General features: G+C 38.8%; 2 protein-coding genes across 7 annotated transcripts; one reads left to right on the top strand and one right to left on the bottom strand.

Moving 5' to 3' along the window:
* The first annotated feature begins 15,105 nt into the window (after positions 1–15,105).
* Positions 15,106–20,394, top strand: LOC130463345 (uncharacterized). Its single transcript, XM_056832442.1, has 2 exons — positions 15,106–15,985; positions 20,378–20,394. Exons 1-2 carry the CDS (start codon positions 15,106–15,108, stop codon positions 20,392–20,394), a joined length of 897 nt encoding a protein of 298 aa, XP_056688420.1.
* Positions 20,395–36,821: 16,427 nt separating this feature from the next.
* On the bottom strand, positions 36,822–51,553 carry LOC110796243 (cleavage stimulating factor 64). 6 transcript variants are annotated; one of them, XM_056830907.1, is made up of 11 exons: positions 51,318–51,552; positions 51,134–51,212; positions 50,119–50,184; positions 49,701–49,875; positions 46,821–46,854; positions 46,465–46,706; positions 46,314–46,391; positions 44,750–44,785; positions 44,194–44,649; positions 43,633–43,959; positions 36,822–37,367 (listed from the first exon to the last, which is right to left on the bottom strand). In XM_056830907.1, the coding sequence occupies exons 1-11, from the start codon at positions 51,349–51,351 to the stop codon at positions 37,245–37,247; spliced, it is 1,650 nt and encodes a 549-aa protein (XP_056686885.1). In that variant the 5' UTR covers positions 51,352–51,552; the 3' UTR covers positions 36,822–37,244. The 6 variants fall into 6 exon arrangements, with proteins under 6 accessions (XP_056686885.1, XP_056686884.1, XP_056686886.1 ...); XM_056830906.1 differs by having other exon boundaries at positions 44,194–44,655; positions 51,318–51,550; XM_056830908.1 differs by lacking the exon at positions 46,314–46,391 and having other exon boundaries at positions 44,194–44,655; positions 51,318–51,553.
* Between the last annotated feature and the right edge of the window lie 15,785 nt (positions 51,554–67,338).

Here is a 67,338-nt window from a genome sequence, read left to right as displayed (position 1 = left end):
ATCTTAACTAATTGAATAAAAAAAATAGTTATTGTATGAAACAAACAGTTAAATTTATGAATGGAATAGTTATAATCTATAAACAAACTTTTACTAACTAAAACAATTTGATCTTAACTAAAACAAGATAAGTCTTAAGTAAACCTAAGAAAATCTTAACTGGAATTCCGAAAATCATAACTAAACCTTAGGAAATTATAACTAAAACTTCTAAAATCTTAACTAAAACTCAAAAACACGTGCTTAAAACTCAAAAGTAATTAATTAAACTCATAATTCTTAACTAAAACTTGTAAAATCAAACTAAAACTAGAAAATCTTAACTAAAATTCAGAAACACATAACTAAAACTCTGTTAACTAAAATCTAGAAAATCTTATGACAAATATTGTGAAATAATCTCAATTCATATATTCTCATTAACTGACCCTAATATATATAATACAATACACTTTCCTAATTCGATACAAACACGTATTTAGGAAGTAGTATATTAATGAAACTATAATACTAGAATATGTCGCTCAATAGAATGCCTCCATAATTCTATCGTAACATCCACTCAAGGTGGAGCGTGAAGATCTCGAATGCCCATCGCCAAGAAAAAACTCAAAATGTGTCTTCCTCAACGCTTTAGTGAAAATATCTGCTAATTGCACCTTCGTTGACACATACGATGGGCTAATAATCCCCTCTTTGATCGAATCTCGGATAAAATGACAGTTTGCCTCAATATGTTTAGTCCTTTCATGAAATACCGGATTTTGTGCAATGTAAAGTGTTGACTGACTATCACAAAACACACTCATACCCTGTCTGTGCACTACACCCAAATCTCGCAGCAGTTGTTTTAATCATTTCAACTCGCACGTCAATGCCGCAATGGAACGATACTCTACTCTGGCTGAGATCGCGACACCGTATGTTGTTTCTTAGTCTTGCAGGACACAATAGAAAGACCAAGTAATACAAACCACCCAGTCAATGAACGACGAGTCAAAGGACAACTAGTTTCAACAAACTATCAGACTGTAAAATAATACCTTGTCCAGGGCACTTCTTCAAGCACCTCACAACTCTCAATGCTGCTTCCCAATGTTCCTCTTTCGGTGCCTGCATAAATTGTGCCAAAATGTGCACTGAATAAGCCAAGTCCGGCCTAGTCACCGCTAGATATATTAGACGCCTTACTAGGCGACGATATTTTCTTCATCGTCAAGATCCTTCCCATCTGCCAGTGTTAGCTTGTGGTTTTGATCGGAAAATCTGCAGGTTTTGCACCAAGTAGCCCAGTCTCTGCAATAATATCCAGAGCATACTTCATTTGACATACATAAAATCCCTCCTTATTGCGTGCCACTTCCAAACCAAGAAAATATTTAAGGGCTCCCACATCTTTCATCTTAAAATATTGACTTAAATAGGCCTTAAAACTATTCAATGCAAAAATATTATTTCCTGCAATTAAAACATCATCCACATATACTAACACATTCAACTGCAACTCACCCTTCGAAAGAGTAAATAAAGAATAGTCAGAGTACGACTGCTTAAAACCATACTTTTTCAAGGTTGTGAACAATTTCTCGAAAAAACACCGGGGAGCCTGTCTCAAACCGTATAAAGATTTCTTCATCCTGCAAACCTTGGTATTATTATCTGTATGAAAATCGGGAGGAATTTTCATATATATTTTTTCCACTAGGTCACCATGTAGAAACGCGTTATGCACATCCATCTGATGTACCTCCCGGTTTTTCACTGCAGCCACTACTAGGAATGTTCGTACTGTGGACATTTTTGCAACCGGAGCAAACGTTTCATTAAAATCCAACCCTTCTACCTGATGGTTTTCAAGACCTACCAATCTTGCTTTCAATCTATCAAATTCTCATCCTCATCTCGTTTCTCAGTATATACCCATTTGCTTCCTAGTGCTTTCTTCCCGGGTGGCAAATTCTCCAGTACCCACGCACCTTGTCCTTCAAGAGCGGCAATTTCAGATGCCATTTCATCTCTCCACCCCTCATGTTGCATTGCCTCTTTGAAACTTTTAGGTGGTTGTGCATTGGTTATGGATGCAACATAATTTATGTGTTTGGAGGAAAAACTTTCATGGTTAGCAAAGTATGTTATAGGATAAAGAGTACCTGACGAGGATGAATGCGGGGTTGACTCTGATGGACTATTTTTCCGTATTATCGTGTGGGTTATGTGATCACGAACCTTAGAAGACAAGTTCTTTTGTCGTTTTCCACGACCCAACTCTTCCTCATTTTGCCCAAGCTGATCGTTTCTCAAATCAGAAGTAATTGTTGCCTTGTTGCTGGATGTAAATGCATCAGCTGCTGCAGATGCAGGAGGCGTTGCATCTGCGCTCCGAGGCGCTGCATCTGATCTTTGAGGCGCTGCATCAAAGCCCCCAGGCGCTGCCCAAGTCCCTGCCTAAGGCGCTGGACAAGGCGCTATCTGAGGCATGTTGTGCCTATAATGTCGTTGTGCACCCACACCACTTGGTACACTAATCTGTTGTTGCTCACTCACAATATCATAATGTGTTTGATGCTTTCCTGATGCAGTCCCTTCTGCCACACTCTGCGTATTACCATGCTGATGTGCTGCAGTATTGTGGGGCTTCACTCGGCCTTGTCTTGCTACTAGGACTACCCCAAATGCCACTACTCAAACTGCTCATCTCCACAAAACTCGTTGCTCATCCTTCCACCTGCTGTTGTTGGTAATGCACCCCTCATGTTATCAGCAAACGGGAATATATGTTCATGAAAAGTAACATCACGGGATATAAAATATTCTCGGGTCTCCAAATTAAACACATGCCTACCTTTCTTCCCAAACAGATAACCAAGAAACAAACATTTTTACTACGGGATGCAAACTTATCCCCTTTACTACGGAGATTATACGCATAGAAAAGACACCCAAAAACAGGAATTGACTCATACGACGGAGACTTGCCAAACAAGATCTCATATGGAGTTCGATTCTCAAATATGGAACTTGGGGTGCGATTAATCAAATGGCAGGCTGCCATAACACATTCTCCCCAGAACTTTGTAGGTAAATTCCCTTGAAACCTTAATGCTCGGGCCACATTCAGAATATGTTGGTGTTTACGTTCGACGCGACCGTTTTGTTGCGGTATACCAACACATGAGGACTCAATAAGAATACCATGCTTAAAAACATAGCCTTGCAAACTATTAAACTCCGTACCATTATCACTTCGTATCACTTGCAAGTCATGATTAAATTGTCGCTTCACCAAAGCCATAAAATTGAGAAACATAATATCAACCTCAGTTTTATTACTAATGAAATAAATTCAAATGCGTCTTGAAAAATCATCCACAATAGAAAAATAATGTGTGCCACAAGACTAAGGTGTCTTGTGTTGCGATCAAACTGAATTAGAACAAACTTATATGTTTGATGAACTGATTGATGAACGATTGTTGCGTCGTGGACACCCACTGTCCTAAAAGACGATTCCGCGCTACCTCCTGGTGCAGTAGAACAGAATGCGGTCGCCCTCCAAGATTAGCGCAACACATACTTTGTGTGCACTCACAAAACCGGATGGAGCCAGAACATATGCCCAAAACCGAGAACAATTTTGTGTGAGAGAGAAATATGTGTTTTGATTTTTCTGGAAAAGTGTTTGAATAGTTTCTGTGTTTTGGAATGAATCCGAAATTCTAATTAAATAATCAGAATTAAGGGAAGCCAACAGCCAGAAACGGAAAGAAGCAATAAAGCTTGTAACAGCAAAAAACAGACATAATCATGAAGGTTGTAACGGACATAATTAATGGTGATTAATCCAACGGTTACATAATCAATACAGATTCCCGTAACAAAGACTTAACCAAAACAATCCGGTATAAAAAGAATAGGTTGACCCACAAAACCCACCCCACGCCCGCGAACTGCATTCCCAAGTACCAAGTACCAAGGCCCACGGCCCGGCGCGCGCGCGCGTGCGTGTTATATGTCCACCCTTACCACTCCCACACTTTCTCAAACAAAAATTACACCCACACCCCAATTAATAAACAAGGAGAATATGAAGAGTTTTTCCAATGTGGGACTCTCTTATTTTACACTCATTTCTTTGTTTTTTCCAATGAGAACTTCCAACATATTGTAGGGCACCCACAAATCTATATGCACTAATTCAAACGTACGACTAGCTCTACTACTACTCAAAGGAAAACTATCCCTAACTACATTGCTTTGCACGGGGCATACATCGCAAGGGTTATTATGCTTTCTACTAACACGACTCACAGGAGGTAACAACTTGACTATATTCTCCGGCGGATAACCCATATGTTGATGCCCTAACTCCAAGACACACCCACTGTCCACTACTAGCACTCTGACAACAGAACCCCACGGAAAATATGTAGTCCATCTCGACGATCACCCACTCCAATCACCATCCTCGTCGATCGGTACTGTATAACACAAATTTTGTTAGTCACTAGAGGAAAAAACATCATAAGTTGCCCTTAAAATAGGCTTATAAGTTGCCCTTTATAAGGGCAACATATGCCTGGGTCACTTTTGGCAAATTATCAAAAGTTGCCCTTAACAAGGGCAACTTATAAGCTTATAAGTTGCCCTTGTTGCAAACAAGAGCAACTTATGTGAAGCTTATAAGTTACCCTTGTTTGCCACATAAGTTGCTCTTGTTGCAAACAAGGGTAACTTTTGAGTTTTTTTTTTTTTTTTTAAAAAAAATCTGCAATATAATTCCTGATTCTGCAATATAATTTATGATTTTGCAATATAAAATTCTGCATTATAATTTATAGAATACTGTTTCACCAAACATCAGCTTGACATTCCTCAAAAATGATATAAATTTCAAATTTCCAATAATATTACCGAATTAATTCAAATGTAATTAATTAAATCAATAAATAACAACGTAATGTAAGAGTCACAGATAACTACAAGCCTGCTCTATTTACACTGAGGGTAGTTCACAATCGTTGAAGTAAGTAGCCCACTTGTCTCGAACTTCATCCAACTCCTCTTTGGTAAAGGGCCCCTCCCTTGGAGTTTTGAAAACCTTTAAAAGAACAACGTACATGCAAACCAATAAATTAAATTAAGTTCATATGAAAAAACATAAATTATATTGGTAGCGAAAACAACTTTCTGAGTTTTCTAAGATTCATTTCAAGTTCTTTATGCACATCTAAGGAACATTTGGCTCGATATAGATCATATTTAGCAAAAAAATGGCATTTTCGATGCCAAATATCAACAAATGGACCTAAGGACACTTTCTAAATCTTTTTCATGATTCATATAATTAGTTATATGTTTATAAGACTCATTTCACGTTCGTTATGCACGCCTATGGGTCATTTGGGTCGATATAGGTCATTTATGGCCAAATATGGCATTTTGGATCCCAACTACCAACAAACGAACCTACTTCCATATTCTAACCCTTTTTAATGATTCATATGATTAGATATATGATTATAAGACTCATTTAAAGTTCGTTATGCACGCCTATGGGTCATTTGGGTCGATATAGGTCATTTATGGCCAAAAATGGCATTTTCGACCCCAACTACCAACAAACGAACTTATATCCACATTCTAAACCTTTTTCATGATATATAATTAGTTATATGATTATAAGACTCATTTCAAGTTCGTTATGCACGCCTATGGTTCATTTGGGTCGATATATGTCATTTATGGCCAAAAATGGCATTTATGATCCCAACTACCAACAAACGAACCTATTTCCACATTCTAACCCTTTTTCATGATTCATATGATTAGTTATATGTTTATGAAACTCATGTCAAGTTCGTTATGCACGCCTATGGTTCATTTGGGTCGATATATGTCATTTATGGCCAAAAATGGCATTTTTCATCCCAACTACCAACAAACGAACCTATTTCCACATTCTAAATTTTTTTCATGATTCATATGATTAGTTATATGTTTATGAAACTCATTTCAAGTTCGTTATGCACGCCTATGGTTCATTTGGGTCGATATAGGTCATTTATGGCCAAAAATGGCATTTTCGATCCCAACTATCAACAAACGAACTTATATTCAAATTCTAAACCTTTTTCATGATTCATGTGATTAGTTATATGTTTATCAGACTCATTTCAAGTTCGTTATGCACACCTATGGGTCATTTGGGTCGATATAGGTCGTTTATGGCCAAAAATGGCATTTTCGATCCCAACTACTAACAAACGAACCTATTTCCATATTCTAAACGTTTTTCATGATTCATATGATTAGTTATATGTTTATGAAACTCATTTAGTTCTTTATGCACATCTAAGGCTTATTTGGCTCGATATAGGTCATATTTGCCCAAAAATGGCATTTTCGATCCCAAATATCAACAAATGAACCTAAGGACACTTTCTAAATCTTTTTTATGTTTGATATGCTTAGTTATAGGTTACTAATATTCATTTCAAGTTCTTTATGCACATCTAAAACTCATTTGGCTTGATGTAGGTCATATTTGGCTAGAAATGGCATTTTCGATCCCAAATATCAACAAATGAACCTAAGGACACTTTCTAAACCTTTTTTATGTTTGATATGCTTAGTTAGAGGTTACTAAGATTCATTTCAAGTTCTTTATGCACATCTAAGGCTCATTTGGCTCGATATAGGTACATATGACCTATAATGACCAAACGAGCCTTAGATGTGCATAAATTTACCAAAGTAGATGAGAATGAGGATTGGCAACCTAATACTATGTGAATTAAACATGAAAAGCGTTTAGAATTCCTAGTTTGGTTCATTAGTTGAGAGTTGGGAGCGAAAACGACTATTTTAATCAAAATATGACATATAACGATCAAACGAGCCTTAAATGTGCATAAATTGGCCAAAGTAGATGAGAATGAGGATTGGCAACCTAATACTAAGTATTTTAAACATGTAAAGGGTTAAAAATTCCTATTTTAGTTCATTAGTTGAGAGTTGGGAGCAAAAAAAACTTTTATAGTCAAAATATGACATGTAAGGATAGAAGGAGCCTTAAATGTGCATAAATTGACCAAAGTAGATGAGAATAAGGATTGGAAACCTAATACTAAGTATTTTAAACATGTAAAGGGTTACTGTAATACCTCGTATTTTTATAATATTTATAAGTATATTTTATTATATTTATAAAAGCATTTTACGATTTATTAACATTTGAATAATACTTAAATGTATTTCATTTAATGTATTCTAATTAATTGGAGTATTTATTATTTTAATTAATTACGAAACGAATTTAATTCTTGAGTCGGGAAATTAAATGAGTTGCAAATGATTTTTAAAGCTTCGGGTTTTAAATAAAAAGTCCAGTTCGTTTTATTAATCAAGCCCAATCCAAACAGTTTAATTTAAATCCTAAGCTAGCCCAATTCATTTAATTCCTAAGCCCAACTCAAGTATCCTAAGCCTAGCCCATCAAGGGATTAGGGAGCCTATAAATAGACTCCCCCATCATTAAATGAACCCCTAAAATTTCATAAAGCCCCTTTTTGATTTCTTGCACCTCACTCCTCTCCTCTCTTTGCTCGGCACCGCACGGCCTCGTGCCTCGAGCCTTCGTGCTCGCCCGCCTCTCGCCCACACACTCGCCCTCGCCTCTCCTCTCTTACCCGCAGCCGCAACGAGCACTCGTGCGCTGCTGCTGTCCCCTTGCTCGTGTGCTCGTGCACACCCCTGCTGCCCCTCTCTCTCGCTCGTGCCCTCGCGCACGGTGCTGCACCCCCGCTCGCCCTCTCGCTCTCCTTCGCGCCCAGCGCGCGCGCGCCCCTCTCCCCGCTCGCGCCCGTCGCTGCTCGTCGCCCTTGCTGCGCACACACACGGTCGTGTGTGTGTGTTGTTCGTTCGTTGTTCAATTCTTTTCTCCCAATCACATTATATTCGTGGTTGTTCCGTGCTATAGGCCGGATTGGTATAATTCTCTTCTTCCTTACCTATTCTATTTAAATTCCGTATTTTAAATTATTATATTAATATTGTTTTGAGTAATTAAAATGCTGGGAACCGGTTATGAATACCGTGGTTTGAGGATTTGTGTGTTGTGATTCATTAGGTTTGTTTTAATTATTAAAGGATGAATTTTCAGATTTTTTTATTTAATAAAGCATTGATTTTTATGATATTAAACTAGTTTTATTGGAATTTTCAAGTTAGGGTTTTAACCTAGACCTAATGAGCCAATTGATTAGAATAATTAGGTGATGATTTTAATTATGATAATCAATTATATTTTCAGATTTGAATAAAGGTTTAAAGTGTTGATTTTTATTGATTTTTAAGACGGAAGAAGTATATATGTTTTTGTACTAGGGATTGATTTCGCAAATTGAGACGAATTTATTATTGAAAAACGATTGAATTCTAAAGTCTAAAGGAGGTTTTAATTTTTATAAAGTTTCTGGAAATTTAATGAACATGGAAATAATTTAAGTTTCATTATTTTGATGATAGGAGGTGATTTCTAGTTGAGTGCTCGTTATTGCAAAGTGACCCCTACGCTTAGGTATTCAAGGTACGTACAAGTCTAGGGCGACCACACCTTTTGTCACTGACATTACATGATTGTTGATGATGTGGATTATATTATGTGCATTCATATATGTTTTGGTGAACGATCATGTGGATTAATATGATTGGAATTATTGAATTGTTGGTTGAACAAGCATGTTGAAATTATTATGAGTATGGATTCCATTGTCAATCATGTTGTTCAATATTTATGCATGTATGGTTTATTTCACATGCAAGGGATGGATTATTTATTTGTATGCTATTGTACGGGATGTCTAGCATACTTTGAGCCAATTATTCGTACTTCGTTGTACTATTTATTTTACCACATGTGAAGGGTTAGCTCACGTAAGCCACCGCACATGTAGGGTTCAGTTGGAAATATTTTGTATGAAATGAATTAGGATTTGTCGTGCAAGGGCACAACCCTCATGCTAATGTGCATGATGTGGAGTCTCACTTTGGTGAGGAGGAACATGGTAGTAATATCACAAGTGTCTGCTTGGTTGATCACAAGTCCTAAAGCAATTAAAATAAGATTGTTTTGGTTGTTGTTTATTAATTGTATGTATGCATGTTGTCGAGTCTTGAGTTCGCCTTTATTAAAATATTAATAAACGTAAAGTGCAACCGGAACAAGCTTCAAAACTCTTGGAACGTATATACCTTGAGTATGAACAATGGGGGGAGTCTTGCCGGAAAGCTCGTACTCCTACTAATGATACAAGAAGTTGTTTCATTTATATTATGCGCAGGAATTCCGTCGGTATGGCCCGACACTCGGTATGGCCCGATTTTATTATTTATTCTTTGGTGTATGGTTGGCTCCCATCACCTTTCCTTTATGGAATATTCTTTTGGCCCGTTCGAAGCTTATTCTAATTAAATTGTGAGTCAAGAGTCGAGTCAAGAGTCGAGTCTTGTATCTCATGATTGTCTGTTAATTATTATATGGCTTTTGCATGTGATTAGTACTTAGTGAGTGATGCATGTTTTAGTTTCATTTACTCTATGCTTGCAAGTACTCAGCTTTTGCTGACTATGTGCTTTGTGTGTTTCTGGTCATGGCCTTTGCCTTAATGACTCTATGATGATCCATCATTTGCATTTGCATTGTTGGGGAGTAGAATCATATAGCAGGTTGGTAGATCAAGTACGATCGAAATCATGTGGCTTGGGATGATTGAGAGAGTTGCATGCTTTCGTTCTTTAAAACTATTTTTTAACACTTTAATTACGTTTGAAATTGTTGAACTTTTTATACTTTGGTTTTTGGGCCATTATGGTTCCAAATTGTAGGAGGCCTCAATATTTCATTAATTATGGTTTTTAAAAGGTTAGTTGACATTTAATTCCGCTGCGTAATTCTGGTAATAGCCTTAACCGTTATCACGGTGGCGGTAATGCTTTAGTAATTCCTTTATTTTAAGTTGGAAAATGGTTTTATAAAAGCAAGGAATTATTAGGGTGTTACAGTTAATAATTCCTATTTTGGTTCATTAGTTGAGAGTTGGGAGCGAAAACAGCTTATATAGAAAGTTAGGCTCCAACAACCTAATCTAAGAAAAAGATACTAAGCAGGGAAGGAAAAACAAGAAGATTCATTTTCAGACATCCTGAATACAGTGCATTATCAGAGCCTTAAACGATGTGTTATTCCTCGTTTTTAGATTAGTGTAAAAAGCTTTAGTCCGTACCTGTTACTATGCGATGCGTTGATTGAGTGCACTTGTATTAAACAAGAGATTTGAAGTTTCAAACCTCGGCCCCTTGCATTTATATTGGGCAAGATCCACCACATTCATTACTATCATCATCTACATGATCTTAATCTGTGATCTTATTGAAATTAAGGATGCATATGAAGAGATGTACAATGAAAATCTTACAATCGGTTAATATGCAGGTTAAATTAGCGAATACATAGAACTTACAAATCTGTGAATCCAGTTTCCATAAAATTTGTCTAGTAGCCTTGCAATATATCTCATCACGGAGGAGACGCGAAATAGATTCACCAAATTCCTTCCATCCAAACTGTAATGACTGCAATTTAATCTACAAGCAAAATAAACCTCAGAGACCAAATAATTTCCTTAAAGATTTGATAAATGCATGTTGTAACTGAAACAGCTTCAGCATGCAACATTGCAACATTGCAACTTGATGAAAGAAATATTCACAAATAAACTATAAATGTTAACATTTTAAATATCCATTAACAAATAGTAGAAAAAGAGTGTGATATATGAAACAACAGAATTATATTCACATTATTGAAAATGACAAATCAGCCTTGATCATCTGTACTGATACAACACTAAAAGCCTGCAATAACGGCCAAACGACACAATAACCATTTGTTGAACACTATGAGTCATGACAAGTGAGAAATGCAGATTAGAATAGATACATAAGTACCAAAATGTAATGCAAAACAGAGACTAGGCGGAGTCCATTAGTGAATCATCAAAATTCTTGATACATGTGCTTGCAATTCTCTATGCTGTTACTACATGGGAAGGAAAACACAATGAAGTCATCCTCTAAACTCTAAAGTATAGATGGACTGTACAGCATATTATCCATAACAATACAAGGGATGCAAGACAACATTTCCCACATTCGGGATTTCTCTCCTAGAAATTGTTGTTTAAGGCTACAACATGTAAATATGTGGATCTGCAGAAGTGATTGCGGAAGACCGGTATCTGGAGATAATGTGAGCTTGGGGGAGTTCTGAATGGTAAGGGAAATTAGGTTTGGGATGCCTCCAATAAACAGGTATTTCAGGTTATATAGTTCACCAATCCGCAAGGAAGTTAATGACGAGGGAAGATCCATAGTTTCCTCGGGAAAAGACACCAGTGATTCTAAGCATCCAATAGAACAATGTTTTTCATCGCTTAACTGAGTAACAGACAATAAATGACAATCTAATTGGGGTACAAATAAGACATTTTCCAAGACTAGACCACCCTCCAATATTACTGAGCCAAGTTAACAAAGTTCCCATCCGATAAACCAACTGCCCGATTTTAAACTATGCAGATGTTACTCAAAATAGACAATTCACATGTAACATGATTAGTAGTTCATGTGTCGATTATCCAACGAAAATTATCGTTACCTTGCAGTTTGTGTTTGGAGGATAAAACATCAAGTATTTGTTGCACCTGTTCCTTGGATACTCCTGCCAATCCCTCAATATCTTTAGCCTTGATAGTTGCATTTGGGACTGCCCATTCACCTGATTAGCTCGATAAGTTCCAGCGAACTCTTTGACAGAGTTGTTGTTGTTCCGTCCCCCACCCCTTTTCACCTGTCGTCCACCATTTAGGAAAACCCACCAACTGATAGCATGTGGAATTATAGTGACCTATTACAATGAGTACAAAACAACTCTTTGTTGTCCACATATCTCTGCTTCCCTCTGGCCTCAACCTTAAATTCTATCACGCCATCTTGTGTGCCAGCATTATTTATGCGCAAACTCTCGGTATTAGTCACCGACTGGTATGCCTCCTCGATAGAAGGCAAAGGTTGTTGAGCCAACACTTGTGCTCTTATGGCCTCATATGGAGTGTCAAGATCAATAAGAGAATAATGTAAATGATCTTCTGGCCAACAATGTTGCACTTGCAACCACCACAAGAACACTTCGGCACACGCGCAAATTGCACGAACTCCTTCCACACCTTCGACAATCTTGCATAGTACTATGAAATTGTGTCTATCGCGATCTGTTTGAAATTACTCGGTGCATTCTTGATACGACAGACCCACTCACAACGCAAAACCGCGTTCGTAAGTGCACCCATAGTTCACTCGAAATGTCAAAATCTTCAAGTGTGGATCTCAAATTGTCTTCCACCGTATTAGTGATCCAAGACACCAACATGGAGTTAATAGTTATCCAATGCTTTAACTTGTTAGCATCTGTCGTAGGTTCACTAATAGAGCCATCAAGAAATTCGAATTTGAACTTGGATATCATCGAACGTCTCACGGCCTTAGCCCACTCATCATAGTTCAAAGCACCTCGTAATTTCACCGGCGTAATCACAACTCCCGGAACATCACTCGATCCTAGGTAGTAGTCAAGGTTGACCGGGGCTTCTGGCTTGGGTATCTCATCATCCTTGGCCATTGCTTATGAAATTAATGGCGCAAATCCAGAAATCCAATTGACTGCTCCTCACAAATTCACAATATTTTTCTCGTGCGATAAAAAATATTAGGGTTTTTAACCTAGGCTCATGATACCATGACAAATATTGTGAAATAATCTCAATTCATATATTCTCATTAACTGACCCCAATATATGTAATACAATATACTTTCCTAATTCTACACAAACACGTATTTAGGAAGTAGTATACTAATGAAACTCTAATACTAGAATATGTCTCTCAATAGAATTACTTCCGTAATTCTATCGTAACATCTTACTCTCTCCGTCTCACATTACTTGTTACACTCTCTTTTTTCATCCTTCCCACATTACGTGTTACACTTCCAAATTGGGAATGATCCCACAATTATTATATTGTGTCTCTCATCCCAGTGACAAAAGTTTGGTCCTCACACCCTCTGTCATTCAAATAAAAAAAAAAAAAATATCCCACTAACTTCTATCACATCTACTTTTTCAATAAAATAACAATTGATAACCAAACAACCATTTATCACCTAAAATTTTGTGTAAAGGTAAGTGTAAAAAGAATGTGAGAAATATGGAGTAACTAAATTCAGAAAATACTAGTACGCCTTAGAAATTTAATGTTAACTAAAACAAATTTAATCATAACTAAAACTCACACAATATTAACTAAAACTCGGAAACTGGAAGCTCATAAACACAAAACTAAAACTCATACATATTAATTTAAACTCGGATAATCTTTACTAAAACTCAAATCATAACTAAACCTGGTAATTTTAATCTTAACTAAAACAAATATAATAATTTTAACTAAAAATAAGTTATTCTTAACTAAAACGAAATAATTTTAAATAAAACAGATGTAATCTTAACTCAAACATAATTATTCTTAACTAAAACAAAATTAATTTAACAAAATAATTCTTAACTAATACAAATCTAATTTTAACAAAAAAAAATTATCGTAACTAAACCTAAATTATTCTTAACTAAAACGATACTATTCTTAACTAAATATAACAAAATATAACGAAAATGAAAAAATATAGCTTAAATGCAACAAAAATGAAGCTAAATCATGATACTCCCCCCGTCCCAAAATATAGTGCCTGTTTTCCTAAATAGTGTCCCTAAATGTTGTGCATATTTCTATTTTAAACCATTAATTTTTACCCATAATACCCTCATGCACTAATTGTATATTGTCCTAAAAAAGGGAGAATTTTTACTTTGAAAATTGTACTTTTTGACTTTTATTCAACTCATGTGCTTACTTTTTGTTTTTTTGAGGCCCATTTATTATGTACACACTTTTAATCTCTAATTTCTCTCTCCATAAAAGCCACCTAACATGTACTTTATCTTGAAAGTAAAAATAATTATTGTTTTATTATAATGCTATCCTTTACCTTAATAACCGTGATTGGTCAACGGGCACTATATTATGGGACGGAGGGAGTATTTCATAACTAAATATAACAAAAGTATAACTTAAAAACAATAATTCTTAACTAAAACGATGAATAACTTAAAAGATTATCATAACTACAAGAATTCTGAACTAAATCACGAAATTCTTAACCTCATAAAATCATAAAAAAAACTCATGAATTCTTAACTAAAACTTCTGAAATCATAACTAAAACTCAGAAATCTTAACTAAAACGCACATCTTAACTAAACTCATAAACACGTAACTAAAACTCATAAAATCTTAACTAAATTTCAAAGCACGTAATTAAAACTCATAAAATCTTAACTAAAACTTAGAAATCCCAACTTGAACTCATAAAATCATTGATAAAACTTCTGAAATCATAGCTAAAACTTAGAAATAATGTTAGCTAAAACTCGGAAACATGTAACTAAAACTCATAAAATCATTTTTATGTTCCCTTTACTGTACCTGGCCTATGTCTCTTCCTTCGTAAGTTAGAGTTTCTTCCAATCTTCCAAAGATTTTCATCAACACTAGTCATGCAACAGTAAAGGGAACATAAAAATGATCGAATTGCAACCACAGTCAAATTTGGTGAAGGAACCTGAACTTCGCAAGAAAAAAAAACTTAGTGTTGGTACTTCACTCTCAACTCTAGGCCCGTGACTAATAAAACGTAATATTTTCCATTTTGATATACGTTGTAATAGCCAAAACAAAAAGCGTAATTTTGGGGGGTTTTTATTCGACGTCCTATTTCGCTAAAAACGCCCCCATTTCAAAGGTAAAAGTACACTATTACCCCTAAAAAAATTTAATCCCCTCGTTCACTGTAATGTTGCTACAAAGAATGGCCTGTTTAGTGCTTTCTTTTCAGCTGTGTATGGTTTACACTCTGTTGATACTAGAAGACCTATGTGGAGAGAGATTACTACCTTCAGTAGTACTGTTACTTGTCCTTGGCTAGTCATGGGAGATTTCAATGCAGTTTTATTAGCTGCTGATAGGGTAAATGGAAATGCAGTTACTGAGGGAGAAACTAAAGACTTTGATAGCTGTATGGATGCTGCAGGGTTGGCTGAGCTTAAAAGTTGTGGGAGTTACTACTCTTGGAGCAATAAGGGACAAGGTAATTTGAGAATTTGTTCCAGAATAGATAGAGCTATTGCCAATGCATTGTGGCATGCTACATTTGTTGATGATGTGGTGGATTACTTGCCTCCAGGAATCTCTGATCACTCCCCTCTAGTTATGTCTTGTAATATTCACCTGGGAGGAGGGAGTAGACCCTTTAAATTTTTTAACTATATGGCAGACCATGCTCAATTTCTTGATGTGGTTAAAAAGGGATGGGATGTGTCCTGTCCAAGGAGTGGTTCCATGTTGAAGGTATGGACTAAGCTTAAAGCAGTAAAGCAAGGATTGAAGGAGCTTCATCACAAAGATTTTGCTAAGCTTGATGAGAGAATTGAGGGGTTAAGGGCTGATTTGGGTCAAATTCAGACTCAGTTAGCAGCTTGCCCTACTGATAGTAATGTGCAACAAAGTGAGAGGGAGTGTAGTGAGACTCTTAAGAAGTTATTGCATATTCAGGAAAGTGCATATAGACATAAAGCAAGAATTCAGTGGCTGCAAGTAGGAGATTCTAATTCTAAATTCTTTTTTAGTGCAATGAAGGAGAGGATAGCTAGGAATAGCATTGATATCTTGTATGATTATTCTGGAAAGAAGCTAAGCACTACTCAGGAAAATCAGGAGGAAGTTAGCTCCTTCTATAAGCAATTGATTGATACTTGTAGACACCTACTTTTGTCCCCATTCCCGAAAGGGAAAGGTTCGATGATGAAAACATAAATCTCCACTTGACAACGCATCCCCTATAAAAATAACGAATCTCAATTCCCCTTTTCATTTCACCCGAAACCTGCTATTTATAGAAACCTGCTATTTATGGAAACCTGCTAAAAATAGTAACTGTCGTAAAGGGTAGCTTCTAAAAGTGGCAAGTCATAAAAGATAGAAACCTGTCAGAATTAGGTGTTGCACTCCAACATAAGTCCTAAATGAGATAGAAAACTGCGAGAATCCTATTCCTAATATGATTCGGAAATGTGAATTACGTATTAATTAAAATCCTAACGAGCCTAGAGTTCGTAACGGGCCCAGACGCATTCCGTCATGAAATTGATACGCACTAAAAGACTCGATTAAGTCTCAAACACTACGGATTTCAGGAATCCGAATCTGACTAAGAAAACAGCCCAGACCCTATTTTCAACGCCTGGCTCTGGGCGCCGAAATCTTCGGCGCCCAGGCCTTGGTGCTGAAAATACCAGGGTACGTGTTTTTTCCTAATTCTTTGTGGATTAGAACTCTGCAATTCTATTTTTCCACGAACTCTTCCCTATAAATACAGCCCCAAATTCGACGTGAAAACACACACAATTCATATTCTGAGTATTGACTCCAACCCCTAGCCTAAGCCTCACGCTGCTAAATTGTTCACGCGTTCTGTCGCAATCGATCCATAAATCGAACATAACGTATCCTGTCCCATAATTTGAGATTCGTTAAATAAAAAGGAGAAATAGCAAAGTCAAAGTGGTTAGTTTTCTGAGAACCGTGACGTACCTCTCAAGGGTACGTCGTAATGTGTCCCTTTTCTATGATTTAATTGCTTTCCTCGCCCTTTTTATGAACTGTTAAACTAACTAAATCTGATTGTTCTGCCACGCCTAACAAATATAATATTTTTGGGAAATTGGATTATCATGCTAGGTCCCTTAATGCTATTTAAATCAGATAATCGCGATCGATCTAGTATTATATGTTGCATATTGCTAAAATCAACTCAGATTAGTTTAATAGTTAACGCATGTCCCTTTAATTATTTATGCTGAGCTAGTAAGGATATCCTGCCTCTGGAGTTATCGACGAGCGATTACTCCTCTCGGTAGTTACAGTCCCCCGAACCCTCAATTTTTACCTTGCGGGTGTATGTTGAGAGATCACCACACCAGGGATCACAAGGGAACCTACGACCATCGTGGTCAAACATAATTGCACTCCCTTTATGTCACGATAACCGGGTTTTGTCAGTTTTTCTCATTGTCGTTAAAAACTGAAGGCGACTCCTATATTACTAGTCAATTGGGTGTAAACTCACAGGAAATCCAATTACACTTGATTGAATAAAAAGAATCGTCACACCCACGAGGGACGAGGTCACATATTAGCCTCGTGCTTTTTCGACCCCCTCACAGTGGCGACTCCACTGGGGATAGTGAAGGAAATACTCGTGCTTGTAGGTAATCAAAATAGCCGAAGGGTGAAACGATCCTACCCCGCGTTTATTTCCCCATCAAGTTGGGATGACCTGAAAATCAGCATATTAATGTGAACGGGAAGAACAGCATAACGAATCTCGGCTCCCTCGGGACTTGGGACTAAGGATACCTTTTTTCGCCAATAGGGAAGTGCATACGCCGCGCATGTTGCCCACTCGGTACTTGTGCAGGTAGTACACCTTATCCCGAACCCAATCGCTCGCTCATTAGGTCCCTCTCGCCTGCATGCCCCCTTGGCTTGCACTTGCAGGGTTGGCCTCTTGAGCGAAATTCGTCTGTTGAAGACACTACCTCGACCGGGGCATGTGTTGGATCTACGATAGAAGCGGTACCAAGCCAGGCGCAAATAACTACCCATAGAAGCCTATCATAAACTACATGACATGTTATTATCGCCTCATGATGAATGTTAGTTATGTGTAGCGAAATATGTGATTGTGTGTGACAAACTATCCTAGAAAACCAACGACCTTAAAAATTGCCCAAACATTCATAGACTAATTTGCCAAAGAGTTATACCGAAATACGTGTTCCGCAAACACGAATGATCGCCACAAAAATAAGCGACGCTCGGGATGGCCTGTAACGAATCCCACAAACGCTGCAACGCGTAAAGGACGTTATTAGGCAAGCACGCAAATCGAAGTCGCATAAACAGAAATAGACGCAAACAGAAAACGAGAACCAGCCAGGGACGCATTTTCAACGCCCCTGACTGGGCGCCAGAATTTCTCACGCCCCACGCTGGGCGCTGAAGTTGCTGCTTGGCCTTCTGGTCAGGCGCAGCAGCCTCGGTGCCCGCGCAAAAGGAAAATACGTAGCACAAAAAATGTTCGTAAAAAGAATTGCTACGAGGGCGTAAGAAAAGCACTCGATTTCAAAAGCGACTCGTAAAAAATTAATAACTCTTTGCGTCGTTGTTAGGCCTCCTATGACGACAATGCTCGGCACTAAAAAACCGAACATGCTAACAATTATGAATGTCACACGGGCAAGTGTTTCGAAAATCCAAAGAATGACCAAAAGAAAAAAACTAAAAAGTGTACCAACAAAAGAAAGAGTGAAAAACTAATAGAGAGAGTCGAAGTCTAGACTAAGTAATGCTTGAAACTTTGGGAACCTAAACTTTAGCTTATCTTATGCCTAGGACTGGTCCTGCCACTTGGTGCCGATCAGGGAATCAACGGTTAGTGCGTCTCGAAGATACATCGCCAACATCAGGTTTAGTGACTCCAAGCTCCGTCCGTCGTCCCTCATTTCAAGGATCTCCGCTTCCCCAACCTCGATTCGCACCTTCAAACATGTCCATCGAAGATTTGCGAGACCAGATGGTCCAAATGACCCAACTGATGGGCCAATTGAAAATGGAAAATGAAGCTTTAGCGGCTGCGCAAGCCAAAAATGACATCGATAACGAGAAGAGGATTGAAAAAATGGTCCTACAGCAAACCATGGGGAGCAAATACTTCTCCCTCGATCCTGAACCTTTTCCTGGCAAACTACCAGAAAAGTTCAGTTCATCTGACTTACCAAAGTTCAAGGCCACGGACAACCCCCTTGATCATCTACTGAGCTTTGTGAATGCCATGAACTTGAAAGGCGTGGACAAGTCCATGTATTTACCTGCCTTTCCTTTGTCCTTGGAACCTGTGCCACTCAAATGGTACTATCACCAGGACCCTAAGCTCTTCCCCACTTGGGAAGACTTTGTCAATGTCTTCATCAAGCAATACTCGTCGAACATGGATTTTCAAGTCACCATGCGCGAGCTGGAAGTTCTCTTCCAAAAGAAAAATGAGGGTTTCACAACCTACTTTTCTAGATGGAGGGACCAGGCGGCCCAGCTAATCAATAGGCCTCCCGAAACAGAATTGGTCCAAAAATTCATTGACAACCTGGACCTGGCTTACAGACAACACCTTAGGTACCTAGGACTTGACACTTTCAAAAGAGTTTATGATGTGGGAATAAAGATCGAGGACGACCTCGCCAAAACCATACAAAGAAAACCCACATATAAAAACAACACCTATAATCGGGGTAACACATCCCAAGCCCAAGAAGTCCATGCTGTAGAAGAGACTCCTGCCCGAAGAAGCCCTGGAAGATGGGTCCGAGACCGAAAGTTTGCCCCACTCGGGTCGACTTTGGTACAAGCCTTTGAAATATTAACCAATCAAGGAAAGTTGAGACCTATACGCCCCACCCGTGACCCTCCTGTCAAAAGCAAATATTGGGTCGAAGGTACTTACTGCAAATTCCATCAAGGAAATGGGCATGACACTGAAAACTGCTAGAACCTAAAGAATACCATCCAGGACATGATAGAGGATGAAGTGATACCTCTTTCTAACGTTGGCAAACCCAACAACAACAAGAGCCCACTCGGCTCTTGTCACATCTCTCTCGACCAACCAGAAAATGAGAACTTCGACCCTACGGTGTACATTACACCTCAAGGTGTACCACTCGCTGTGGTCCCTATGGATCGAATCGAGAGAGAAGTGTGCGGTGTGTGGGATGATGATGCTGAAGATATCTACCTATCTCAAGTGTCGGGCCAGGACCTCTTTACTGAAACTTGGCCCGGGTATGCTCTCATTGATACCACCACTCAAGAACCCGAAGTCGATAACCTCACCAGATCAGGAAGAATATACCAGCCTGACATTCGCCCACCTCCTATGGACGATATCCCAGTCAGACAAGCTCCTGAGAATGGACGGCACACCACCGTCACAGAAGTCATTGAAAATCCTCTTTTGAAACAATTGAAAAGAACCAAGGCTGAAATTACCATCTGGGATCTCATGTGTACCTCAAAATAACATTGCGAAAAGCTTATTCGCTCACTTGACCTCATCTCAGTGCCTACAGATATCACACCTGACTCATTGGTTAACCACGTCACGAGAGATGCTGGAGAAAAGACCATAGTTTTCACTGACAAAGATTTACCCAGGGAGGGGGGTGCCCATAACAAAGCCCTCTATCTAGTAATTGGATGCAAAGGGCAAAACATCCCCCTAGCGACTCGTTGATAACGGTTCGGCGGTTAACGTTTGCCCGTTGCGAACCGCCCATTGCCTGGGACTAGGAAGCGATGACGTCCAAACCTCCACACAAGGGGTACGAGCCTATGATAACTCTCGAAGGCCTGTGTTGGGATAAATCAACCTTACCATATAAACCGGGCATGTGGCACGCACCACGGAGTTTCAAATAATTGACATCAAGCCCACTTTCAACCTCCTATTGGGGCGACCTTGGCTCCATGACTTAGGAGGTGTGGCTTCTACCCTGCACCAAATGGTTAAACTTAACCATAACGGGGTAATACTAGAAATCCGCGCCCCTCCTCTCGACATCAGTTGTACTATGGTTGGAACGGCCGAAACTGCAGACAACCTTTATGGGTTTCAAATGGAAGAAACAATCCAGTTCATTGAAGACTATGATCCAGCATTCCTAGACCCGCATGCATCCCGGGTCATCCCTAGAATGATGCTAGCTCAAGGTTATTTCCCAGGAACCCCATTGGGCATAAGGAAGAAGGAATGCACATTCCATCCTTTACCCAACAAATCTACTCCCTTTGGCTTAGGCTATGAACCAACGGAGGAAGATATTGCTGACCGCCTGTCTGGGCTACGCCTTAACAAAGCCAAGTAAACCACCCTCCTTCCCCCGTATCAAAGAACCCTTAACGGGATGTTCGTTCGGGAAGGAGAAGAACACCCATGCTGTGATTTCCCTGAACCCTTCGTTCAGGATGGCTTGCTAAAACCCGGATTTGAAATTTTCCATGACTGCCACACCTTGGATGAGGCACCCCACCTCACCAAGACTAAAACAGCTGAAATATTGGACAACCAGGCTCTATGGACATTGTTTAACGAATCGAGGCCTATGGAGAACGAGACTGTGATGACTACCCTAGCTTTACAAGATGAAGGTTTCGATCCAACCCGGTTAATCTCTCCTGCATCAACACTAGAAGAGGTCGAGAACGGATGGGTGAAGACATATCAGTGGGTCAATGCAAAAGGAATGGAATTCAAGATGAGTACCGGTGAAGGACCGAAGTTTTATGAGACTAAACCCTAGGCTTGAGCCACATAGAGCACCATTAGTAAAAAGCGTCTAGTAGTTCTTTAGATTGGTAGAAAAAAATAATAGAGACTTTAGATGGTCCTAAGGCCCCTTAGAATATAGGTCAGTTTTATTTCAGTGTGTTTTCCTTACTTTCCGAATCAATAAAGGCGTAATATTTCTCCTAAATTTTTTTTTCTAACACTAAATAAAGCACCAAATGTACTTGCAAAATACAAAAATAAAGAGGAGGCCCACTCTAGGCCCAACAAACAAAGCCCACTCGGTTTTGAAATAGTGCCATGGGAGCCAATTCCCGAAACCCACAAAATAAACCGCACCATCCCATTCATATCCCCAAAACATAAAAGTCAACCAGTGTAACCATAAAAATCAACCCATACAACCCAAAGAAGTCAAAGGAAATCAAAATCCAAAACGAAAGCAAATGTTGCTTAAAAGGGGAATTAATAAAATATAACCCCCACCAATCCTCCAAAAACGACACGCACCTCAACCCACCTCAAAAGCCTACACAAGGATCTTCATAACTTCCGCACCCTAACTCCATTTTCAAAACTGTTTCGAGTCACGAATAGAAAAAATTAATCCGAACAAAAATGCATTTCACGCTAACAGCCAAAAAAGCCTCCAACATAGCCTCAAAATTGACTTTAAATACGAGAAAAAAAATCAAGGCACAAAAAAAGAAATAAAAGCAAGAACATGTGAAGCAAAGCGTCAAAAATTGACCGCCCAAGTCATTTTCAGCGCCCAGGGCTGGGCGCCGAAATCTTTGACGCCCCAGCCTGGGCGTTGAAACTCTCTGTCTGCCAAAAATTTTCTTTTCAGAAGTGCTCGTCATTTTATCCGCACACAACGGAAAAATAACGAACACTTGGGGGGTACAACACGTATCCAAATAGGCTCACCAAAAAAATATAGCCATACAAAACATAGTCGAATTTCATTTTTTACGCGACTTACGGCAAAAAAAACGGCAGACGAAAATAATGATAATACTTCACTCGTTTGATCGGTTAAGTAATATGCTACCACCTCAGGGCGTATCTATTAAAATCTGGCATCCCAGAACTTATTCTAGCTAGAACTACGCGCGACCTGATTCTGACAAGATACGTAGGCAATCCTTACCAAGGATTCGGTCCAATAAAAAAAAACATATTCTTTGCGCAAAAAGTGTTAGACATATAAAAACATAAAAAAGAGGAGAGACAAAAATAAATGAAAATGAAAATGAAAAATAAAAATACGCCTTTATTGAAAAAATAATAAGAAGGAAAACAAAGTGCTAAGAATAAAAACAAACACAACTGAAATAAATAAAGGGCACCTACACCCTAGCAAGAACTACACTACTCTAGTTCTTCGGGATCATCAAATAAAGTCTTGTAGAGGGCAATGTTCGCAGGATCCACCCCCACAGTCTTCTGCGCTGCCCCAATATCAATCTCCATAAGAATCGGCTCCTGGACACTAACTTCCAAAGACGCCAAGGCTTCAGAAACATTCTCAGTTATAGCCCACTCAGCCTCAAGGGCACAGACAATGGTGGGAGAAGGATTATTATCATCAACTAGAATATCCACTGTTTCTACAGGCGTCTGAGCCTTCCTAACCCATACATTGTTCCGGCGACGATCTCCGCGAGAGCTTGCATTTCTTTTAACAACAGCAGGCCCCTTCATGTTAGGCATCTTTTTAGGCCTGAAACTGGAACGGGGAGGAACTTCCTTTCGCTTTCGATCGTGACGAGCTTTCACAGTCTTAATACTATAGGTACGAGGTTTGGCAGAATCAGGACCCTCATACCTAACATGAATACGAGGTATCAAAAGCTCAGTCGGCTCCCCATTTTGAGCCTCGGTCCTCACATCTTTATCATCGGAGCTCATCCGCAACTTGTAGTTTTCAGAAAGACCCACAAAGCCATTTGTAGCTACGGCCCAACGCGGGAGACCATCATAATACTTAGCCCACGCTAGAACCCGTGTTTGTGAAAAGGCCGCTACCTTAGGTGGTACCGTATCAGAAAAGGGGATAGTCTGCCTTAAACCATATTGACGCATGACTCGGTAAGGGAAAATATAAATGGGACGAGATAGCCCCAACAAGGAAACATAAACCGATACATCAGAACCCCCTTTCATAGTGGTCAAACCCCACCATGGTACCACCCACTTAATAGAACAAATGCCATAAGTAAAAAAGGAGGTCCATTCGGCCTCGTCCTGGCCTTGGTGCAAGTATTTTCGGTTACCCAAGGCTATAGGGCGATAATGTTTAGGATCGGCAGGAGCTTCCAAAAGTCTAAGCCGTTCCACGAGCCAAATCTGCAAAAAGCGGGCACGATCAAAAAAATAATAAAAGAAAACGGTTCCTGGTGCGCAGTTTCAACGCCCAAGACCAGGCGCCGAAAATTCCAGCGCCCAGCCCTGGGCGCTGATACTCATTGTGTACGCAAAAAAAAAACGTGTATACGTGCGCAAGGAAAAATCGATTACCTGCAGTAATAGGGGTCTTCCTTTAAAATGTTCAGATTTGGCATCCTTCTTCAGCTCATCCGCACTCAGCAAAGTCTCGGCAACAACCAACGGCATAATAGAATAGCAACTTTCCATCTGGCTAATCAAGGGGATCAACCTTATGTCACCGAACTCACCATTGTTATTCGACAGCAAATAATGATTCAACAAGCAAAATACAAGGGCTCGAATATTCAATTTCTGTTCGGTCATATTCTTACTAGGCCTAAAGTGATGTTTTACAAGTTTTACCAAATTAACCTCATCACCTACAACAACTTCAGCAAGCATGTTAGCATCTAGTCCTAGGAAAGTCCCTATGGTTGTTTTACTCTCTTCAATAGTGCCAGGAGTGGCAGGGGTAACATTAGTAGGATAACCAAGGATCGCAGCAAATTCATCTGGCAAAGGACATATTTCGTTGCCCCGAAAGGCAAAAACATGATGATCGGAGTCCCAAAAGCTTAGGGCAGCATGCAGAAAGTTATAATCAATATTAATTTGTTGTAAGCCTAAAAGTGCCTCTAAGTGGTATTCTTTTAACAAAGCCTTTTCTGTGGGAGTAAGGGCCCGTAGCCAACGCCTAACAGTCCGTTGGAGTGAGAAAGTAGGGATCGACATGGCAAAAGCAATGAGTAATTAAAACACAGCAAAAAGGGAGAAATAAATTGAGAGTGGTGGAAAATAGGGACGTATCTAGTCCCTATATATAGCTGAACGCACCCAGTGACATCCTGATCCCATTCGGAAACGCGTTAAGAAATCCGAAAGTCAAAATTCGCCAGGAAAGGACTTTCAGCGCTCGAAGCTGGGCGCCGAAATATTTAACGCCCAGCCTTGGGCACCGAAAATGCAGCCCAAGGCCCAGATTTCACAAAACGCGGAGCAGGAAAGGACTTAAAACCGTGTTGCTAAACACGAGGCCCTATTGCAAGTAGGATCAAGCCCAAAGCACCTTTAGCTCCCAAATAAGCAAAAAATAAACATTAAAACTTGGTCGAAACTTAGACTTGTCTCAGAAAATGCTTATGTACACTTTTCAAAAACAAATTAAATATCATGGTCATTCTTCGAAACACCAAAAATGTGTGTCGTTAAGTCGTTGGTTTTCCAAATAAAAAATTTTTGTCTGTCAAAGGATTAATCCGGGCCAAGCTAAAACCGGATGTCGCCTGAAAACTAAAGTCGCACTCCACAGCTTCGCTAAAGTAGCACACTACTATAAAATGTCGCTCGCACATACGAGCATGACCCCAAACATGATTACAAGATGCGAAAAACGACCGACGAGCCCCAGTGCTTGGGGGCTCGCGAAAAAATATACTCCAACAAGGAGCGCACAATCAAAATCACATTCCCGGACTACGCCATACACCATCTCATGTTTGGATATCTCAAAAAAAAAGTGCAGGTTCGACCTCAGAGAAGGGTCGTCATTGACACTTATGCATGGTCCTCTGATCAAAGACCAAGTAGTGGCAAAAATCGAGCCGTAAAGACTAGCTCAAAACCACGAAAGCAGACGGTCGCAAGACAAAGGTCCGTCTAAACCCGTTGTCAACCCACGTTCAGGTTACAACTAAATCCGAGCATCCCTCGAAAGAATTCGCTCTTGCAAGAATAAATAAAAGAAATTCTCAAAAAAAAGAAATCACAATGAACAAAAAATAGAGACTTGCCCACCTCAATCAGGCAAGATCGCGCCGCGAACCACGCAAGTTCCAAATCAAGGAAAAAACGAATTCAGGGATGTCCACCCTTAGCGGACAGGGCTCACCCACCTTCAGCGGGCGGGGTCTGCATCACTAGCCGCGCAGGTCCTTAGTTTTCCAAAAATGAAATTTTCAAAAGTCAGAAATGAAACAGGCTCGCCATCTTCAGCCGGCGGGGTCTACGGCGCAAACCACGTAGGTCCTTATTTTAAAAAAAATAAACACAAACAAATTTCAAAACAGATTCGTCCACTTCTATCGGACGGGGTGTCCACCCTTAGCGGACAGGCTCGCCATCTTTAGCCGGCGGGGTCTGCGTCACTAACCGCGCAGGTCCTTAGTCGCTGCCGCGATAACTTTTTTGGTTTTCCGTTTTTCCCAAAAACGATGTGAGTAGCCTTTGGTTTTCCGTTTTTCCCTAAAACGATGTGAGTAGCCTTTGGTTTTCCGTTTTTCCCAAAAACGATGTGAGTAGCCTTTGGTTTTCCGTTTTTCCCAAAAACGATGTGAGTAGCTTTTGGTTTTCCGTTTTTTTTCCAAAAAAAGAGCGATGTGAGTAGTTATTGGTTTTCTGTTTTTTCCAAAAAAGAACAATGTGAGTAGTTTCCCTCTTTTCCAAAATTTAAAAGATTGGTTTTCCGTTTTTCCAAAAGAACGATGTGTTGAATTTTCCTTCGTTTTACGTCCCATAAAAACGAGGGGGTTTTCTCGTTTAGCTAACCCTAAAAATGAGAATCTTTAAAAATATTTTTACCTCGTGGTTGGGCTTGGCCAGGCCCAATTACACTTTATAGCTTTGATTTCGAAAACATATGTAGCTACTCCCAACGACAAAGTGAGGGAGTTTCTACGCCTCTTTAGATACTTCCAATGACAAAGTGAGGGAGTATTCTATACTATCCGTTGACAAATCCCAATGACACGTGAGGGATATGTCGACATTTCAAGTGATGACCCTTAAGTCAAATGTTATCACTCGGGGGCTCGTGAGACCCTCGCGAAACAGGTCACATACACCATGGCTTGTGTGACGCACTCCGTCTAGTACTTTGACCATCGTCTTACTCCAAGACTCAGTCAAAGTGGGGGCTAACTGTAGACACCTACTTTTGTCCCCATTCCCGAGAGGGAAAGGTTCGATGATGAAAACATAAATCTCCACTTGACAACGCATCTCCTATAAAAATAACGAATCTCAATTCCCCTTTTCATTTCACCCAAAACCTGCTATTTATAGAAACCTGCTATTTATAGAAACCTGCTAAAAATAATAACTGCCGTAAAGGGTAGCTTCTAAAAGTGGCAAGTCATAAAAGATAGAAACCTGTCAGAATTAGGTGTTGCACTCCAACATAAGTCCTAAATGAGATAGAAAACTGCGAGAATCCTATTCCTAATATGATTCGGAAATAAGAGTTACGTATTAATTAAAATCCTAACGAGCCTAGAGTTCGTAACGGGCCCAGACGCATTCCGTCATGAAATTGATACGCACTAAAAGACTCGATTAAGTCTCAAACACTACGGATTTCAGGAATCCGAATCTGACTAAGAAAACAGCCCAGGCCCTATTTTCAACGCCTGGCTCTGGGCGCCGAAATCTTCGGCGCCCAGGCTTGGGCGCTGAAAATACCAGGGTACGTTTTTTTTCCTAATTCTTTGTGGATTAGAACTCTGTAATTCTATTTTTCCACGAACTCTTCCCTATATATACAGCCCCAAATTCGACGTGAAAACACACACAATTCATATTCTGAGTATTGACTCCAACCCCTAGCCTAAGCCTCACGCTGCGAAATTGTTCACGCGTTCTGTCGCAATCGATCCATAAATCGAACATAACTTATCCTGTCCCATAATTTGAGATTCGTTAAATAAAAAGGAGAAATAGCAAAGTCAAAGTGGTTAGTTTTCTGAGAACCGTGACGTACCTCTCAAGGGTACGTCGTAATGTGTCCCTTTTCTATGATTTAATTGCTTTCCTTGCCCTTTTTATGAACTGTTAAACTAACTAAATCTGATTGTTCTGCCACGCCTAACAAATATAATATTTTTGGGAAATTGAATTATCATGCTAGGTCCCTTAATGCTATTTAAATCAGATAATCGCGATCGATCTAGTATTATATGTTGCATATTGCTAAAATCAACTCAGATTAGTTTAATAGGTAACGCATGTCCCTTCAATTATTTATGCTGAGCTAGTAAGGATATCCTGCCTCTAGAGTTATCGACAAGCGAGTACTCCTCTCGGTAGTTACAGTCCCCCGAACCCTCAATCTCTACCTTGCGGGTGTATGTTGAGAGATCCCCACACCAGGGATCACAAGGGAACCTACGGCCGTCGTGGTCAAACATAATTGCACTCCCTTTATGTCACGATAACCGGGTTTTGTCAGTTTTTCTCATTGTCGTTAAAAACTGAATGGCGACTCCTATATTACTAGTCAATTGGGTGTAAACTCACAGGAAATCCAATTACACTTGATTGAATAAAAAGAATCGTCACACCCATGAGGGACGAGGTCACGCATTAGCCTCGTGCTTTTTCGACTCCCTCACAGTACTGCAGCTAGCTCCTTGATGGGTGTGGATGTTGGGGTAGTTAGGAAAGGGAAACAGCTTTCTGCTGCTGATGCAGAAATGTTGGTGGTTCCTATCTCAGATGCAGAAATTGATGCAGCTATCAAAGGTATTGATATTAATAAAGCTCCTGGGCTTGATGGTTTCAATAGTCTGTTTTTTCTTAAAGCTTCGGGGATTGTGAAAGCAGATGTTTATGAAGCAGTGAGAGAGTTTTTCAGAACTGGAGTGATGTTGAAGCAAGTGAACAACACTTCAGTTACTCTTGTGCCTAAGATACAGAATGCTTCATGTGTGAAGGATTTTAGGCCAATTGCTTGCTGTTCAGTTGTTTACAAAATTATTTCCAAAATACTTACTGCTAGAATGCAAAGTGTTATTGGCACAGTTGTAAGTTGTTCTCAATCTGGCTTCATCCCTGGTAGATCTATTTCTGATAATATTTTGCTAGCTTGTGAGTTGGTGAAGTGCTATTCTAGAAAACATATTTCTCCTAGGTGTATGATTAAGGTGGATCTGAAAAAAGCTTATGATTCCTTGGAGTGGCCTTTCTTGAAAACCATGCTGTCAGAGCTAGGATTCCCTGTGAAGTTTGTGAATTGGGTGATGCAGTGTCTTTATTCTGTTTCTTATTCTATTCTGATAAATGGTTGTCCCACAAAACCAATTCCTGCAAAGAAGGGGTTGAGACAAGGTGATCCTATCTCACCTTACTTGTTTTCTTTGAGTATGGAATATCTGTCAAGGTGTCTTGCTGCACTTGCTGATAATGCTGACTTCTCTTATCACCCTAGATGCAAAAAGTTGGATCTCACCCATATGATGTTTGCTGATGATTTATTGATGTTCTCCAGAGCTGATGAGAGTGCTGTGAAAGCTCTTTTTGATGCTTTTACCAAGTTTTCCTTGGCTTCTGGACTGGAGGCTAATTTGCATAAAAGTGAAGTTTACTTGGCTGGAGTTTCTGACCATGTAGCTTCCAATATTGTTAGCTCAATTGGGGTTCCTCAGGGGTCTTTTCCATTCAGATACTTGGGTGTACCTCTCACAACTAGGAAGCTTTCTTTTACAGACTGCAAGCCTCTCATTGATAGAACTGTTGCTAGAATCAAGAGCTGGACTTCTAAATTTCTATCCTATGCAGGCAGGTTGCAACTGGTGAAATCTGTTCTTTTTGGTATCCAACTTTACTGGTGCCAGATTTTTGTTATGCCTAAAAAGGTGATGAAAGAAATTCAGAGAATTTGTAGATGTTTCTTGTGGTCTGGTACTGATGCAGAATCTAGGAAAGCTTCAATCTCTTGGGAGCAATTATGTTTTCCTAAGAGTTGTGGAGGGTGGAATCTTAAAGACCTAACTGTGTGGACTAAAGCAGCAGTTTTGAAGCATTGTTGGGCTTTAGCTTTGAAGCAGGATAGGCTATGGGTGAGGTGGATTCATGCTTATTACATTCAGCATAGAGACTTCTGGACTATGCCAATTCCTAATGGCTTAACTTGGTATTTGAGGAAAATTTGGCATAATAGAGAAGTGTTTCTGCAGGCCAATGGAGTTGATCAGTTTGTGCAGGCTGGAAAATTTAGAATTCAGAAAATGTATAAGTTTCTTCATCCAGTTGGAGCTCAGGTGGGATGGAAGAGATTGATCTGTAATAGCCATGCTAGTCCAAAGAGTACTTTCATTATGTGGCTAGCAGTGCAGAACAGGCTAGCTACAAAAGACAGATTGATAAGATGGCAGCTGAATATTGATGGTACTTGTGGCCTGTGTCAGTTGGCAAGTGAAAGCTTGGAGCACTTGTTCTTCTCTTGTTCTTATTCTAAGGAGATTTGGAGACAGGTTCTGCTTTATCTAGGTGTGACTAGAACTGTGTTGCCTTGGAATGATGAAGTACAAATTGCAGTGAAGAAAAGCAGAAGTAAACAAAAGAAGGCTTGCAAGTATAGTATAGCTTTCATTGAGTCAGTTTACTGTATCTGGTTGCGAAGAAACTCTAAGGTGTTTAGGGATCATGTTGATCCAGTCAAAACTGTTGTTAGCAACATTATGTTTAATGTTGATTGTAGATGTCAGTAGTGGCTTCTGTTTGCCTTAGCTAGCTTGTGTTGGTTAGCTTGTTGCTTCTGTTGTTTCTGGTGGACAGTTGGTGTTTTCAGATTTTGTTAATACTCTGATTACTTGGTAAATAAAGCTTATTATTATTTGCCAAAAAAAAAAAATTAATTCCCTCCCTCCTCTTCCCCACTCACCTCAGCCTTATTCCCCTGCTGTAAATCACCACCACCACCACCAGAAATCGCACTACCACCACCACCACCACAAACCGCACCACACCACCACTATCATAACCGCACACATTGCACTTGCGATGCATCAGTACCCCGACTACCCCCGCAACTTGTCGTTGGTCGAGGAAACTGCTACCCCCGCGCCGCTGCCCCTGTCGCTGCTCAAGAAAAACCCAACCACCGCGCGGGTTCGGTTGGTGCGTCCCAATTATCGCGCCGCCCCAACAATGGCCCAGCCTCCGTGTTAGAATCCAACCTTCCTTTACTTGCATTTCCCCTTTCTATTTCTTTCTAGGACCTTTCTAATAGTTTACTATGCTTTAGGGAGAATTATTATGTACTGTAATTCCAGTGTTCACTAGCAAGTTTTAGCCAATTCAAAATAAACCTCTATGAGGGGTATGAACCAATACCTCTCATCAGAAGTTGCCTTTGCTTAATTCATGTGTTGTTGAACAGCCTTTATAGATATTGTGATGTCGCATGCTTTTAAGCTTTTTAAGACCTAACAAAGTCTCCCTCAAAACAGATACACTCTCGTTGAATGGCATCATTATTTGATTTTTCATTCTAGTTCACTAGTCTAGTTCATTTTCTTTCCTTTTTTTTCAAAAAAAAACAAAAAAACAAAAAAAAAATCAAAAAATGTCAAGGGTGTTCTCATTTCCTCAAGGTGTTCATGAACCATTTTGGATGTATTTTAATAGAGTAAATGCGGTGATTGAATATCGTCGCACCCATGGAACTCTTAATGGTTTAACGGCTTGGGACACTTGTAATGTCATATATAATGGTGTAAATAGGGAAACATTTGATATTCTTCAATCCAATTGTAATGGAGAGCTTCAAGACATGCATTGGAGAGATGCTATGCCTTTCTTTTCGTGGTTTGCTAGAGTTCAATATTTTGACGCTCATGCTTACTCTCATGATTTTTCGCATCCTTGCATGAATGTCAATGATTATTCTCATGTTTCTAATGTTAATTCTCATGAGGTTGATGACAACCGTTTCCCCCATGTCGATTTTCAAAACTCCTTGCATTGTGAACTTTCAAAATCTTGTCCGGAAGCTCCTAAAGCTCAAATCGATGACATTGACCGAACCATTAATCGATTTATGTTTTGAAATGTTATTGATGATGATGATGATTATTATAATTCATATTATGCTAAGAATGAAGATGGAATTAGTGAAGGGAATGATGTTGAAAAGGGTGAGGTGTTGAACTTTGAGGTTGTTCCTTTTTCTCCCACCTCCCCTCCCTTGAGCGAAAGTGACTCTCACCCCATCGACGATTGCCCATTGGATTTTGAAAAAGATTTGGTTCATTTGGGATGTGATAGCTCTATTGAGGTTGTCATTGACTATGAGGCACCCAATTTGGTGGTTTTTGATGAATCCGAGAATATTAATGAAGTTGATGATGTGAATTTGATTGAAAGGTCATTGGTTGAGAGTTCTTCTATCTCTTGTGAGTTGAGTGGAGTTGCTTGCGAAGTCATTATTCCTTCTCCTTCCTCTCAAACCTCTTTCAAAATCAAGAAACTCGCCATTTATCCTTCCTTTGCCATCTCTCTTCCTTATTTTTTCCGAGCTCCACCACTTGAGGATTCTCCCCCTTCGATTCATCCCCAATTGCCACATTTGAACAATATTGAGGATTTAAGTTTGCTTGTCACCCAAAAAGAGTTTGTTGAGGAGCACGAGTCTTCTCTTTCTCCTTTTTCTCTTTCTTCTTTTGATTATTCTTCTTACTTTTCCTTTTGATTTTTCTTACTCTTGGCACCCCGCCCCCCATAGGGATAGAGTTGCATTTTACTTTGTGCATGCTTCTCATTTGACTCTTGCCTACTTGTTACTCTTGGATATGTTTGCCAATTCATTTGACAAACTATTGCGATCATTGTCGGGGTACTTACTAGAGGTAAAATTCGTCAAGCTAATGACGTAAAAGAAGCGCTTCTCGGGAGGCAACCCGTGGTTTTGGCCATTTTGCCCTTGTATACTAACTTTTTCTTTCTTTTTGAGTTTGAGTGCCTTGCGCTATCTTGACGTGGAATTCTTTGCATCCACCTTTGCCATGCCCGGCTATTCTTATTGGTGAGTTCGTTCTTTATTACGGTTCTTTGCGGGACTTGCTCCCACGTCATTCCCGGTAATATCATTCTAACTCTCTTGCATTCTTTGGGATCGGGCATATCATGTGGGGCATTGGTTGGATGGGTAGTTGTGCCTCTCCTTGTTTCGTTTTAGGCCTTGAGGACATGGCCTAATGCAAGCTTGGGGGGAGATTTTATTGAGATTTTATTGTGTGGATTGATACTATGATTTCTATGTGATGGATTGCGTGATCTGGTGCATATTTCTTGCCTAGTTTTCGTTGATTCATTTTACTTTCTTATTTCTTTGCAAAATTCTTCAAAATAATCCAAAAATATTTTCTTTTTTCTTTTTCGTCAAGGCAAGTTTTTCTAGCTTTTTAGGATTTATTCTTGATTCGGGCATAATAAAAATGGAACTTGTAGGTTAGAATGCTTTTATTCCTAATTGGTAGAGGTATGCACGGTTTTGAATGTCTTGGTTCGAGTCTAGATTTGGGTGTAAAGGTAGTTGGTTAGAACTTTGGATAACATGAGTCTTGAACCCTTGGTTTGTGGTAAGAAGGTGTCGTTCTCTCTAGTGACTTGAAACCGGAGAGGGTAGTATTTGCTCCCATTGGTGAGGATCATGTTCATTTGAGCCCAAACACAAGTATATACATTTTTGAGTGGCATGGATCATTGGCTTGACTTTTTCCATATCCAGGATTTGACTATTTCCTTCCCGAGACCGCGACCGAACTACTTTAGGGGACGATAGAGGCATTACTTTCGGTGACTATTTTTCTTTTTAGATTAGGACATTATTTTTCTTTTTTGCTCATATATTTTTGTTTGCATTTGCCCACTTGCTAGCCATTTGAGCCTTTTTCCTTCATTTCTTATAAGCTCATTACAAGCCAATTAGCATTTGTTTTATTTTCACCCTTAGAAGTGATAGTGAAGCTTGAGTAATTGTGCTTTGAGGTTTTGAACGTTTATGCAAATGATGAGAAATGATGGTTGTTGGTTAGAATAGAAGGTTTGGGAAATATGTTGTATATATTGAAAATTTAGAAAAAGCCAAAAAAAAATAGAGAAAAACAAGGTAAAAAGAAGAAAAAAAAAAAGGTTTCAATTGAAACACAAAAAAAATGAGAAAATGAAACAAGAAAAGTGCAAAAAGAAGTATAGTTTGGTTTTATTTGTTGAATAAGCTTGGGGGTGCCCCAAATAAGTGGTATACGTTTGTTTTGGTTCTATTTGTTTGAGTTGAGTTCATTTTGTGCTTCACTTTAGGATTGCGCTCCAAATTCCAAATTTATTCCACGCCCTTACCCCTAGCCTAACGTTACACCATAAAAGCCCTCTTGACCCTTTTGAGTTGAGTCATTGTCGGTGGAGGGAGGAGTTGGTCAAATTTATGGAGCGGGATTTTCATGACGAGATGTCGAATAGCCTTCTTTCCTCTCTTGTAATTCTTGTCTTTTCCGGCGCCTTCGCGGCGTCTCGAGAAGCTATCTTTGAGGGTGAATAGGATCTAGAGAGTAGACGCGGTACGATCGATGGAAGGGGGATAGATGAGTGCAAATCCTTAGTTCTCTATGCTTTACACTTGAATCTTTCACTCGACCTTGGACATCGATTAGCGTGCATTCGTTTATCGATTTAGGAATATTTGCATCCTTTTGTGCTCGTTCCATAATAAAAGCTTGGTTCTTGGATTTTTGTAGTTTTCTTTTTTTTTTTCTCCTCTTTTCCTCTCTTCTCTTTTCTTTGCTTTTTCTTGGTTTTTTTATTTTTTTTTTATTTTTTTTAGGTCTTGCCTTGATTCATTTTGAGAGTTATGGGCTGAACTCTTTGGAAACCCTTGCGAGATCCCACTCGCCCTCATGAGCGATTGTGGGGTTCAAAGAGCTTGTTGCATGTGCTTAAATGCAACCGTGATTCCTACGACAGTGAGTTAGTGTGCATTCTTGTAGTTCTTATTTTCGTAATTTTGATTTCAAATAAATGAGCTCATTCTCCTTCCCGTTTTTGTTGCAATTAGTTGATGGACTACTCCGCAAGGAAGGGTCATTGCTCGGAAGAAGGAACAAGGGGGACGCCTACAAGCTCGGAGAGCCCGACTCCAAGCTCACCCAAGAGTGCGAGAAGTGACTCAAGGGTGTCGTCCAGCTCAGTCGGGGGATTCAAGAAAGGAAATGGGGGAGGAGATTCACATAAATCCTGGTCATCACCTTCCTTATCAACAAATGAATCCAAGATCAGCGCGCCCTCGGGAAACATTAGTAGACTTAACTGTTTGCTATGTCGAGGCCCACACAAATGGTGGGAGTGCAAGCACGAAGGGGAGATCGACAACCTACAGAGAAAGTTGTCGGACATGTCCGTGGAGGAAACCCCAAAAGAGACAGAAGAAGAAGCATGCAGTGAGGACGATGAACCCCGCAGAATGAGTTCCGTCTATATGATGTATGCAATGGGGAAAGAGGCCCCGAAGACAAGAGAGAAATCCACGAACATGATGTATGTGGACCTCGTTGTGAATGGGAGGAATGCTCGAGCCATGGTAGACACCGGCGCCTCTCACAACTTTGTGACCGAAGCAGAAGCCCGAAGATTGGGGTTAGTGCTCAAGAAAGGAGGCGGTAGCATGAAATCCGTCAACTCTAAAGCCAAGCCGATTCTCGGTGTGGCAGAACAGGTGAAAGCAAAGTTGGGAGACTGGGAAGGAAAAATGAACTTCACTGCCGTCAACATGGACGACTTCAACCTTGTACTTGGATTGGAGTTCCTCCGCACCAGCAAAGCAGTTGTAATGCCTCACTTGAATTCTTTGCTTGTAGTAGGTGGACAAGCTTGTCTAGTTCGAAGTACAGGTACTCCCACAAAGACAAAAGAGAAGGGCCGATTCCTTTCTGCAATGCGAGTGATGGAGCCACTCCGAAAGGCGACATCTCAGATACCCCCTCGCATCAGAAACAAGAAGCAAGACGCAAGCTCAAGCCAAGCCGCTCCGAGCCAGAAACCAGAAACAAGGAAGACTTGGATTCACAAGATTCACCAGCCTATCCAGACACAACAAGATTCAAGAAGACTCCAGCAACCGCCATCAACCAACGGCGCAGAGAAGACAACAAGTTTAGAATAGGAGCTTTTTCTTTCATCTTTTGTAACTCTTGTAAATCGACGAGGGCGTCGACAACTTAAGTGGGGGAGGATGTTAGAATCCAACCTTCCTTTACTTGTATTTCCCCTTTCTATTGCTTTCTAGGATCTTTCTAATAGTTTTATAGGCTTTAGGGAGAATTATTATGTTACTGTAATTCCAGTGTTCATTGGCAAGTTTTAGCTAATTCAAAATAAACCTCTATGAGGGGTATGAACCAATACCTCTCATCAGAAGTTGCATTTGCTTAATTCATGTATTGTTGCTAGTCTTTATAGATATTGTGTTGTCGCATGCTTTTAAGCTTTCTAAAACCCAACGAAGTCTCCCTCAAAACAGATACACTCTCGTCAACGGTCCCGCTTGTGCCTGCTGTGCGCACAAGCGCCTCGCTCGACCCTCGACCTCGACCCTCGCTCTTGTCGCCAATAGGCAAGAGTGTCCATTCTAAAGTAAACACCCGCTCGTGCCCCGAGCCTTGAGATTCACTTTCCGCACAAGGCTTGCGCCCTTGCCGCACCATAGGCAAGAGCGCGCCGCACGATCCGGTGTCAAAACACTCGGACCGTGACACTCCGCCTAGTGAAAATTAAAATATTACAAATATATATTAAAACAATTTATCGTTCGAAAGGGTAAACGGAATCTGAAAAAAGAGATAAGATGAATGCATAAATCAAACTAAACATAGAGACCATTCTTCATTCTGAACCCCTACATCTTACAAACCAAACGCGCCTGAATAAATTTATACACGAATTTCCCAAAATAGAAAAATAATGCTAAGGCCACCTAAACAGAGAAAGACTGTGAAAATTGTGGTTCTATGAAATATGTAAGGTACATTTTGTCTCAAGAGGAAGATAAAGGGAAAGAGTATTGGTAACAACAACCAGAGCCACCAAACTTTCATGACTACAAGACAACTGCTCAAAAATATTACCTTTTTTCTATAAATGATTATAGTTGGTTTTCAAAAATATTACCTTTTTTCTATAAATGATTATAGTTGGTTTATGTATTTCTCTATAAAGGCTCACAACAATTACAAAGAATCAGATGCTTTATAGCACCTCAGAACCTGGTTGCCCTCGTAGGAAGCGTGAGTTAAATGTTAATACATGTGTTAACCTGCTCCCTTATCCACACGCGAAACTTGGAGGTGTTAAGATAAGGATCTTTCCAGTGCACGCACGATAAGATCTCATGTGATACTTCAAATTCATTTGATTTTCATCTGAGCATCTGCTGTAGTTGAATGACTTGTAGTTGCTGTTCAGGGGGTAGTGAACTCAGTTGTTCAGGAGTAAGGTTGAGTACTTGTTGCAACAAGGCAGGATCTACATCAGGTGGAAACTGCAACCAACAAAATATCATAAATTAGTTTTAACTATGCTTATTCAATATAAAACAACTACGGAGTAATAAACAACATAGAGCAGATAAGCACAAGAATTTCTATACCAAGATATTATATTATGGGTCCTAAAGTATTACTCTTCACAACTTAGCTACTTGTATAAACATGTTGCATCATTCCAGTGATTTTTGCAACATCATATCGGACTACATCATATCGGGCATCAGTGATTTTTGCAACATCATATCGGACTACATGAAGATTAGCGGAAAATCTGACTACAAATACAGTAAATGAAGTTTGCCAGGCATAAGGGCATATAATAATATGACCGGGTGCTCTATGCAAGTGTGCAACGGCAGGAGAGAAATGATGGGAATGTTCATAGTTTGTGGTCTTCTTTAGTTTCCTCATGGGATCGAGCGATGTTCATGTAACTAGCTTCTCTTTGGCCACACACTCATAGCACATTCCCTAAATTTCTTTCTGATATAATTTGATATTAGACTTCTGTTATTCTTCATTTCTGATGGACTTCTGAAGTAACACCGCCACACAAACACACACACACACACACACATACACTTCATAGTTTTTCTACAGCTTACTAATGAGATTTCTTTTATTGCCTAAAACGATTAATATTAAATCGTGCAACAGGTTTCCATGTAAATGCTTAGTGAATTAGTGCATATATGTACCCAGAAATGATAAACCAAATTATTGGAAATTTGGGAGTATATTAACTAAAATGTTTTGGCCCTTTGTTCTTCAATCACTGTGATAGTGGACCTTTCTTTCTTTCTGGATATGATCATATGAGAGGATACAAAACATTTCAAGCATGTAATGAGTGAAATAAAAAAGTAAAATTTAATTGAAGTGTATCAGCACAGTTAGGGTACTGAAAATTAATTAGTTTCATATCCTTTTATAATTAAGAGAATAGGACAGGCCTAACCATTCTAGGATAGACGGAGTTGTAAAAATCCATTTATAGGAGGAAAAACTGATTTTAATAATTCAATGTTTAGACGGTCTTCTTCAAATAGTCCCACACTACTCCCACCTTTTGATTCATCACTCATTATCATTACCCCAATGCCTCAAAGAGGCTCCCGCAAGAAGCGGGGTAAGGGGGGTCGGACGTACGCAACCTTACCCCTGCAATTGCGGAGAAGTTGTTTCAAATTGACCCGAAAGCGATAATGGGACGACAACCGAACGACCATCTTCTACTTCATGAAAAGGAAGCGAAGAGGTTATAAGAGTCATTTTGATTTATTCCATTACATCCCACAGCCAAAAGAACAAATGAATCGTTGGCTCCATTGGAAATGGACAATACTCTCACCTTTTGATTAATTGGGAATAATCCCAACTTTTAGGGGTATCTTCTTAAAATGTTCCAAATGACCTGCAACCTAAAAAGCTCGTAATTGTTTTTTAATTAAGTCAAATTCCCTCCCTCCCATGTTGACATGTGCATTGGCCTTCACCACCTTGTGAACCACAATACACACCAAGACACACACCCTTTCACTCCCCACCACATCTCTTTGCCGCCGGCCTCATTCTCGACCCCATTATCCATTCCCATTCCGGTATAAAACCCACCACCGGCAAAGGCAGCATCGTCATAGTAAGTAGTAACTAGCAAGAGGCGCCACCAATAGACCACCACAACAGCTATTAAGCAGCAGGATGAGAAGCCGCAGAAGCATTAGCTGCCGCCCCCATTAAGAATCCATTATTAGTGTTAACATTGTTATTAATTATAATTACTATCAAGCTCAAAATTACACCCTGCTGCACCTCCATTCCCAGGCCCATACCCAAACAACCCATCTCCAAACCCATAAGTATACGAACAACCACTCCCATGAACAGAAGTCACTCGGAAATTGGTGGTGGTGGAGGAATTAATGACAGACCCCAACTGTTGGTGGAAAACAGTAAAGCAGGAGAGAAATAAAAAGACCCTCCTCCAAGTCCACCTCCGCCTCTGCCATCACCACCAAAAACCACCTCCTCATCCATAGAACCATGAGCTGTTATTATTGTTTGTGAATGGAGGAGGTGGGGGTACTGGTGTTTGTGGGTATTTTGGTGGCCAGCCCAAAGCCTGAGAAGAGGTGAAGGTGCGAAGAAAAGTTACAGCTAAAAACTCTGTTATTGTAAAGTTGTCATTGCAACACCTCTTCATCTTGCTACCTTCTTTTTCAGGCTTTTCCTTAATGGTGTCATGGTGAAAGGCTCCAGACATTAATATTATTAACGGTTTTTTCATGAAATGCCCCTGAGGTTTCACGAAATTCACCAAATACCCCTGCGCGTTTCAAAATTCATATTATACCCCTATTCAAACTTATTTGCACCAAATACCCCTAGACTTAACGGACGTTAATACTCCGTTAGCATTAGTTTACCTTTATACCCTTACTCACCCAATATTTTACATTTATCTTTTTTTAAAAAAAAAAAATCCTTTATCTCTTCCTCTTCCTCTCTCGCCTCTCCTCTCTGTTGTTCGACCATCTTTCTTCCCAGTTTTCCCAATTTCCCAATTCATCTTCTTCTTTCTGCCATTTTATATCTCTTCAAAAACAAAAAATATTTCAATGTCAAACAGCTTGGAATGCCTAATTGGGCATTTTGTTGGGATTAAATCAGGGGATGCCAGGGAAATAAACTCCGAAAATTCAATGATTCCATTGTTGTTCTTATCTGCTGCTTGAATTAGGGTTTCCACCCGATCGCTGGGTTCAACCGTAATTATCGCAACAACGATCCTAACTCTAATTGAGTCAAGTTTCCGTAGTTGTTTCGATCAAATGACCGAAAAATCTCCCCCAATTCTGCAATTTGCACGGCGTCTAGCTCCACTTCTACAGTTCTACCATCAGTCGAGAATATAATCAAGCTAATTTTTCAAGAACAATCGCAATTCTGAATCTGGGCGAATAGGAATCGCTTAAAATTCTGAATCAAATGGAATTTAGGGTCACAGATCCTGATGCTGATGCTTACTGCAAACCCCATTCACGCATAGGAGTCCTTGTTTATGTTGATTATGAGGTGTTATGGAAAGGCTGGATTGCCTAGCCAATCCACTAGGTTGTTGTTGGATATGAGGAATGTTTATGGTTTTGAGCCTACCTTCAAATCTTACAATGTTGTATTGGAAATTTTGGTTGCTGGAATTGTCATGAGGTTGCTCCCAATGTGTTTTATGATATGTCGAATAGGGGTCTTTCCCCAACCGCATATACCTTTGGTGTTGTGATGAAAGCTTATTGTAGGTCTATGTAAGGTTAGCCGTATTCATGAGGCATCCAAGTTGGTTGATCGGATGCTTGCTCGAGGTTTCATCCCAAATGCTGTAACATATGTGTTTTTGATGAATGAGTTGTTTAAAGCAGGACAAGTCAGTGAAGCAAGGGATCTGTTGAGAAAAGTTCCTGAGCCTAATGTTGTGTTGTTTAATACTCTGGTAAATGGGTATGTAAAAGCAATCTGTTGTGGTTTCTTTTTGCACTCCCGTCGTCTTTCATCTCTCATCTATGGTTGAAAACCTACACTTGTAAGGTTTTTTGAGTTGTGTATATGGTTACAGTTGATGGGATGAAGGGTCATCAATGTCCTTGACAGCAGTGCACATCACTAATTAATGGCATTGATTATCTTTATTGTGATGTTTTGGTCTCTTGTTTGTGATTGTTTCTACAATCAATTTCCCTGCAGGTTCAAGGTTGTGTTGAAGATGGCGTTGGGAGCAGAGTAGCAACAGTATTTGGGACATGGGACGATAGTATTTTTTATCATAAAGGAGATGGAAAGAACAAGCGTAAAGATATAAGTTCATCAGATAATGCTTCCTTGGTACTAGAAAACTTGATGAAGCCAAGGCCACTGTCCAAGAGAACATGGTGGGTTCTATATGTGAACCAGATTTATACACATATAACATACTTATCCATTGTTGTTGCTTAGGAGTAAGTGATGTCGCTTGTTGCCATTGCTATTGTATGTGTTTGTACAACTCTGTTTTTCAAGAGCATGCCTCAAGTAATATGAAATCTAGGTAACATTTAAACGTATAACGGTTGAGGTTTGGAAAATTGTTAGAGGGTGTCCTGGTCGTTCACTCATTCTAAAGAAGAGAGTGTAGCTAACTTATTAGTTTGTTGAGAAAAGCTCTATGGGCATTACACTCTTTGTATATGTAAGCTTATCTTTCTCCCTGTATTTCTATCATTGACTGCAAATGTCTCCATCTCAATTGAAGTTTGGTGAACTTTGAAGTTTCTTTGTTCCCCTTATACATTCTGCAATTTAAAAGCAATTTGGGTATTTGGTGCAAATAGGTTTAAAATAGGTGTATATTGTTAAAAAAATTTATAAATAGGTGTATTTGGTGAATTATAAACATGACTTAACGGAGGACTAACGGAAGGTCCAAATAGGGGTATTTGGTGAACAGTACGAAAAAAATAGGGGTATAATATGAATTTTGAAACGCGCAGGGGTATTTGGTGAATTTCGTGAAACCTCAGGGGCATTTCATGAAAAAACCGTATTATTAATAATATTAACAATATCTGCATCCGCCATTATCAGTACATCAGTTTGTTTGAAAGAAAAAGAAAGGGTCGAGGCTGGGGGGGGGGGGGGGGACACAGAGAGGAGCAATGGGGTTGTGGAGATGGAGAGAGAAAAGTGCTGTGGAGGGAGAGGAAAGCGAGGATAATTTTTAATTAAACTAAAATTAAAAGGGTAGACCAATTACAAAGGGAAACGTGTGAGTGTGTGACGCTAACTCGTTATGCCGGTTATCATCAGGTCAAGGACCATTATTTTAAGAAGACCAGCCCAGGGTGGGAATTTTTAAATTCTAATTTTCGTTTATAGGATATATAAAAGTGGCAAATCCACAGTTGAAACCGATGGATCGGAGCCTGATGGTATCCACTACCCAAGTGTCAAGCTCCTCCTTCAGCTCCATTTTTAATCAAAACTACATCTGCATTTACTCGCATATAAATTTTAGTGAACCAAGAGGAATTATTATAAGGATTTTTTGCCAAAAAGGACCTTTTATAAACGGTTTTTTGCGAGAAAGTACCTTTTATGACGAAATTGGTGAAATGGGACCTAAAACATAAATTTTTTTGTTGATTGGGACCTTTTGCCGGTTTTTTGGAGTTGACCCAAGATTCCGGCAACGACTTTGACACGTGGCAACCGGAGAGTGCCACTTGTCCATTTAATGATTAAAAAATTAAAAAAAATTGCCCAACAAAAGTAAAAAAATATTTTGCCTAAAAAAAAAAATTTATCGATTTTTTTTTTTTGCCCCAAATCGAATTTCTTTTTTTATGCCCCAATTTTGCGAAGAACCCTAATTTTTTCGACGCAAAATTAGAACAATTGAGGAGGAATTTGAGGGGGAAAAATAGCAAACCTCATTCATGTGGCTATGAATAACAATTCGTGGCAGACAATTTCAGCGACGAACTTTAAGGCAATTGGGATTTTGGAGGGAGAATTGGAGCAAAAAAAAAATCGATTGGGGCAAAAAAAAAATCGATTTGGGGCACAAAAAAAAATTATCGATTTGGGGCAAAAAAAAAAAAAAAACCGATTTGGGGCAAAAAAAAAATCGATATTTTTTTTTTTATTGGGGGATTTTTTTTTTTTTTTTAAATCATTAAATGGACACGTGGCCTTCTCCGGTTGCCACGTGTCAAAGTTGTTGCCGGAATCTGTCAACTCCAAGAAACCGGCAAAAGGTCCCAATCAACAAAAAAATTTATGTTTTAGGTCCCATTTCACCAATTTCGTCATAAAAGGTCCTTTCTCGCAAAAAAACGTTTATAAAAGGTCCTTTTTGGCAAAAAAACCTTATTATAATTATTAACAGCAACAAATAATAATCACAATTATATTGTTGTTGTTATAAATATTAAGGATTGATTTCAATAAGCACCCATTTCCAAATCTCAAGATACTATTAGTGATAATACTCTACATGCAATTCGGGCCTTTTGACACTCAATAAATTCCAATTATCATTGCCACTCGTCCCATAACCGAACACCACCACTGAGTCCAAATTCTCACATAAGGTTTTAAAAAATTGAAATTTTTTCCTGAAAAGCTAGCTAGCTGGAGAAAAAAAGAAGGCAAGTTTTTTTAAAGCTGAAGGAAGGATTTATGAATGAATGAAGCGAATGTCAGAGGCAATCTGCACCAAAATACCTGTGGGGCTTGTTTCTCCATATTCTGCACTTCTAGGCTAGAGCTTTGACCAGCTGCACCAGAGCTACTTGCAACGGCAGTGGCGCTTGGTGTAGCTAATCCAGCAGATGAGAAAGGAGTACCTCTTTCATTATTCAACTTCATAACTTTTGAAGGACGAACCATCTGATCTTGAGAATCTTTATAATCAGATAGCGAAGCTACTGAAGGCAAGTTCGTCAAGGTGTTTGTCCGACTTGCCAAAGTTGTATCCCTGAATGTTTTTGCACGTACGGGAGTGTCCTTTTTAATAGCCTCCACCGAAGCCGGGGGTACTGAAGAGGCAACCTGATATAGCACCAATTATTCACAAAATCAATTCTCCAACAGAGATATTAGTCATATTACTAAAAAGGCTACTACCTTTGCATTATGAAACATGACTCTCCTCTTTTCCCATGCCCCCTCAAATATTTATCATGCTCTACTGAGTTCATAGCTCCAAAATGTTCAAATTATGTCCCATTTTTTAACTTTTTATCACCTACTAAACCATGAGAAGATACAGGGTAACTCTCTAACCTTATATCCGGGATCTGATGGTATTGAACGGCTTTGAAAGGTAGGCTGAATGTTTACATTTTGAGTGGTTTTCATACCAGCATGTCCTGGATGTTGCAATGGTGGAGCTTGAACAGGCCTAAATGAAGAGGAAGATACAGGTGGCAGTCCACTTAGAGATTGTGGACGTGTAGAGATTCGTGTTGAGGGCCCAGAATGTGCAGGAACTGTATTTTGTGATGGTGGGACCATCTGGTTAAGATTTGGTAACTGAGGTCGCTGTTGTGGATGAAGTGGCAAGGGTGCTGAGAACTGGTTGTGTGCCAAAGGATTCTGGGACACAGAGGATAACGGAGTGAAAGAGGGCAACCCGGGAAGAGTCTGAACAGGTGGACGGTGTCCCTGGATGGTATGTTGCATTGGAGGCTGTGGTGTTGGAACAGCTGCATTTGGGGTCTGTTGCCTTAGATTTGGCATCTGCAACTGAAGGTACTAGAACGTAAGGGTTATTCTAATAATTTGAATAGGTAAAATTGAAAAAACCTATTATGATACTGTCATAGCTTCCTTAACATACCATTTGTGGTGTCACCATCCCCAATATTATTTGTGCCTGCACTCGAGTACAAACAAAAAGAAGTAAGAACGTTTGGCACAGAACGCATTTTGAAACTTGATTTTTGGAACAAACAACATATGTAACAAAAACACAACCTACTCAGCCAATAAAACATCACTTAAAAATATTCTTAACAACTATCAGCTTTGGGATTCCGCAACACAGACAGGACACCAAGAAACCCACAACAAGAATAAATAAAATAAAACAAAAATAACAACTCCAGAAAATAAAAAGGATTAACCAGCAGTGTTGGCAGCAATTAATTACAAAGCCAAGATCGTATCAGTGTCCTACATCTACATGGTGAAATGCTGATTCAGCACTGCGTAGTGAAGGAGAAAGAAAATTAATCAAGTTGTTTCTAAAAGCTCCTAAAATAAACATAAACCAATTCATAAAATCAAAATGTTTGAACTTTAAAGAGAACCATGACAATGATACTACAAGGAACTAATATGACTTCCCAGATTAATATCACTATTATTGTGCCAGACCTGAGAAGAAAACATAGGTCAAATTGAAATAAAGAGCAAATCATAATAAACGCCTCATACCCCCCCAGTGAGTTTTTCAGAGAATTACCAACAATTCAGCACATTCAAAGGTCAAGATTGTCGTATTTCAGATAAATTATTACAGGATTATTAATTTATTTAGGATAAACTGTTACTCATCAAACAATCGGTGGTTATGACCATACAAATACACCATGCACCTGTAGGCAGAATGGCAAGCTATTTTTGTGTCTAGTCGCTCTTGAAAGCTTAAAAAGTTTAAGTGCGAGGTTTTACAGTGATTATTTTTACGCTTTGACTTCTCAACTTTCTGTGGCCATATTTTCTGATAACTTCCCCCTTTAAGCTACTTTAAGAAAATTACAAATAGCCGAGAGATTTATATGAATGAGCCAGTTTACTTTTATAAAGGACGCAATTTAAGCAAAAAGCTCGGGGATAACATGCACATAATTCTGATTTGGGGATTGTGTGAATAAGAAAGAAGTGTACGCAGTTTAAAATTTAAGAAAAAAGCTGTAACACTGGTATTAAAGATTGATTAGCAAACTGAACATCAAACCAATATACCACAAACCAAAAGCATATCATGTTATCTACAGCATGAACCACAGAACAGGCCAACTTGCATAATAGGTCCCTACAGCACCGCTCTATGGGTAACACTGGTGGAGAGCCAAGACGATCCCAAATTCCCAATCATAGACTTATTCAACCTTAATGATGAAAAGCTTTTGCGACACGAACTACATCATAATCATAGTAAATTAACCATCAGAAGCTTGCTCGACAATGACATTTCTGCTTCTATATATACAGAGGATATCATACCCACCCCCCCCCCCCCCCCCCCCACCCCACCCTCCAACTAACTTCCCTACTTCTGTTCAGGTGAGGTCACTACCATAAACTGAAGCCTGGAGGTTAAATCCGTTGCTACACCCAGAGAGAAAGTACAAATTGAATTTATAAATCAATGGAAGTAGGTCAGAGTTGAAGAGAACCTGAAAAAGAGCTTTTGGAAGCTGTGGGCTCACAAGCAAAAGTTGACGTGCAAGGTCCTTGTTTTGCATAGAAAGCATCTAGAACCAGATTGACAGTAAATACATGAACATGTAAAATAATTCTTGAAAGCAGCTCTTTTGCAATATTTACCTTCATTTCACTTATAACTTGATTCAGTTGACTCCTGGACATGTTGGCTAGATGATGGGTTAAAGGGTCATTGCCAATAAGTGACTGATTCTGCAAACCATTTTGATTTACCTGACCAGTCTGAGAACCACCAAGAGCTCCTGCCATGACAGAAGAAGCAGTCATAGCTATTGGGAGGCCAATTGGCTGATAAAATGTTGCATCTCCAAGGGTAGCTGGGCTTCCTACCTGCTTCTGAGCATCTGTCAACATAGCAACTCCATTAGGATACTATTCACAGGTCTAAGCCTCCATATGAAAAAAGATAAAGGTAGACCTCTAAAAGCTGAAACAGTTGAGGAAGAAACTAAACTAACCCACATTTGTAGCCAGTCCTGGTCCACCCCTACCCTGCAGTGAGAAATAGGAGCAATTTTGAGTACTTACAATCAAAAGAGCAAAAAATCGCCATTCCCTTTTTTACCCAGAGGAAAAGATGCGGAAATGAAAGACTGAGGACATGATGTACCTAATTCAAGAAATATAACTACAAGAATCATAAGGAGTCAATGCCTACAAAGAAAACCCTTTTTAATCCTAACCCAAAATAATTGACACCCAGGTACGAATTTTAAAGCTGCCAATTCCAGTTCTAGTTCTTAGAATAGACTTCCTCTCTTATTGGACCAACTAGCTTAAACACCACATGTCCATAAGAACTTGATCCTAATCACCATTTTATTTATGCAACCTAAAGTGACTTTAATTTATACTCTTATGACAGTAGTTTGTCCTAGGGTTGGAAATTGGGAGAATCTCATTTGTTTGTACCCCCCTCGAGTACTGGAATCTTGGTTGTGCTGCATTAACAATTCTCCAAATCATTCTTTTAAAGAGCTTAGTATCTTAAACACCAACAGCCGGCAATCCTCAAACAGGAAACTCCTATTCACCCTCAACATTGTTTGTCCACGTGCCTCCAGCAGCAGATCCCTTCCACCAGAGATAAAACCTTCCACATTGAGGAACCTCACTGTCTTTAGATCATCTACCAGTCTCTCTTTTCTAATGTAATACCTGCTAGCATTTAATCCATGTATGCACCTCAACATAAGTCTCATTTGCAAATCGTTAAAAAGCAGCACAGCGAGAACAACTTGTCCACGTTTAAGATATGTTGTTTCACCACAATCTTAACCTTTCACTGGCCTCCCTACGCCCCCTCTCCTCAATTCACAAGGCCCCTTTTTTGTCTGGCCTATCTCAACATTCTCACTCCCACCTCTCTGCTGCTGCATTGCAGCAAAAGGATGTGAAGGACATCATTCATTATCATTATCATTACCCCATTGCCTCAAAGAGGCTCAGAAGCGGGGTAAGGGGGGGGGGGGGGGGTCGGGTGTACGCAACCTTACCCCTGCAATTGCAGAGAGGTTGTTTCCAAGTGACCCAAAAGCGATAACGGGACAACAACGGGACGACCATCTTCTACTTCATGGAATGGAAGCGAAGAGATTTTCAGAGCCATTTTGATTTAGTCCATTACATCCCACAACCAAAAGAACAAATGAATCTTTGGCTCCATCGGAAATGGACCAAAGGATGTAAAGGACATGTTTTCAATAAAATTCCCGTCACTGTAACCATTAGCAAGGAAATAAGCAGCAACAGAAGGTGTCACAACTCAAGATATGCTCACAGACTTACAGCCTCTCAAAATCATCGTGATCTCAGAGCTAGAGTTTTCACATGTTCCACAAACTTGAAATTGCACAACTCTCCTTCATCCTCAGGACCTCAAAAAACCCAAGAGTCCAACTCCCAGTTAGGTCTTTCGATTGAGTTAACAACACTACAACAGTCCAATTAACAACTACAATCAGAATACATCACTTCCTTTCTTCATAGCCCACTAATTCACGCTTGTTTCACCACCACAACATGTTAAAGGTTACTAGCCATCAGTTCACCTACTCTCATTCTAAAGAGTCCTTCAAACCTCCTCTTTGATTTATACACTCCAGCAAAATCAAAAGGGATATCTATCATATCCATCAGAAGTCAAATGGTAAAATAAATTCATCAAAAGATGAGGAAAGAAAGAGAGCTGAAGTGGAAAAAGGAACTGAAGGAACCTTTGATAAAGAAACAAGAACCATTTACGTAATAAAGATGCAATATTCCTACTTTGCACTCGCCTCAACTCCATTTTTGTCCAAAAGTTTAGTCTAACAACTCTTAACACTTACTTCCTCCATTTTTTTTAATAATTGCACCATCTGGGTTTTAGCACTATTCCCATATTCTTATATGTTATTTTATGTGATTTATATGTAAGGAAAATATATTCATGTGGGATCTTGTTAGATTCGTCTCGAAATATACTTTCAAATTATCAATTTTTTATAATTTTTTTAAATGTATAATGAGATATATTAGTGGTTAAAATAGTGCATTGGCAAGCGTGAAATCTCAGATGGTGCAATTATAAAAAAATGGAGGAAGTATATTAAAAGGGAATGCTTTCTTGAACTGCTTGTGAACGAAAATTTTGCTCTCAAACAAAGTCGCGTTGTTCAAGCATAAAACCCTACATTCAATTTTATACATTCAACCAGCAAATGGAAAGAAAAAAAAAAAAGAATTGATCAATTTATTTTTATAAAAACTATGATAGTGCATGGTCAGAGGAGTAAAAAAATTGATTGTACACGGTTGAAAATATTGGTTAATCAAGCAGAACCATTAACAGAATTTTAAGAGCAAGTTTTTATTTATCTTTATAATGTGGGGAAAAAAGAGTTGGGATTCCAGACTAGTCAAAGGATTATCTTTTCATACCATGCACTGTGTCTGTGCTAATGCCTGACCTTGGATTACTATGTTTACCACCTTGGATTACTATGTTTACCACAGTTTTACTCAATAGTCAATAGTGTATTCTGCACTAAGGAATTTATTTATGACAGCCCAATAACACAATGAATAAAACAAAACCACATACCATGGGATTTTAAACTTAAGGGCTCGTTCAGTATCACTGTTAGTTTCCAGTTTTTGGTTTTAAAAGTCATATGACTTAGATTGAATCATGAATGAAAAAATGGTCATACCTACAGTAATTAGGTTGATTTTTGAAACTGAAAACTACTTTTCATGGTTTTCATATTTTGGTTTTGAGTTTAATAAAAAACAAAAAAAGATACCGAACAATCCCTAAAAGAACGATTGAACGAGCCATGGACTATAAAAACCACCTGTTCACGATTTCTATCAGCGCCTTTGTCATTTTCAGCAAAATCTACTCTCAACTGCCGACCATTAATCTCATAACCCTGAAGATTACGGCGAGCACTGAGTGCTGTTTCTTCATCTTTATACTCACAAAATCCATAACCTTTTGGCTTCCCAGTGTCACGATCTATAACCAATCTGAAAATGGAAGTTATGAAAATAATATTATTACATAGGAAATGTGAATTCCTAGATCTGTGAAAGCACTTCCCAATATTCAGATCATTTTATACAACATGAAACTTGATCTATGAGACCCCAAAAGATGTCTAAAGTTTCCCTTTAAGATATGTCTTAGAAATTAAAAGTACAATATAAGTTTTTCCTCCCCACAAAGCATACAACAATCATCAACATAGAGGAAATCTAACAAATACGTACGGGAGGGAGATGTCAAAGATCCTCTTAGTTTGACTTTGATGTCTCAAGAATTGTGTTTCTCTAAACCTAAAAAGAAACCTCTTGGTCATCAAATCAAAATAGTACACGAATATAAATGCCTTCAACTTACAAACATATTGTATTGTAATCCAAAGTTCAAGTTCAACAAGCACTACCAATGAAAACAAAAATTGATAAAAATTGAATAGTTTACACTTTACACCTTTAATCCTAATTAATGGTACAATTATGGTTACTATGATATAGTGGGCACCTTAAGGTTACCAAAATGAGTTTGCATGTTGGAGCCCAACAAAAAAATGCAACGGCATCCTTGATCTAATGCAATCTTTTAAAAGTCAGTTTATGTTTCCTAGTCTAAACTATTTTACCACAAGGTCAGCAACCTACCTATCAATAACTCATATTTGCCAACAACAAAAAAAAGAAACAAGAAACAAGGGCATATATAAGCGAATTGCATCCCACAGTCAGCATTTTCCTAGAGAAAGTGGTATATGTAATGGTATATAGAGTCAATTGATGACTAATCATTCTATCGCATTGTCGCTTCATAGAAACAAAGTAAACTCGAAACCTTTGAAACAAAAATGTTGGAGCGCTTCCAAAAATGATGATAATCCATTCAAGACAATGCTACTATTGTCATTAAAGATTTTCCCTCGCATTAGAAGTTAATTTCAATTTCAATTTCAAATTCAACAATTATGCTAAATTTTGCTTAAACAAACAAAATCTGCCACCCGATTCCAAGAAAATACCCTTGATCAGCCCCTGCCACAACCCACTCGCACTCGAAGCAACATAATTCTCCAACTAAATCTAAAACCTCAGTAATTGAAGCACAAAATTCTAACACCCAACTTTATTATTATTCTAACAAACATTAATTTTTGGAATAGCAGTACCACTAAGTAGTGTTTAGTTGAGACCAGGGTATAGTTTAAAGAACTAAATAATTGAGGAAATTGGAAAAAAGAGGACAAAAACCAACCTGAAAGAAACAACGGGGCCGACCTCTTCACAAATTTGAATCAGCTGTTCTTCAGTTGCATCATAAGGTATATTCCCAACTGTTAATTCAAAGAAAATTCGTCCCCAGAAAAAATGAAAATCAAAAAAATGAAAGATTTACCCAGATTTGCGCAAAAAATAGAAGAGAGAGGAAGAAGACGAACCGAAGACGCAACGGTGTTGCTGAGTAGAGGCCATAAAATCAATGAGAAGAGGACATGGATGAGCTCTTCTGCATCATTCTTCGCATCATCATTGATTGATGATGCTTTCAGATGTGGATTTGAATGTGCAGTTTCAGATAACTGTGGAAATTAGCACACAGAGTCACATGATACGAGGGTGATTCCAAATGCTTCAATTCTATAAACTTGGGGGGATGTTGGTTATGAGGAAGTCTTGAGCCATAATGGGTTGTGGCAAATTTGGACACAAGTATCAATTAAATTAGATTATATCCCGTGCACGCACGGTTATATTGAAAATTATTAATTGACCTTTTTTTTTTACTGAAATATTTATCCCTTAAATCTATTGCGTAATAATAAATCTCGAACATACTCATTTTATCATATAATTTCGCTCTATTACGTATTATATATTTTATATGTTTAATATGATGATTTGATCAAATTAAATATTTGATATGCTTAATATGAACAAAATATTGAGTAAGAATGTTTTTTATTATTGATATGACTATCTGACTAAATATTACCAAAATTGTCTAATAATGTCATATTTAATAATCCTATAAGTTTTTCTATTTATAAACATTTATACAAAAGGAGAGAAAATAAAAATAGAATAAATTAAATATATTTTTTAGGAAAGGATTTTTGGCGGGAAAAAATCGCACCAGGAATTGACACGTGTCATTCCTGGTGTCTCTTTTATTATATAGTAATAAAGTAATAGATAAGGAAAATTTGTAATTACTAGTATTATACCCGTGCGATGCCCGGTTTTGTGTTAATATCTTGTTTTGAAAATTAAACTACATGTTAAATAAGATAAATAATATCATATCATGAAATTAAGTACTTTTTGTCCTACATCTAATACTTGTTGTTAGGTTAAACTCTTTTGATGATGAGTTAATCATAAAAAAGATAAAAACAATCCTTATTTTTTTGTGATCTTAATTAACATGACTTTTAATGTGGTCAAATGCGAGCTAGGGATAGAGTTCGTGTAGAACCTTATTTTTTTGTGATCTTAATTAACATGACTTTTAATATGGTCAAATGCGAGCTAGGCATAGAGTTCGTGTAGATGGTTTTAGTTTCCCACGGTTGTTTGTGCTTTAGGTTATGTTGTTTTGTTTGATGTAAAAACTATTTGTAGATCTGACAAGTATGAATTACTCAATCTTTATCGTGGAATTTAATATGGAATACAACTTATCTAGAAATCCTTTATTGTTTTCTTATCATAATAAAATAATATTGATATGTGATTCGGCTACATATTGATATTTTCGTTGATAAAGTATCAACCCTCATCCAAATAAAATATCAACCCTCACTCTTAATAACACGGGGTATTTTCGTATTGTTTTGTTTTCCTAAAAAAAACCTTAAGCTCACTGCTATCATGTTGTCAATATTTACACCAGCTTCCTTGAGTTCCCTAATTTGTTTTATGTTGAGCCTACCTTGGCCAATAGCTGTCTCAATACCTTGTTCTCTCTAACCTTTTGAGCATACTCTGCTGGCAAACCAACTTGCTTCTGCACCTCATCTAGTTGCTCCATCCTGGCTTTAGTCAACTGTCCATCTGCCAAAATTCTACTTGTTGTCTAAACGCTTGCTCAGCCATACCTCTATGAACCTCCACAATCTCCTTACGTTGGTGGAATTCACAATACACATTGTGAGTTTATATACTATGTGATCCATCAGAGTTTATTATCTCAAGAACTCTAATTATTAAAAAGGTTAAATTTATTAGCTTACAATATTTGTATTTATCCTTTTTTTTTACATATTTTTGATGTTTATCTTATCGCTCAATATCATCATATCGGAGTTTATTATCTCAAGAACTCTTATTATTAAAAAGATAAATTTAATTTTAATTATCTTAAAAAACTAATTCCGATTTTTATAATTATATAATCCTACGTGGACGCTCTAAATGCTCTCCAAAAAACTCCCCTTTATATATATATATATATTAGATTAATCCAACCTTTGCCCGGTTTTCTTTAATTAAGCCTACTTATGCGATATTTCTAAATAATCCGACCTTTATGACCCAACTACTATTATTAAGCCTAGATGACCGGTTACCTGCTACAAAGTCAACGTTAAAAACGTTGACAACCTAAAGTTGGTTTCCTTCCTAAAATATTGGACACGTCATCATCACTTGCCACCTAAACAAGGATTTTTTTTTTTTTCAAAAAACCCTTTACCCTTCTCTTCTTTGCACCGTGTTTCAATTCTTCTCTCCTCCATTACTGCTGCTTCAACCACAATTGTACTGGTTTATGACATCATCAACGATTTTCTTGTGGAAATAGATGACTTCATCCACGCGCATTCAAATTCGTCTCCAGAATCGTACAATTGAAGGTGAACTTACGAACCCTAGCGTTTTTGTTCATTTTTTGGTAAAATTTGAATTTTGGGCTTCCTTGATGGCCAGTTCGGAAAAATCCTAGCTGTTGCAATAATATGTATGTTTTATGTTGTGGGATGTTGTTTATTGTGATCTTGTTGAAAATTTAGAGAAAAAAACCTTGATTTGAAGAAGATCTAGATCCAACAGACAATTGCTCTACCCCAGCCATAGCAATTGCTGATTATTTTTGATGAACTTCGAATGGAGAGGTATGAGGGATCAACAATGGTGGAGAAGAGGTAGAAGAGAAATAATGGAGAGGAGTGCAGAGATGAAGCAGATAATCGCAGAGGAGAGAGGAACGAAAATTAAAACAACAATTAAAGAAAAGGAGGGGAAAAAATTATAACTATTATATGCCAAGTAAAGGTGAATACCGCTTACAGCAGGTTAGTAACTTGTTAGGCTTAATAATAGTAGTTGGGTCATAAAGGTTGGATTATTTAGAAATATCGCATAGGTAGGCTTCATTAAAGAAAACCGGGCAAAGGTTGGATTAATAATTACAAATTTTCCATTAAATAATATAAAACAATTAATTATAAGAGCAACAGCAGCGGTGCCTTTGAAGACTTGCTTGCAATATTTATTTAATTAGAGCATGTAGCTTCACCAATGCTGAAGTATTTGATGGTCTAGCTCCATTGAGCGATGTAGCTCCACAAAGCGACATCGCTTGGTAAATTTTAGCTTGACCCACATTCACTTGATAAGTAGGAGAGTGAATCAAACACATCAATATTAGTGCATCGTGAATTTCAATTCCTTGCAAAAAATATTGTTGCTGTTGCAATACTTGTCTTTTTCTCTAAGGGACCACTACCAAGTTTCTGATTTTTCATCCATTGTGATCCCTATTGTTCAACTTTTGTATTTTTTCTTTTAATTAACATCTAATATAATATTTGAAATTTATAAATATGGATATGTGGGACCCATATAAAACACATGATGTTGTAGCTTACCATTGTAGTCTAAGAGGGTTGTAGCTAATAAATATGAGTTGGCAAATAAAACTACAACTATTGTAGTTTGTCATTGTGGGTGCTCTAAGACCACTCTCATCAATGGGGAAAAATAAATCTCACCACTATCTCTCAACCACTTTCTTACTCATCCACATCATTTTTCTCACAAACAAACTTTTCTACAACAAATTCATCCCACCAATGAACTAAAAAATCTCCTCACCAATCTTACTTTTACTATTCACTAAACCCACCACACTTTCTATCTCTCATATACTCCATCCATTTTTTTTTATTCAATTATATTAATAACTTAAATGAATACTAACAATTAATTAAGATAAATTATTTTATTTACGTTATTTTTATATATATTCAGATATTTACATATTTTTAATACTCTAAATTTAATTGAAATATTTAGTTTGAAATTTGATTTTGATAATTTTAGAGAGAGAAAAATGATTTTTGAAAGTGTGTCAAAATATAGCAAAATGGGTCTCTATTTATAGATCTTGAAATTTAATGACCGTTGGTATAATAATAATTATTTTTTTATTATTATTTTCGGCTAAAATATCCGTTTAATAAAATAGCCATTACAATTTGCACCGAATTTTGTAATTGGTTGATGATGCTAATTCAGACAAATGTCAAGCGCCCATTGGGCCTCATGTTGCGCCCAGTCAGCATAAACAATGTTCTTTTTTTTTTTTGTATTTATTCGACAATCTTGTATGCAATTATGGTTGGCAGTAAATGCATGTACTTATTCTTGTCCATTTCCTCTGCAAATGTAAGAACGCGGGTCCCATTTGTTTTGGTGAACAATTTGTAGAATTAGAACGCCCCGCATGTTTTTTCAAGTTTTCTCGTGAGCTTTTTACATTTTACCCATTGGTGTGGTGTGCGAGCTTTTTATTTCTCACCGTTTTTCACCCGTGAGGAACGTTTTTCCTCACTGGTGAGAGTGCTCTAAAGGAGAAGTGGAAAAGAAAGTCTGAAAGTGTACTTTTTCACCGTAACGGAAAACGGAGTGTGGGGAAAAAACAAGGGGGAAAATATGGTGGAAAATTTTCGCGAAAATACATTGGATATTTGGAGGGAAAGTTGGAGGTAAATTGGTATTCCCTCCGAATCTAAATGTTTTTCCATTTAGAATTTTGACACTATTCACAATTAAAGAAAATCTTCTGAATTACGTTCAATATATAAGAAAAAAAAACATACTCATGTGGGGTCTTATTTGATTCGTTTCAACGAGTACTTTAACAATATGAAAATTTTATACTTTTTAATATATGTAACTAGAGATATTAAATGTAAAATGTGCATTGGCATGTGTGCCAAAGGGAAGTGGAAAAACATTTAGATTCGGAGGGAGTATCATCTTTTGTAGTTTCAGAATTATGGTGCTTGGAGAGGAGAGAGAAAGAAAGGAAGAACATAGTTCTTTAAAGGAGAGAGAAAGAAAACAAGAATAGAGTTTGGTACAAACTACCCCATAATTGCTTGAATTCGTGGTCAGTTTCGAATTTGTTTACAAGTACTGAAGGTGTGTAGAAATTTCCAAATATGTATTTTTTTTTATTTTGAATAAATACTTTGTCGATCTCTAACAAAAGTTTGAGATATAAATTTTCAATGTAAAGATTGAAATAATTATTTATTGAATTTTGCAAATGTCAATAATTGATGTTTGTATTGAATTTCAAATTGATGTTTCGGTTTATTTGAAATGCAACAGTAAAAATGGAATTGGTACTTCACATGTACCATTGACATAAGAAGGTTAAAGAGTATGTACCATAGAGAAGGAGATGTAAAGGAAACAAAATTTGATACTATATATGTACCCATTTAGACAATTGGTACTATAATTGGAGGAAGTGCAAATAAATATCAGATATGTTTTTGCTAAAACATATCACACCTAAATAAAAAGCTAAAAGTAATTGGAAATAGTTTTTTTTTGGGGGGGGGGAAAGCATAACGGAATAGTAAATTGGTAAAACAGGATGATGATTTCGCAAGTATGACATGGCAAATATTTTTCCCCCTTTCCCCATCTGAGTTCCTCTTTCAATTAAGAGCTCCAAGTTCTACCACCATTTTCTTCAGCTTGCTTCTTCTTCGAGAATTTTGAACTCAGCCTTCCAAAAAAAAATATATGTTCATCTTCTTCTTCTTGTGCTCCTCTTCTTCGTCTTGTTCTCCTCTTCTTCTTCCTCGACATTTGATGAATTAGTGACTTTTTTATTTTTTCAGTTGGGGGTTAGTTTAAGAGTTATCCATTAATGTTAATTTCGGAAATGGGTGAGGGCAGTGGGGCTGGCACAGGGGAGGAGGCTGAAATTAGTGACGACTGTAGTCGCGAGGTTAATGAAGAAGAAGACTTCATATGGAGGTATGAACCAAAATCCTCCTCCGACGAGGTATGAATCTAGATCTGTGAATTTTTTTTCCAAAAATGGTATTCAATTATATATCCAAAATGGCATTCATTTATGTATATATGGCATTCATTTATCTACCCAAATGGCATTTAGTTCAATTTTATTATATTTGTAATGAACCGAGTAATTGAAATGAGTAGAAGTTATGTTTTAGGGGTTTGATTTCGTTTTTTGTATTCTTGATAATTTGTTGGTTAATTAATTGATTGGTGAAATAATTGTTTCATTGGTGAAATAAGTGATTTGGTAATTTATTGTTTGGTATGAATTTACTAATTGTATGAATTTATTGATTGTTGAATTAATCATTAAAAGAACCGATTGAATGATTGAATTACTCATCGAAATAAATAATGCACAGTAAAATGAACATGATGGTAATTAATAATGTAAGATTATGAATTGGTTTTAGTAGATGTGTTTGGATATTAAATGATGAGTTTTTTGAACATGATATTGGAACTGTGAAATTGGTTGAATGGAATAGGTATTTATAGTTGTTGGGTTTGTAATTGGTTGAGATTGGTAACTGTGATGGGGTCTGCTGTGAATGTAATTGTAGGAGGGTGGTGGTGACGATTGTTTCACAACCCCCAAAAAGAGAATGGTTGTAACTGCTTATGGGGAAGAGCAGGAAGTTCCTGAATTGAGGGTTGGCATGGTATTTCCTGGTTGGGAGGAGATTGAACAACAGTTTAGGGGGTATGCCAAACAAAAGGGTTTTGGTGTTGCCCGTCGGTGTGCTTCGTGGAAGCCTTTGGTGAAGGAAATAATGCCCTTGGTCCAAGTATGCATTAACTGTTAAGTCTAATAAATGCGGTTCAGTATTAATTAACAAGTTAATAATTCAGTGAGATCAAGTGAGCTGAATGCCTAGCTAGAGGCCGCTTCAGTTCAAGTGGAATTAATGATATTAATCCACAGCTTACTCTTGACTGAACCCGTAGGGTCACACAAATAGTACGTAAACGGATCAAGTATTTAATGGCATTAAATACTCCATCTATGGATATTCGGAATCGACGGATCTTGGTTTTAGTGGGAGCTGAGATCGTCACAGGCAAGAAATGAATGCTCCGGAAACGATGATATTGCCGGAAACGGAAATATGGATCGTATCGGAAATATAAATATTATCCAAGTCGTAGATGTTGCCGGAAACGGAAACATGGTACGTATCGGAAAATATTATCGGAAATGGAAATATTGCCGGAATTGGAAATATTGCCGGAAACGGAAATATTGTCAGGATCGGAAATATTATCGGAATCGGAAAATAATTCCGGAAACGGAAATATTAAATATTTGTTCGAAACGGAAATTAATTCCGGAATCGGAAATATTAAATATTGTTCGTATCGGAAATAAATTCCGGAATCGGGAATTTAATCGGAAGCGCGTCGTACGAATTAGCATCGGACAAGACTTGCTAGATGAAGGCCCAGCACGAAGCCAGGCCTACGCTCAGCAAGCCCAAGCGCCCAAAAACACGTTGCCAAGCCACGCTCGGTCCATCGCAAGGCCAGGCCCAGCAATGGCCTTGGCGCGCGCGCGGGGCTGCGACGAGTGGGCTGGCGCTGTGCGTGGGCCGCAAGGCCTGCGTGCGGTGCTAGCATATCACTCGAAGTGTGTTACTCGAATCCTAAGGCTACCGGGATTTGTCATATGATTAAATCTAATCCTAAAAAAAATTTAGTTTATTTAATTAGAGTCCTAGTAGGATTATAATTAAATAAATTAGTATCCTAATAGGATTCCAAATCCTTTTCCATAACTCTATAAATAGGTACATAGGGTCACATATTTACATCGAGTATTCAAGTATTCAAAGTGATTTTTGAGAGCAAAAATTCAGTCACACAATTGCCTATAAGTGCCGAAAATTCTAAGTACCTTAAGGGCGATCCTAGTTGGTCAAGCTTAAGGCGGATCCGGACGTGCTGTGGACTATCTACGGAGGGACGACACTTGGAGTCCTAAAGACTTGTTCTTGTTCGGTTCGGGCGCAGCTAGGGAAGGCACGCTACAAAGTGTATGCATCTATACTATGCTAAATGATTATGTGTAAATAATATGCTTTCCTGGCTTTATGGTTTTTCCGCATGATTTATGAATTGTCATATGTATCATAACCTAACATTTGGTTAGCCACATAAAGGATGGTTCTGATAAAGAGAAAGGAATTGTGAAAGAGAAGCGTAATTGTTTGTGGACTTGTGAGTGTTATGGTGTGTCGGAAAGGAGGCGAAAGGTGAATGGGGCTAAGGTTGCATCTGATTCCCAACTCCATGAAGTAAGTGGGAGTGGCGTACGCAAGTCTAAGAAATGTCAATGTCTCGTTCATGTATTTGCAAGTGTAAATAAGTTAGGAGAATGGGTGATACGTAGAGCAATAATGGTTCATGAAAATCATCACCCCACCCCTAGTAAGTCTAGGATTATTGCTTATAACCGGAAGCAGTTTATAAGAGATCATCCTCATGTGTTGACACAAATGAATGTTTGTTCGAAATCTGGTATGTCTGTGGCTCAAACTTATAACTTAATGGCGGTGCAACAGAATGGTAGAGGTAGAATGCCTTTCCTACGGAAGGATCTTAATGATGCGGTTGCGAAGGAGAGAAAGGCTATGACTAGTGGTGGTGATGCTAAGGAAATGTTGACTATTTTAAGAAGATGAAAGCAGATAATTCAGATTTTTTTTTTCACGTGTACCGGCAATGTGCAAATGGGAGGTTGTAGGATGTTTTATGGGTTGATGCTCGTAGTATAGCTGCTTATGAGGAGTTTGGTGATGTTGTCTGCTTTGACAGTACGTACTTGACCAATAAATACAAAATGCCGTTTGCGAACTTTGTTGGTGTAAATTATCATGGTCAGAGCATATTACTTGGATGTGCGCTTGTTTCGCATGAAAATAGTGACACATTCGAGTGGATTTTCGGTAATTGGTTAGAATGTATGGGTGGTAAAGCCCCGATTGGGATCTTGACTGATCAAGATCCCGTGATGAGGAAGGCTTTGAGATCAACCATGAGCGATACATGTCATAGGTGCTGCATATGGCACATTTTTTAGAAGTTTAGTAGGAAGCTTGGAACGCATATAGAGTACCCCGATTTAAAGGTAGACTTAGAGAGGGCAATATATGATAGTCTAACATGTGATGAGTTTGAATTAAATTGGCAACAGTTATGGAGAGGTACCAGGTAGATGATGATTGGCTTGAAGGTACATTCTCCCTCTTTGTTGTCTATCTATATTTTTATTAATTGTATGAAATGGGTAATTTTAGAAAGATATTGCTTGCATCATTTAAAATGAAAAATTTCTAGTTTAAATGTGAATGAATGAAAAAAATAATCTAGAATAAAAAGGATGAGGAAATGGATGACAAATAGTGTAGAATTAAATTGCTTGTGAATTTAAATGCTAGATTAATTAGACTAATATTGATTACATTACTTAGAAGTTAGAATGAAAGTGATACACTTGCTCTGTTCTATATCTTCACCCTAATCTGACTTGTGTACATGATTTTTGATCTGACCGAATATTTAGAGACTACCTGGCATGAGTGTAACCTGTTCTGACCGAAGATGATTTTTGATCTGTGCATCCGATCTGTGCACCTTATCTGTGCACCTGATATGTGCACCTGATATGTGCATCTGATCTGTGCATCTGATCTGTGCACCTGATCTATGCACCTAATATGTTGCTGAATTTCATGTGTTCTAGGGTTGTATGCGGAAAGGAACATGTGGGTTCCTGCCTATTTGAAGCATTTATTTTGGGCTGGCATGAAGATGACCCAACGAGTTGAAAGTATAAACAGCTTTTGACTGCTATGTACATAAGAATACTCATTTGTATGAGTTTGTTGAGGCTTACTGTGAAGCAATGGAGTCAAGGGCAAATGAAGAAAGTTTGGCAGATACAAGTATGTGAGGGGGTCGAAAAAGCACGAGGCTAATGCATGACCTCGTCCCTCGTGGGTGTGACGCTTCTTTTTTATTCAATCAAGTGTAATTGGATTTCCTGTGAGTTTACACCTAATTGACTAGTAACATAGGAGTCGCCATTCAGTTTTTAACAACAATGAGAAAAACTGACAAAACCCGGTTATCGTGACATAAAGGGAATGCAATTATGTTTGACCACGACGGTCGTAGGTTCCCTTGTGATCCCTGGTGTGGGGATCTCTCAACATACACCCGCAAGGTAGAGATTGAGGGTTCGGGGGACTGTAACTACTAAGAGGAGTACTTCGCTCGTCGATAACTCCAGAGGCAGGATATCCTTACTAGCTCAGCATAAATAATTGAAGGGACATGCGTTAACTATTAAACTAATCTGAGTTGATTTTAGCAATATGCAACATATAATACTAAATCGATCGCGATTATCTGATTTAGATAGCATTAAGGGACCTAGCATGATAATCCAATTTCCCAAAAATATTATATTTGTTAGGCGTGATAGAACAATCAGATTTAGTTAGTTTAACAGTTCATAAAAAGGGCGAGGAAAGCAGTTAAACCATCGAAAAGGGACACATTACGACGCACCCTTGAGAGGTGCGTCACGGTTCTCAGAAAACTAACCACTTTGACTTTGCTATTTCTCCTTTTTATTTAACGAATCTCAATTATGGGACAGGATACGTTCTGTTCGATTTATGGATCGATTGCGACAGAACGCGTGAACAATTTCGCAGCGTGAGGCTTAGGCTAGGGGTTGGAGTCAATACTCAGAATATGAATTGTGTGTTGTGTGTGTCCTTTTCACGTCGAATTTGGGGCTGTATTTATAGGGAAGAATTCGTGGAAAGATAGAATTGCAGAGTTCTAATCCACAAAGAATTAGGAAAAAACACGTACCCAGGTATTTTAAGCGCCTAGAGCCAGGCGTTGAAAATAGGGTCTGGGCTGTTTTCTTAGTCAGATTCGGATTCATGAAATCCGTAGTGTTTGAGACTTTAATCGAGTCTTTTAGTGCGTATCAATTTCATGACGTAATGCGTCTGGGCCCGTTACGAACTCTAGGCTCGTTAGGATTTTAATTAATACGTAACTCTTATTTCCGAATCATATTAGGAATAGGATTCTCGCAGTTTTCTATCTCATTTAGGATTTATGTTGGAGTGCAACACCTAATTCTGATAGGTTTCTATCTTTTATGACTTGTCACTTTTAGAAGCTACCCTTTACGGCAGTTACTATTTTTAGCAGGCTTCCATAAATAGCAGGTTTCGGGTGAAATGAAAAGGGGAATTGAGATTCGTTTATTTTATAGGAGATGCGTTGTCAAGTGGAGATTTATGTTTTCATCATCGAACCTTTCCCTTTCGGGAATGGGGACAAAAGTAGGTGTCAACAGTTAACCCCCACTTTGACTGAGTCTCGGGATGAGACGATGGTCAAAGTATTAGACGGAGTGCGTCACACAAGCCATGGTGTATGTGACCTGTCTTGCGAGGGTCTCACGATCCCCCGAGTGATAACATTTGACTTAAGGGTCATCACTTGAAATGTCGACATATCCCTCACGTGTCATTGGGATTTGTCAACGGATAGTATAGAATACTCCCTCACTTTGTCATTGGAAGTATCTAAAGAGGTGTAGAAACTCCCTCACTTTGTCATTGGGAGTAGCTACAGATGTTTTCGAAATCAAAGCTATAAAGTGTAATTGGGCCTGGCCAAGCCCAACCACGAGGTAAAAATGTTTTTAAAGATTCTCATTTTCAGGGCTAGCTAAACGAGAAAACCCCCTTGTTTTTATGGGACGTAAAACGAAGGAAAATCCAGCACATCGCTCTTTTTTGGAAAAAACGGAAACCCAATCCTTTTAATTTTTGGAAAAGGGAAAACCAGAAAAAGTTATCGCTGCAGCGACTAAGGACCTACGCGACTTGTGACGTAGACCCCGCCGGCTAAAGATGGCGAGCCTGTCCGCTGAGGGTGGACGCGCCGTCCGAAAAAGTGGACGAATCTTGTTTTTGAACTTTGAAAATAAGGACCTACGCGGCTTGTGACGTAGACCCCGCCGGCTAAAGATGGCGAGCCTGTCCGCTAAGGGTGGACGCCCCGTCCGAAAAAGTGGACGAATCTTGTTTTTGAAATTTGAAAATAAGGACCTACGCGGCTTGTGACGTAGACCCCGCCGGCTAAAGATGGCGAACCTGTCCGCTAAGGGTGGACACCCCGTCCGATAGAAGTGGACGAATCAATTTTGAAATTTGTTTTGTGTTTATTTTTTGAAAAATGAGGACCTACGTGGTTTGTGCCGTAGACCCCGCCGGCTGAAGATGGCAAGCCTGTTTCATTTTGAATTTTGAAAATTTCATTTTTGGAAAACTGAGGACCTGCGCGGCTAGTGATGCAGACCCCGCCCGCTGAAGGTGGGCGAGCCCTGTCCGCTAAGGGTGGACATCCCTGAATTCGTTTTTTCCTTGATTTGGAACTTGCGTGGTTCGCGGCGCGACCTTTCCTGATTGAGGTGGGCAAGTCTCTATTTTTGTTCATTGTGATTTCCTTTTTTTTTTTTGAGAATTTCTTTTGTTCATTCTTGCAAGAGCGAATTCTTTCGAGGGATGCTCGAATTTAGTTGTAACCTGAACGTGGGTTGACAACGGGTTCAGACGGACCTTTATCTTGCGACCGTCTGCTTTCGTGGTTTTGAGCTAGTCTTTATGGCTCGATTTTTGCCACCACTTGGTCTTTGATCAGAGGACCATGTACAAGTGTCAACGGCGACCTTTGTCTTGAGGTCGTAAACCGGTTTTATCTTTTGAGACATCCAGACACGGGACTTCGTACAGCGTAGTCTGGCAATATTGTTTTACCTTTGCATAATATATATTTTCTTTCGAGCCCCCAGGCATTCGTGCTTGATGGTCATTTCTTGTCAAAGAGGTTCCTTGGGGATACGCATTCTGTAATATCCTTGATCGTGTTTGGGATTGTGCTCGTAAGTGCGAGCGATCTTTGTAGTGGTGTGCTACTCTTAACAAAGTCGTGAGGTGCGACTTTCAGTAAAGAAATCGGCAATTTTCGAGTCGAATGGATGTGGCAGGGCCCAATAGAAGTTAGGGCCTTTTTGAGCCTGGGTTCATTTTCGGCGCCCAGGCCTGGGCGTTGAAATAATCCACGCCCAGGTGGGGCGTTGAAAGTGTTGTTTGGGCTGGTCTTTGATGACACAGTTGGCCTCTTGTTCATTCGTTTATTTCACATTGGAAGTTCTATGTATTCTCTTCTCTTTTGTTTTTTCTTTATTTTTAGAACGTGATGATTTTCTTGAGAAGCCATAGCCGATTGGTAGACTACGGTGCTTGTCGCTTTGGGGCGATTATTTTAAGGAACTATTGCTCTTAAGGCGTACAGTTATTGCAATAGTTGGGCGAGTCTATATGGCCCGAGGAACATACCTTGAGGTGTAAGACTTTAACCGCTCTTGTTGTTGTATATTTTTTCCTTTTAAACGCGTTCGTGAATGTTTGATATGTACGTGCGAACGAGCGTTCATAGAATGGCCGTTGTGTGCGGTCCATTAATCAGTTTGCTTGAATCATTTTTTTTTTGAGCAATGACTGATTTTGAATAGTTTGCTTAGAAGCTTGATAGGGTTCAGGCCCATTCATGAAGTGGGCTCAAACATCGTATCCTTTCGATTGTTCAAACATTTGTTTCGAGATTTTTTTTTATTTTGCTATGGTTGTTTCGTAGCTCGGAGCCCCCAAGTATGCATGTTGGGATGCTTCCTTTTGGCGTACGATTTTCGTAGGTTCTTTCGAGAAAGATGCCTTGGGGTTCCGCTCGTGTAGGTGCGAGCTATCCCTTCTGTGGTAGGTAATGTTTTGCTACCTTTAATCCTTAATGTAGAAGTCGTGTGGCTTGCATTTTGAATTTGGGAGATAAGTAGTCTTTTGCCTCTTTTACACATGCTCTTGGTCGTGCCTACATTAGTGCAATATGCCTTACTCTCCTTTTTTAGACTTGTACCGTGGGATGGTTAAACTTATGGTGCGACGTAGGCTTGTGTGGCCTAACCGCATGTATTAGAACATTTCTCCAGGTGTTGGGATATAACATTATTATTTTTTGCATTGGAGTACTTCATCACGCCTCGTTCAGGTGTTCGAACAAGCGTAGCACCTTCTGCGTGGGTTTGCACGGCTTATTACTTCGTTCGATGCGAGATTTCATAGGTGTTTCTTTCTTATTTTTATATCTGGGCAAAACTTGGCTAGCAGAAAGATTCAGCGCCCAGGCTGGGGCGTTAAAGATATCGGCGCCCAGCTCTGGGCGTTGAAAATGATTTCTGGGTATATTTTGACAGTTCTTATCCTTGATTTTTCTTTCGCTTTTGCTTTGGAACGAGGTAGACTGTGTAACGGGCGCTTGTAGGGCGAGCGTTATGTGCAGTAGTTTGATCGGAGTTTTGGTGACTCGCGATTTTCAGTTACCCTTGTTAGTGGGGTGACTTTATATATTTTAAGTAGCGCTTAGAATTTGGGAGGGGTTGTAGCCATTCTAAGGTTCATTTTACGCGATAAAACCTTAGGATTGTGCCCCTATGACGTATGTATAGCATTAGCGTCGAGAATTTGTGGTAAAATCGTCATTTCGAGCATTTTTAGAGTGTTTTTCTCAAGCCCCCAATTATAGCTACGGGATTGGCTTGGTGCTATAATACTTGGCATACGTTTTTATGCATTCATGGTGACATGGATCATGAATAGTTTGAACCAGACTCGTTTAGTGCGAGGTACGTTCGAGTAGTGATTTGCTACTTTTCCTGTAAATGTCGTATTGTGCGACATTGCCATGGTCAAGGTAGTCACATGTTGAAGTGTGCCTTTGACCAAAAGCTAGGTGCCTTTCTTTACCCATAATCATATTTAGAAATCTCTTGACTCACTTGCAACATTGAGATAAACGCATACTTAGCTTAAACCAACGACACTTTATTATGTTCGAAGAAGTCTTTGAAAATCATTTAAAAATTATTTAAAATCCGAGTCCTACTGTGTACAACCCGAGGTGTCCTAGGTAAGTTGACTTATAGAAAGGTTCGTACAGGATTATATGAGTGAATCAAAATACTGTTACGATTTTTGGAATGCTGTCTAAGGATTTGCTGGAAGCCAGGGTGCAGGTGTCAAGATATTACTTGTGCCCGTTTGGCATATGCTTTTAGGCTTTTTAGGGCCATCTTTTCCAGAATTGCGGGAATATAAACCGTTTTCAAATTGACTTAGATTTACTTGGTGTATGTCTGCACAAAAGGTCAAGGTATACTTAGTTCTTTCCCTAGCTCTTTCATTTCAATTTTTAGCCCCCAGTTGCTGCTATGTCTTCCCATTAATGATGCTTTCAAATTTCGATTTTAGATGCCCGTGTCATATGTCTGAGTAGGGTGAGCCTTGCTTAAGTGCCAAATCCTATTGACAATGTCTGATTTTTTTCAAAGGGGATTCACAAGCATTTGAATTACCATGAACGGCTGCCCTGAGTTCGAAGGAACGATGGGGCGACGCCGTAGAACAATCCTCTTTATTGCAAGCTTACTGCCTTTACTACTTGTCGGCGACTATGACTGTGTCTAGGGGTGAAAGAAGGTCTTTAAGCGAACGACTATGTCTAGTGGTGAAAGAAGGTGTTTAAGTGAGTTAGTTCGCTTTAGGGAGGGTCAAGTCGAGTACTTTAGGGGTCATGGACGCTTGCGCTAGCCCCCATTCAATTGAGGCAAAGCGATCTTTTGAGTCTTGGCTAAGTGCCTAGGAGTGTGAGTGCTCCTTCTGGCAAGGGTACGTGCCCTTTATTATTTTTCGATGTGTGCTCATTTTGGCATCTTGATGACTTGGATTCTTCTTCGTGCTTTCAATTTTTCTTTCGACTTGGATTGCAAGTAATTAAATTTCAATAAGGGACTTTTATTTTTTATTCTTGTTTTTCTATAGGCTTTAATATTTTTGCAAATTGGTTGGACCGAATCATGGATTGCCTACGTATCCGCCTTAAATAGATTTAATTTGGAATCAGGTCTTGCGTAGTTCTTAGCCTAGAAAATAGTTTTTTAGAATGCCGATTTTAAACAAGTACGTTCTGAGGTGGAAACATATTATT

This window comes from Spinacia oleracea, chromosome 6 (genome assembly GCF_020520425.1).
Source record: "Spinacia oleracea cultivar Varoflay chromosome 6, BTI_SOV_V1, whole genome shotgun sequence".
Taxonomy (NCBI): domain Eukaryota; kingdom Viridiplantae; phylum Streptophyta; class Magnoliopsida; order Caryophyllales; family Amaranthaceae; genus Spinacia; species Spinacia oleracea.
The sequence above is the reverse complement of the archived record's forward strand: the minus strand, read 5'-3'. Positions and strand labels throughout refer to the sequence as shown.

Coding starts and splice junctions, on each gene's coding strand:
- LOC110796243 (XM_056830906.1), bottom strand. CDS start 51,351: ATGGCCTCTACTCAGCAACACCGTTGCGTCTTCG. Junction 46,392..46,464: donor AAGTTATAAGTGAAATGAAG/GTAAATATTGCA, acceptor ATCTGGTTCTAG/ATGCTTTCTATGCAAAACAA. Junction 44,786..46,313: donor TTCCAAAAGCTCTTTTTCAG/GTTCTCTTCAAC, acceptor ACTCGAGTGCAG/GCACAAATAATATTGGGGAT.
- LOC130463345 (XM_056832442.1), top strand. CDS start 15,106: ATGTGGAGAGAGATTACTACCTTCAGTAGTACTGTTACTTGTCCTTGG.